Source organism: Anser anser (assembly GCF_964211835.1).
Source record: "Anser anser genome assembly, chromosome: Z".
In the NCBI taxonomy this organism is placed as follows: domain Eukaryota; kingdom Metazoa; phylum Chordata; class Aves; order Anseriformes; family Anatidae; genus Anser; species Anser anser.
Window position 1 is genome coordinate 64,306,294 of NC_139723.1, and position 72,089 is coordinate 64,378,382.

Consider the following 72,089-nt stretch of genomic DNA (forward strand, 5'->3'; position numbering starts at 1 on the left):
TGTCCTACTGAGAGCTGCTTGCTGGGAAAGAGAGGTGGGAATTAGCCAATTCTGTTACGAATGTCAAGGTTCTCAGAGGGCTCAAGTAACAAGAGGTGCTGAAAAGTATGGCAACCAAATCCCCATCTCCTGACACTAAGCTTGTCACTTCTGTGGCATTCTTGGCCTCCTCTAACCCAGTGTCTGGGAATTTGAGACTTAATCTTTGGTCTACCACATGTTGGTGCAAAATATAGCTACTGCAAAATGAGACCAACCTACAAATGGGGAAAAGATCTATTTTAAAATTAAAAATCCCAGCCCCCTCATTCTTCACTAGCCCAGGCTTTTTTATAACCAAATTTCAGTCTCATACTGACCACTTAATACTGCGTGGGCTGTGTTTCTCACTCCAGACAGGCAGGAATGCTTTGCTGTTTGCCTTGAAAGTCAACATGCATGCATCTGCTGGAAGCATCTATTCACATGCACCAGAATGCAGTTCATATTCTCATCCATAACATCAGAAAAACTCTATCTGAGTTGGTTTAAATAATAGGCTACATGGGAGTGGAAAAGTTGTCATGGTAATTAACATTTCAACAGAGTAACCAAGCTAGTTTAGTTTAGCTAGCTAGTTTAGCTAGCTAGTTTAGCTAGCTAGCTTAGTTTACAGCTTAGTTTTCAAGGTCATTGCTCAGTCCATCACCTGACTTTGTGATGAACTGTTAGCTGCCATAGTGCATACTGACTTCACAGTCAGTCTGCACAGCTGAGAGCCTAGACAGGGTGGAGAACCCAAATACTGGTATCTTCTTCATTCACAGTCTGTGCAGTTTATGTTGAGACAGTGGCCAGGTCAACAGAGATGCATTACTTCCATTGTCCCATGAGATCCCTTAGCTTGTGGGGGCCTGTAGTGCTCCAGTTTACTCACTTCTCAGTACTGCTGCTGTAAGACATGAGCAGGCATATGTAAAAGTATAAAGGTACCTTTACTTGACATAACATATGACACATTTGTGGTGTTGCTGGGTAACGGTAGCAGACTTTATATATTTTCTATTATTAATGAAGCTTATCATACCCTCAGCACAAGATTTCCTCCTTGCCTACTAGAGACTTTAGAGCGCACACCTCTTTGAGTTGAAGTCCAGGAACGTGCCTTTTCCAGCTTGCTCAGAAATAAAGTTCATAGACTTTAACATCAAAACTGTGACTGCTGTCTGGGAGGTTGAGGTACTGGCATAGAAATATCATAAATAAAAAAGGTTCACCTCAGACCTAGTCTTCAACCTCAGACCTAGTCTTCAACCCTTGCTTGCTTCTGATGGTTCTGCTCTAAGATGGCTCAGTGTAAAAAATCTTTCTTTAATAGCAGAACCTTTGTACTTCGCTTAAAGAAAGAACAAGTTTTACAATTCCACAGAGAATAAAAATTGGTGAAACACTGCAAGAACACTCAGCCTTCACTCTACTGCTGCCCCACATACACTGCTGAGAAAACTGAACATCATGAGCAGATTTCCTGACAGTGTACAGTGGTGAGTTCACGATGCAATAAGTCTCAGCTAGCTGCACCTGGACACAGCTTTATAGCAGTCAGAGGCAGAAGCATTTTCTGTGATGGTTTAGGACATGCCATGGGACTCCCTTGCACTTTTCTGTTTGTCCTACCCACATCATTGGATATAATAGCAAATCTGTCCGGGGACAGGCCCCTTTGGCTTCATTCTTCCCCATTTCCCAGTCTTGAATATATATATATATATACATATATATATATTATTTTTTTTTTCACCTCACAGAATGTATGAATGTATCTTTGTCTCCTCTTCCCAAATTGTCCCTCTTTCTTGCTTGTAAAGAATAGCTTTTACTTAGCTGTTAGAGGCCTTCATGAGCACAGGTAGGGGCCAAATATTTGTACCTGAGCACATGAGGTACTCATGCTTAAAATTCAAATTCAGAGCAAGTTTCAGGCTCTGTGAAATGCATTGCTAGCGTGTTGGATTTCATCCGCACGCATATCGTATAAGAAAAATGAAAGCAAGAGAAGAGGTAGCAAGCTTGTTCCCTCTCATTTGGCAGAGTGCTTTTGGAGTGGCTGGGCCCGCTCTCCATTAGGGTGACCTAATTCTGCATACAACCATATTGATCTGATATGCGTCACCATCAGCTCAACATTCATTAATGCAATTGGGTGCAGAAAGCTTTCAGGGGAAATAGATGAAGGGAAAGAACAATGTATGCTACCCTCTTAAGAGTAGGAGCGGAATTAGATTATTTTTGTGCACTTCAGCTGAAGCCTACTCGGTGATATTTTAAGCAGGCGGCTCTCAAAAGCCCTGCCTGCCACCCTCACCCACCACAGCACCTTCAGCCGTGGTGACGGGCGTGTGGTGGGTGTCACCACCGTGCTACATGCCCCCCCTGCCCTGGGTGGCCGAGGAGGCCTGCCTGGTGGTGGGGCAGGCCTGCAGGCAGTGCTGCCTTTGCTGTCCCTTCCCGGCAGCAAGGGGAGGCACGCGGTGTTTCTGCTGATACACAACCAGAAGGGGTAGCATGGATATGGCCTCCTGCTAAGGGTGCGAAAGCTTTCAGCTGACCCCCTTTGCATTTTCTTTCAGTGCTATGATGGGGCACAACAGCTGTAAGTCAGAAACGGCGATTAAAAGTTTGCCACCGTATCCCCCGCCGGCTTTTCTCACTGGGGACTGGGATCAGCACGAAGGCCAAGGGCATTGTTCATTGCTTAATGGCACCACTGTAACCATGTTTCCCCAGCAATGTAATTCCCAGCTTTCGCCTGTGTAAGTGAAAGAGAATACCAGCACCGAATTAGTTTCGCAGCTCTAGCTCTGTGGGTTGCACCCTGAGAAGCATGAGGTGGGTCCATGGAAGAGCAGCAACCTTCCTGCATATACCCACAGACACTTGAGAGTCTGTATTTTCTTGCCTTCTGCTTCGGGAGGAGAAAAGCTTGTCCCTTCTTGTTACGTTTCTGATTAAAATCATAACTGCTAGATGTGTTCACGTTAAAGAAAATATGCAGCTGTAGATGAGCATGAAAAGTTAATGAGACTGCTTTGTGCTAGAGGCACTAACAGCCACGTACTCCCAACTGGTGTGGACACTGCATGCTTCTCAGTTGAAGAGAGCACATAAGAAATGCATGGTAAGGTGATGTGAAAGCTTTATGAGTGCTGTGTTGAAAACACACATTGTATATACCAAGTAAGAATTATGCATTTTTAAAACTGGTAGGAGAAAGCAGAATGAATCATTCTCCTACATTCAGTTCAGAGCTTTGCTGGATGCTGATCTCATTTAATTTTATTTTATCTCATTTAATTTTATTCAGACTCCCTGTTTTTTCTCCACAGCACTATCTCCACTTTTTCTCCACGGCACTATCTATGGCCGTTGTTGCTTCCATCACACTACTGCTGAACTAGAGCTGAATGCAGTCATAAGATATGCAAAGAAATTAGGGAGATACAAACTATTTACAAATATTTACATGGTTTGACCACAGTACAACAGTTGATTTGCTGTATAATATTAATATTGCTATAGAGACAGCCTTGATTTTACCACCCTGCTCCTAATTATAAGAGGAGAATGCAGCAGACATGACATGGGAATTTAGTTTATCAAAAAGGAGACTTTTATAAGGCAGAACTGGAGAAAAGCCTGAGGGGAACTGTTACTCCATTCCGACACACAGTCTGTGCAATGTTTGCCGTATTCAAAGAGCAGCAGAAATGAAACAAGGATTTTTGAGTGGTGCCCAATGGTAGCTGCCATTCGGTGTACATACCAAAAAAATAGGCACTCTGTTGCACACTCCTGTCCCTCTGCTGCGAGTTTGCTCTGTGCAGTTACTGGTTCCGTTCTGCAGTTGCCATGAGAGATACTCGACCCCTCAGACATACTGATTCCCCCTCCTGTGGGCATACAATTATTCATAGGAAAACCTATTCTAGGACAGAAGAAAGGAAGGAAGGAAAGTTTTATCGCGTTGGCTTTTTAGGAAATGCATTGCACTGTCTTACGTGGTTCTGTATGAACACACCGCAATAGTCTTGAACACTTCTATGAAACATAGAAATGTCCTGAGATAAATTATCTTGCTTAAGCTTCTATTTTTGGCATGAAGGCTTTTCAGTGTAACTAAACAATGGTGAAAGGTGTGGTGGGGGCAGAGAGGAAAGTGCTCTGTGGGTACTGTGATCAGTTCATCAGTGCAGCTAGCCTGTGGATGTGCCCTAAGTCCTGCCTGATCTTCTTAATGCAATGTAATCCTTAATTATCTATTTTGACACCTAACGAGCGCACACACATGTGCACTCCCAAGGCGTGTATCTGTCTGTCTTGCCTTACTAATCCCTACGTACAGGCTGTGTCTCTGCAAACTCTACTACTGTGAATGACTCACAGATGTACTGTCTCCCTGTCTTGCTGTCTCTCTGCCATGTAATCATCATAATTACTCTCCACCATGAGGAAGGTCTGGAAACAGTAAAACCTTCCACCTGTTGACATACCGTGAAGTCTGTGCATGTTTCTAATTGGGAACACAGTTTGTCAGGTGGGTGTTGAGCTTGAAAGGCCACTGCAGATCTTTTAATGATACCGATGCTCTTGCTGTGAAAAAGTATCCTACTTGACACAGCACAGACCTGTGGCGTTAGGGTGTGTGAAAGAACAGATGGTAATTACTCTTCAGGAATCAGGCAAGGACTTTTCCTTGAAGAGAAGAAATCCTTTCCTGAGCATCTGATGTTGCCAGGCTGTCCCACCTGAACAGCTGTACTACTGCCAAGTGTCCTACAGCTACAAACTGATGGAGCACTCCCTACACTGCCTCAAACACCAACAATGAAGCAGATTCAGGGATCTGTCCTCTGAGATGACTTTTTCTGTCAGGACTGGGCCTTGGTTTTCTCTAGCAAATTTTAGGAACTGGTGGTAAAAAGTAAAGTCTGTACAGAAAACTGGGAACAAACCACCTTTTTTTTTTTTTTTTAACACTTTTTATGAAATGTCTTATCTCAGTTTATCTCAGGAAGTTAAAAAGTGGTGATTGCAATGAAAATCCCTGCATTGTTCATGCCTAGATGGCTGGCAATATTCCCATGTAACCTGCTACATTCTCTCTAGAGTGAATACTGGGACAAATTTATTAATGTTGGCATTGGTGGGATAAAGAGCAGCTTTCAGGACTCCACTAAACTTATTATGCTAGGGGGATAATTAACGACTCTGCAGCATAGCAGAGCTCTTAAATAATTATGTGATTGACCCTTTCTCCTGCTCCCCTGGAATCACAAGGCGAGCCAACCTTGGTAAGAGCAGTAGATGTCCTGCTTCCGACTCCAGCAGAGACCTCCGTTTCAGCAGTGGCAGGTGCAAATTAGTAGCTCATGAATTTTGGGCTAGTGCTCAGCACAAATCTAATTCTGAATCCGTTGAAGTGGATGCAAGTTTTGTCTTCCAGCAGAACTAGCGTTAAGCCAAGGTGCTATGTCACTGGGGGAGTGCTACTGGCATAGCAGGGGACAGGGTTGTGAGAGTGGTGGCTGCTGCAGCACAGCAACAGTATCAGGGAATTTGACTTGGTCTGATGTCATTGTTGCTGATTCACTTGCTACAAGAGTGTACTGCTGAGTGCAGGGGACACAATAATCTTCACCAAAATGTCCACACTTAAAGCAGGTACTACTGACGTGTTCAGGACTTGCCTACCTAGTGCGGTGGAAGCTGCACAAACAGCACTGTGAGCCCTGGCTGAGCTGCTACAGACACACAGCATTTCAGTGCCAGAAAAAGGCACCAGTTCAGTTTCTGAAAACAAACCTGGAAATAGGTACATTTCATGTGCTTGCTAACCTGCTGAAGTGATTGTGCTACTGTCCCTTTGATGTCAGTTTGAGAACCTGCACCATATTCCACCATGCAATGTAGACAGGCCCCAAGGTACCGGTGTCCCTCTTGACTGAAATACAGATAAAAGTGGTGACACTTTCATGGCACTGCTATGTTTGCATGTAGCTAAGTGTTGAGCTGCTATTGTATGTTCCTACTTTACTACCAGGTAGCTATCACAAACCCTCTGGAAGATTTACCTTGCTGTTTTATAAATACTGCAATGAGACTCTTCTATGGGTGTTATGATAGAGCCTTCTGTGTTTTGCAGAGCCTTCACAAAGAAAGAGTAAAAATGCTCAGTATGCATAAGTAATAATATTTCCTAACAACTTTATTTACCATGTTAGTTAAGCACAGCTTGCATCCAACTTGGATTTCCAACTCATCAGCCATGCATGGCTTTGACGCTCCTCTGACACTCACCCTTTCTTATCGCTGAGACTTTCTTGGAGCCAAGGGCTAGGAGAGAGACCACCCTGCCGGGCAAGCACGAGTACCTGGGTGCCGTCTAGACAGCAGATGGAGTCTATGCAAATCTCATGGAGTCTCAGGCTAAGATGTGCCACAGAACAGCTAAGAGGCAGAAGGGGAGAGACCATCTTCTTACAGTGCTTAGTCTCTACAGCTAAGCTTGTGAGCGAGCCTAATCCCTCCTGGGTGCAAGGCAGCCAGGTTAATTCACACCACCTCCCAGTTGTGGGTAAACTAATCTCTTCGACTTTGGACTGGAAAGGGAAGGGAGTGCTTATGCTAACTGCTTCAGCTGAGCGGTGATAATGACCAGCTGAGAGTTCAAGGGGTAGCCAATCCTGGCTGAGCTGTAACTGCAGTTCCCAGCCTGGAGTAGGGGAAGTAAACTCTGGAGGAAAAATCTCAGTGACTATAGCTTCACAGGAGTGGTTTATTTGGCAAAACTCCGTGCCCATGCAGTTGCCACAAAAATTATTTCGTACATACTTTTTTAATGGTCTAGAAATAATGGAGTGAATAAGACAGTAAAACGCAGGGTTAAATTTTGGTAAAAATCTTACAGCAAGCTTTAACACGCTGACAGGTTCCCTAAGGATGAGGTAAAAGCTTCTATTCTAGTGACATTTATTTCTGGTTATTTTTAGGATTCACAATGTGTTCTGAAGTGGACAAGACAATAGTAGGTGTGAAAGATTCATTTGCAGGAAGATGGGCTGTGTGACCTTTAGTTATTAGTAATCATAGGGAACATAAGAGCCTTCTAGATATCTCTTGAGATAAAAATATGTGATGCATATCCTGCAAATCTGCACACTTTGAACTGGCCATGGAAAGGAGAAACAAGATAGTTGTGAGTTGTGGACAGCAAAAAATTAAAAATTTTTTTTTAAAAAAGTGGTGCTTGCAAAATAAGAATTTTTCACATTATGGTAAAACCAGGGGTATTCTCCCTGCGTGTTAAAATGCAACATACACCTTGAGATACAGTTGGTGTGTTTTATTATGGAACCAAGTAAATGAATCTCTGACACAGGTAAATAATAAGCATAGAAAAAAAAGAAAAAAAAAAGAAGAAAAAAAAGAAAGGCTGGAAGAGGAGTCTGAGTTAAGAACGGATCAAGTATGGCATTGTATGCCAAACCAGGAGGAGTATGCCAGGCACAAAGCTTTGAGAAAATTTCCATTCCTGGACTTCCTGGGACTTTTAGATTGAGTGCATTATGAATTTGAATTCCTCGATATTTCAGGTGTGAGGGTCCTTATTTCACATTCAAATAACTATTCCTTTTCTGAAGCTTACAAAACTGGCCTCACATGCAATCCCATGGCTAAGATTTCCTCCTGCTATCTCTACGCTGTGAGATGAGTTGTTAAGCTGGGATGGTTTTCAATAGCATTAAAATAGAGCGTACCAATTTTGCATAGCAAAAACATATAGCATTTTGTGCAGTGTGTTTGCTTTTGAGAGTTTTATTTGGATGCATTTCAAAGAGAATATAAATTGCAAGCACGTTTTTGTCGATCAGAGCCAGGTGCTGTTTTGTTGGGGGTTCTGCTGGTCAGGTTTGGGGGTGTTCCTAGCTCTGATTGTTTTAATCTGTGCAAGTGTTGCTCTGGTGCAGGAAGGTGCTGATGCTGGGAGGCACAACACCTGTCTGAGGAAATGTTAAGTGTTGAGATGGAGAGGCAGGGACAGGGATGATTATCTGTGGTACAGAGATGGAAGATAGAAAAGATCCATGTACATGAGGAGCTACAGCTTGTTACTTCCATATGCTGCTGTACAGTGGCAGAAATACAATTTTGCTGTCGCAAAGAAGCAGAGGAGAGTTTACAAATCTCCTGCATGCAGAGGAATGATTCCTGGCCCAGGCCAAACGCAACCATCCTGACTGTGCAACTGCAGCTGCCGTGCCAATGGCCTGGTGCAGCACCGCCGTTTCTGTGGGTAGCCCTTTTTCTGATCCCAAATGCCCCCAAGTGAATAGGACTCTGTTCAGAGAAAGCATTGCACTGCAGAGTTAGAGCCTGACTGAGATTTATATCTGAACAACATTACACCATTTTGGCAGTGCCAGCAGGTCAATCAAGTGGGTATAAATGAGAACCAGCATCTGAGGCAGCTATAAAAGAACAAGGAAAGCTCTGGCAGCTGAGCAGTGAGTATTTGGTCTGCAGTATCTTCTTTTCTTTACTTTTGGTTGGCACGTTGTGTAATTTATATGGCAGCTTGAGTGTATACAGTGCTTTGTAACAGATAAAACATTCTACTAACCATGAAGGGAAATAGGACGTGAAGAGACAGAGAACTTTGCAGGTGGAGAGGATGCTTCAAACATATAGAAAATAAGAAAAAAAATAGAAAGAAAGAAAGAAAAAGAAAAAAAGAAAAGAAAGCCACTGCAGAAATTAGAGAAGGTATTCAGTTGCGTGGGAAATGGAAAGGCAGCAACACTGAGACAGGCTGAAGGAGGAGAGAGCAAGAGAGGGATGGGTGGAAACAAAGGACTATTATCTTGCCAGCGGATATAGAAAAGGAGACGGAAATGGAGGGTAGTAAGTAATTTAGGGAGGAATCAGGAGCAGTAGTTGGTAACACTAAGGACAGGCTCGCAGTGATGGTCAAGTATGTGCTACTTAAGTCTAATTCAAATCCAGCATTTCCACAGGAAATCATTTTCTGGACTTAAATACAGTCTAGACTGCAGAGCTCGATGAGCCTGAGCATCCTTGTAGGAGTGGGTGGTCAGGGGGCATTATGAGACAGAGATTTGTGTTCACTCAGGACAATGCAGACAAAGTTAAAGGATGCAAAATGTCTTTCTACTGCTTGATGAAACAAAGAATAGATGTATGATATGTGTCTGGAAATAATAGGTCCTTCTTAATCTTTCCTTCCTTCCTACCTTCCTTCCTACCTTCCTTTATTTTTCTGGTCAATCCGAGTGTTTTCTCATATACCTGCAACAAAATTTTGAGTTATAAAAAGCTTGCAAAGTTCCAGCTGCCATGACGTGCTAACCCTGTGCTACCGCTGGGAATGATGTAGAAAGCAGCCTTTTCTAAGAAAACAGAAGGCTGGTAGTGATCATTATGTATCTGGCCTTGTTGCTATGGAGCCAAAGTGCCAACGTCATCATGTTAGGTGGGAATAACCATTACCACGAAATAACAGTCTAAGATTTCCTTGTCTTGAATGCATTTGTGTAACTTCTGATACCTGGCCTCCAGCCAGTGTGGTAAGAATGAATATTCTTACGAACACTTACAATGGAAAATGTTGTTGGGTAATTGTAGTGTGATGTTTACATAACTCTCCACAGATCAGTTTTATTTGTATTAAGTCACTGCTTTAATACAATTTAGAATTCACAAGGCATAAAGCATTGTTTATTTGGAACAAAATCTGGATTTTTGTTGTATGCTTCATACTTTAAGAGCCATTCTGAGTGCATTACCATTGTTCCTTGCTTAGTTTTAAGGGAAATAAGTCTGGGTTTGATCAGCTTTCTCCCTGTTCTGCTGGGGATTTCTGACAGATAGCTACATATTTTTTTTTGTTCATGAGAATGAATGAAAGATCATCTTAAAGCATTAAAGATAGATACAGATTGCATATAGCTCCACCCACATTCATAACACAGAGATGTTCGAGCAACTCTGTTTCAGCAGTGTTGAAAATACTCTGTTTCTATCAGGATGACTCAGTTTGCTTTTTCAAAATAGACTGAAGAGGCTCAGAGTATTTCATTTGATGTCTCTTACTTTGCTGGGTCTATGCTGATCAAAATTAAGTCCTTCTGGCTTGTACAACTAGGCCAGCTTAACATTTTCTCAACTTTAAGTCTTCTTTGAAGAAACCACACTGAATCAATTCAAAACAGATAAGATATTCACATGAGCTATTCATCTCACATTTTTTTTTCATTTTTTTTTCCCCGAGAGACGTCCATTCGCTTATCGGAGGAAAATCAAAGCTACTTGTAATCTGGACGTAACTATGAAAACATTTATTTCACAAAGAACAGAAACTGCTTATGTGTGATCCGTTTCACTTTTCTGAAATCTGTTTGATTAGATTTTCTACTATTTCAATAAACCAAATAAAACGAGTCTGGAACTTTCCTGATGCAATCTACACTGGTATTTTAGCTTTGCATTCTTATAGAATGCTGGCACTGGAGGCTTGGGAACTGTTCATACATTTTGGTAATGGTTATTTTTATACTAGAAGCAGTGTTACACTACATGTATTTTTGAAGTTATAAAGTATGGAATACTCATAAACCACTTCCCTGCATTCATCATCCTGTTAGTTTAATGTTTTAGAGATGAAAAATTGTAACTATTGCCAAATGATCACCAGCTGAGTTCATTCCACTCTGCATCTCTTTCCTCTTCTGATGGGTGAGGTAATTAATTAATTAGCTAATTGAGGGTGATGGGCTTAATATAGTCAGAATCATGACTTGGGTCATGGAAGATGCAACTTGATCTTCATTGTAAAAAAAAAATGAGTATAGACGCTCATGACTGGGTTAGACCTGAGACCTGACTATCTTCCACCTGCAATACTGGGCTTTGCTCTTTTATTGCTAGTTGTGGCAGTACAACACAAGTGAAATGCAGTTGCAGAAAGGAACAAGTACAAGGGAAGAAGCACTGCCTTGATAGTCTCCTGCACCATGAAGAACCCTGAGTCATCTAGAAGTAGAGTATTAATAAATTCTAAGTGCATGTGAGGCAATCTACCCAGCTCTAATTTTACATATCAGCATTTCACTCGAGCTGGTGTTTCCCGATATACCTCAAAGATGAGTAAAACCATAAACAAAGTACATTGCTGGACTTCTGCAAAGCGTTTGATGCCATTTCCCACAGCCTTCTCCTACACAAACTAGCAAGACGTAGACTGGATGAGTGGTCTGCAAAATGGGTAGGAAATTGGCTAACAAGACACCCTGAGAGGGTGGTAATCAGTGGTTTTACTAAGTCTGGCAGACTGCTACAAGTGGAGTCCCAGTGGAATCAATAATGGGCCCCATGCTCTTCAACACAGAACATCCTAAGTTCAAAGGGTCACACAAGGATCATGGCATCCAACTCCTGGCTCCATGCAGGACCACCCAAAAATCCAACTATATTTCTGACATCGTTGTCCAAATGGACATGGATTGGTTCTTGAACTCTGGCAGGGATGATGGGACTGAAAACACCCTCATCAAGCTTGCTGATGACACTAAACTGGGTCGTGACTCATATTCAGCTTGCTATCAACCACAACCCCCAGATCCCTCTCTGCGGGGCTGCTCTCCAGCATCTCATCCCCCAGTCTGTACATATAGCCAGGGCTGCCCCTTCCCAGGTGCAGGACCCTTCACTCAGGTGCCCTGAGGGAGTCAAGGGGGTGCCGTTTGCAACCGTTCCCCACATAGGAGCTCCCGCAGCCGTGCCCAAGCCCCAGGCCCACTCCCACCATCTCCTGTGGGCCAGGGGCAGCGCTGCCCAATAGAGATGTGATCATCCCACTCTACTCAGCATTTGTCAGGTCACACCTAGAGTGCTGTGTCCAGTTCTGGTTCCAAAAGCTCAGAAAACATGTGGACAGACTGCAGATGGTCCGAAGGAGGGTCATGAAGATAAGTGCTGAAAAAAACTATGAGGAAACTATGAGGAAAGACTGAATGAGTTAGATCTTTTCACCCTCAAGAGGGGAAAGCTCAGGAGGTACCTCATCATAGTATTCCAGTACTTAATGGTGTGGTGGCTTTTTCCTGCTGGGCAGATGATCTCCACCACAACTGCTCTCAAACTCCCCCTCTTCTAAGGAAAAGGGGAAGATAATATAATGGGAACGTTCAAGGGTTGAGATAAGGATAGGGAGATCGCTCACCAATTATTGTCATGCGTAAAACAGACTCAGCATAGGGAGATTAATGTAATTTATTGCCTATCACTAGCAGACTAGAGCAGTGAGAAACTAAAAGCAAACTAAAAACACCTTCCCCACCCCCCATCCACCTGGAACAGGTTGCCCAGAGAAGCTGTGGATGCCTCATCCCTGGAGGTGTTCAAGACCAGGTTGGACGAGGCCCTGCGCAACCTGATCTATTGGGTGGTGTCCCTGCCCATGGCAGAGGGGTTAGAACTGGGTGATCTTTAAGGTCCCTTCCAACCCAAGCCATTCTTAGATTCTATGATCTTTTAAGGTCCCTTTCAAACTGTGTTTATTCTATAAGGCAATTCGAAAGGATATCATTTGGGAGATACAAGACTGAAGTCCAAGGCTAAGAGAAAATTGTGGAGGGCAACCTTGATGACCTGGTCGTTGAATGTCTCTAAGGATATCAAAATGAGAGCACACAATCACACATCTTTTTTCTGCCATGTAGGTAGGGCTTTGCCACAGGATATAGCTTCCAGGATCATCTCAGGTACACCTGTTGAATAGTGCTTCTGGCCCTTCACCTCTTCTTTGATTTTCTGATTTTCTTCTAGAATACCTGTCCTTCTACATGCTATCTCAGTGTATTTAACCTTTTTTTTTTTTTTTTTTTTTTTTTTTTTTTTTTTTTTAAGAAACAGTTCTTCATTAAGAACGCACATGTTAAGGTCTTATTCAGGATTTCAGAACTTTAGCCCTTCTGCTTTCTTGGGACAGCTCTGAAGATTTTCTGGATGAAGTTTGTAATGCTCTGTTATCTGAGTCATTCAAAATGTCTTTGCAAATTGCATTTTCATTTTGAATGCTCTTTTATTTCTGCATTTAAAGCAGGAAAATGTTGCAAATAAAGGAAACATAGATCTAATATAATTAAATACTTAAGCTTCTAAGTCCTCTTTAGGTTTCTGACTTCTTGCTAAAAGACATAGGTCTTTAGTTGATCTGGACATTTGTTGTCATAGGGCCTACATTTTTTCAGATGGTAGAATTAATAGATTCCTGACTCCCACACCTTGTTTCACAGTAAGCATTTTTTCCTTTTAACTTCAATTTTTCAGCTTTGAGGGAACACTTCATTGACATGTCCAGTGCTGAATAAAATAAAATGAAGAAAGAAGTCTTTCTGTATTTGCTGAGGAGGCTAAATCTGTCCCCAGATTGGATTATCACTTCAGTAAACTGTATCTAGGTCCATTCTATTGGCTTTTTTTTTTTTTGCTTTGTGTTTATAACCCTCTTCAAAATATTGTTAGTAATTATGCACTGTCTGAATCTTCTCATTTTTTCTTTGTGCAAAGTAGGTTTTTAAGGCACAATATATTTAAGCTTTTATATAGCTTGCCAAAATTTCACACTTAATTTCTGTTGCATGTAGTTTTAAGAGAAAACAATGTAATTCAATTATAAATCACACAACTATAAAATAGTATTTCCTTTAAAAAGAAGTCATCTACTTTTTTTCTGTCTTAATATTTATTCAAAACTCAGGGTTATTATTCTACTTTAAGTTGCAGGGGAAAAAATATAAAAAAGGCACATCAGTATCAGCACATATTGCTCTTAGATACAAGAATCTGTTGATGGCTAACTTTGTTAAAGTCAACTTTCCCAGTAACAGTCAATTTTAGTGTGCAGCTGGTAAATGCAAAATTGATTTTGTTTCATTTCACTGGATGATCACTTCTAAATTAGATCTGTGCCCATTGTGAAATTTCACATCGACAGATTAAGCTCTTAGAATGTTGCATTTTCCAGCTATCGCAGCTTAATACAGAGCAGCCCCTTCCTTCTCTCTGCTATTCTTAATGAAGTGAAAAACATTTACTGTGGAGATCCTGTTTCTGATCATGCTGCAAGTACCCTTCACACTGGCCAAAAAGTTATACCCTTTGCACTTGTTGACAACCTGGCCCAAAGTGCTTCAGAAGTTCTCCCTGAAATACTGGCACAGGTTCCTCCAAGCCTACAAAATGGAAGAAGTCTGTAACTCTATTCAGAGTGCTTACTGACCAGGTATGGCTGCCTTTTCAAGGAGAACTGTGCTTCCAATGATTGCTGCTCAAAGTTACTTTTTTATTTATTTATTTTTTTTGCTGTGACCTTAGAGCATACGTGTTAGATTGAGGAGCTGAAGACAGGGTTGAGCATCATTTATGAAATGTCAGCTTTTTCATCCTTTTAACAACTAAACTCTCATCAGTACTTTAACAATTCTCTCTTTTAATCTGAAATTTTTCATTTTAGAGGTATGTATTTCATAGGCTCCTTTGCACATTACCTGGAACTCATGCCATTTTTTCCTCTTACCCCTACAGTAAAAGCAGCTCCTGCTTTAGCTTTACAGTCCAAGAATTGTATGTTATTACAGCATGATAATTTGAAGAGGAACTTGTGCTTGCTTTTTATCTGCTTTTCATCTTCACATTTTCAGCAGAAACAGAAACAAAGGAGCTAGTGGATGTGAGGTGGGGGTAAAGATATCCTTTCACTGGGATTTCCTTTTTGCTGAAGCATCCTCCAGCACTGGCCACTTTCATTGCTGTGGGGGTGATGAATCTGATGTGTTTGAGCAAACACCCTTGTCCTTGGGCAGGCACCTCTCATCATTGACCAAAATGGCTGTGAAAGTTTAGGCAAGTTTTGAGGGCTTGCTGCACTCTCTAACTCTTTATCTATTTCTCCCTCCCCACCCCACTCCCCACCCTCCAAAGTAACAAAACTAAATGAAACAAAAATAGAAACAAGAAAACAAAAGCCAGCGGATCCAAGACAAATGAACCACTTCATCCCTACTGTACATGCTACAAACAGCAAGGAGAACTGGTATGGAAAAGTGAGGGAAAAGAGTGTGCCAGGACCACACAAAAAGCAACTGAACCTACTTCTTCACCATGAAACATGGAGATGTGTCCTGGGTAGTCCCTTATGCAGTGTGCACATGGGGTTTCTTCATGGGGTCTGCTCTATCATGTGATTGTCAGGATCTGCATATCACCCCATTGCCTCAGTATGTGCCAGTTCCTTGTCACCTTCCCAACTTTTTGAAAAACAGTTTGATTAGATGGCAGAAGGTCTGTGAGTATGTTTCTAACTGCGAATTTTGTGGTGTCTCTTTGCGTGAGGGACTAGTTATGCTGTTTAACTTTGAGCATATGAAAAGCCAAGCCGAACATGAGTTTTGTGTTTTATTCTGAAAATAGTTAGTTCCACGTTCATTGTCCTGCTTGCAAAAGCCAATTCCATAAGATCCAACAACTGTGCCAACTCTGCCCCCAGGGCTGTCCCTCACCCTGGCACTTGGGGAAGCTCTTGCACGTCCCTAGCTTGCAGTTCTTCACCAGTGTCTAAAGAGCCTTCAGTATTGTATGAGCCTATAGGTCACAAAAATAAACAGATTATTGAAACAAGAAACAGACTGTTGACATAACCATGAAAGACAAAGCAGCAAATCTCTTGAAGGGACAGAACAAAAGGGAGCTACAAAGAAGTCTGTTTCTTCTTTCATAGCGCCTAGAATTTGTACCACCAGCCTTCGTTCACACTAAGCACTCTTTTTGCTATTTCATATTTAGTTCTTTTTTTTTATTTTATTTTTTTCCCCAAAATTAATTGCCAAAATATCCATGCACACAGTAACCTTAATATGCACATTTTCCATTTAAATATTGCTTGCAAATTTTGAGTGATCCCTTGTGGTGGATGCTCACTGTTCTATATGTACCAAAATTTCCCTGCAAGTTACCAACAAAGCTCAAGAAAAAGGTACATAAAACTGTGGAAATCTGATATTAGTAAGAAAATGTTCTCCTGCTAGAAGATAGGGAGATGTAGCCAGTGGTATGCTCAGGTACTACTGTTAGACTGGACAGTGCCTGTGTTTAAAGAGCTAGTCCTAGCTGAGATGAGACAGCATGAACCGGAGCCTGGAAGATGTTGCCAGTGTTGGAGCTGCTCCTTTTTACCTCTGTCAAGTGGGAGGGTATGATCAGTGAGAATCTCCATAGATATCATCTTCCTTTCATTTGCCTTGTATTTCAATTTTACATACAAAGACGGTGAATGGTCTAGAAGGCAAGACATATGAGGAGCATCTGAGGTCCCTTGGTTTGCTCAGCCCAGAGCAGAGCAGGCTGAGGGGAGGCCTCATGGCGGCCTGCAGCTCCCTCACGAGGGGAGCGGAGGGGCAGGCGCTGAGCTCTGCTCTCTGGGGACAGCGACAGGACCCGAGGGAACGGCATGGAGCTGGGACAGGGGAGGGTCAGGCTGGGTGCTAGGGAAAGGTTCTGCACCCAGAGGTGGTCGGGCACTGGGACAGGCTCCCCAGGGCAGTGGTCATGACAGCGAGCCAGATGGAGTTCAAGAGGTGCTTGGACAATGCTCTCAGACAGGGGTTCTGATTTTTTGGGTGGTTCTTTGGGGACTCAGGAGTTGGACTCAATGATCCTTGTGGGTCCCTCCCAACTGGGATATTCTATGATTCTATGCTCCTATTGCTCCTAATTTTGCTCCTATTGTTTCTGACCCAAAGAACAGGATACATCCCTTGCAAGCTTAGTCTACTTTTTCCACCTATACTAACTGGCCTGTTAAAAGAAGTTTTTTCCTTTCCCACAGACCTTTCTTCTACTACGTCCTTAGACCATAACAGCTGCTGCGGCACTGTCGTTACTGCTGTGACAAGAATTTGAAAGGGTTTTCAACTGATGACTGACAAGGCAGGTTTTTACAGGGTGACTTGGTGACTGTCACCTTTTAATGACCTGGAAATGATAAGAAGTGACAACTACTGTAATATGCTCAAAGCAAGTCTACTATTGTCCTATTGCACTGTACAAATGGAATAGCAAAAGGGTTTGTGATACATTTAGACAGTAAATGAACCACAAAATGCACATGAGAACTGTGACACAACAATGACCAAAAATACATTTTTTAAACCTGTTATGCCAGTCTTAGTATAAACATAGGTCAAAAGTTACATACACAACTGATTCAGTGAGTTGTAAATTGGTCTCTGGATTCTTCACTTTTTTGTCATTTGCTTGTGAAAATTTTTAACTTTTTCCTTGTCACAGATTCGTCTCAGACAGATATTTGTTCTGATTTTGCAGTTCATGTACAATATACCAAGAGAGGCAAAATGCCTGTGCTTCTATGAGATAAAGAGAAGGTTTTGGAGGTTTTTTTAGAACTGATGTGGACAGCCTCTCTAGTACTGTACGTTTTTTGTTCCCATCAAAGCTTGTCCTTTAAGTGACCTTTGAAATTTCTCCCCCAGATTGGTTACGCACCTAATTAACATTTTAAAAAATCTGGGCAAAATGTGCAGAGTATCAAGTATTTCTGAAGGTGGATTAGAAAATGCAACATTCACGAAATCCAAGAAGGTGTTAGCTGTCTTTCTGTTACAATTGTACTCCTATTGGCATCCCAGTACTTTCTATATGTGTACTGGAATAGCACAAACCCCCAGAATATGAGGGGGAGTTGCCTAGTTACTTGTGATTTTAGCCCTATTTCAGTTGAAATCTATCCAGATGCAAATTACAGCATGCAACGACATTGATTAAACTCCCTGGAACATGGAGTCCATAAAAATGAATGGTTCACATTCATCTGTGGTTCTTTTTATCTTATGACAGAAGAAGTACAAGTGATATTCTTAATTCATGTAACTCTATACAAATTATGGATGCAAGACACTGCAAATATTCTTTGTTTTATCTGATTGTTCAAATAGTTTCTTGAGAAAAAAATGTATAAAGGAAGTTGCTCCCATAAGATCGGAAAGGAGCCTCAGTTTTATTATGACGTGCTGTATTTCTCAGTAAAGGGAAAAGTATTTCAAGCTTCGTTGTTTTGACCAAGGCATGACAACTAATCTGTGGTATGTAGCAGCCAGACAACCAGCTTGTTATATGCCTATCACTTCACTATGGAGCATGCCTCACAACACAGATATCCTGACTGCAAAATATCACAAGGGTTGTTTCTCAGAAATGCAATACTTCTGACCGATCTTTAACTTAAGACTGCAACAGCTGGAAGTACCACGTAAGAACTGCAAATACACACCAGAAATACTCTGTTAAGGTAACTGAGCTTATAAACTAAGGTCTATTATTAACATCAAATTATTAGACTATTGTAGCTGTTAGAGATATAGAAATAGCCCTGTTTCCTTTCTCACTAACCTCAAAAGCTACATTACGTTGAAAGTTCTTAAATGATTCCATAATCCAGGTCCCATATTTGTGGCTCCTTTTTCAAGCTGCAGGTCAGGGAAAAGAAAACAAGAGAGGTCAGTATACAGTGAGGGATAAATAACTGGCAAAGCAGCAATACAGGTCTTTCACTCCACATGGCTCAAGTACATCTCTTTCCTCTGATAGTATGGTTGCTGTGTTGGCTCATAAATGACTTAACTTCTGCTTTTTTTTTTTTATATCCAGAATTTCTAATGGAAGAAGACTTATCTAGTATCATTGACCATATGCCTGCCCATTTGGTTTTGTTCGCTTTTATCTCCCTTCTCCTTCCCAGTCACCGTTTACAGATTTCAAGTGAGTGCAATGCCGTACAGAAGGAGAGATGTGAGAAGTCAGCAAGGGCAGTCCTACAACCTTTTTTTGAAACTCAGTGCCTGTATGGAAGACAGGGAATCAAATGAGTAGCCCAGAGAGGGAATGGTGGGCAGAACTTAGCTGTTATACATTACTTTTGGCAGTGGCTGTCTGGCCAGTCAGCTCGGGGTTACAACACCTGCTGTCCCTCATGGAATGGAGGACAAGAGGGAAGAGGTGAAGGGGGTTGCAGGGACATGGGGTTATTTCAAGCAATCTGCTTGAGGGGAAGGTTATGTGGCAATGCATACAAATACTAAGAAAATGAAGCTTGCTTCGCTGTCATTCTCATAGCACTGCTCATTTCATTTCCTCAAATAATTTTTGATGATGTATATACTTTCTGGTTTAATCTTTCTCGTATTTTCTTATCTTTTGTAACAACCGCTTTTTAAGTCTGCTTTGAATGCAAGTTTGATTACATCAAAGTAAGCCCTTACAAGTAAAGCTTAGGTTATACAGGAACATATTTGTAAAAACTGCATTTGCGTTTTAGGAGAGCAAAATACAGCTGCGTTCAGATAGGCCCACTCCTGATTTCAGCATAGCTTCCAGGATTTCACTCACAGTTACATGTGTAGCTAATTAATGGCAATGTTCTTTAATTCCGGCTAAGGGGAAGTTTGACTCAGAGCTTATTGACTAAGATGAGCCTTTATTATAATTACATGGACAATAACAAGAGATCTCTGTGTCTCCTCTCTATAAGGCTAGTAGCTCTCCCACTGGCAGCTATGGCTTCAGCTGTATAATCTTGTCTCTTAAAGGATTGTTACTCACACACTAATCATCAGTATAACAGGAACCTTGAAGCTATCATTGAAAATCTCCTATAGTAGACAATACTGATAGGAAATCATAGAATCATAGAATTGTCAAAGTTGGAAAAGACCTCCAAAATCATCTGGTCCAACCATCCCCCTACCACCACTATCACCCACTAAACCACGTCCCTAAGCACCACGTCCAACCTTTCCTTGAACACCCCCAGGGACGGTGACTCCACCACCTCCCTGGGCAACCCCTTTCCAATGCCTGACTGCTCTTTCTGAGGAGAAATGTCTCCTGATTCCCAAACTGAACCTCCCCTGGCACCATTGAGGCCATTCCCTCTAGTCCTCTCACTAGTTACCTGTAAGAGGAGGCCAACCCCCAGCTCCCCACAGCTTCCTTTCAGGTAGCTGTAGAGAGCAATGAGGTCTCCCCTGAGCCTCCTCTTCTCCAGACTAAACAACCCCAGTGCCCTCAGCCGCTCCCCATAGGACTTGTGTTCCAGGCCCTTCACCAGCTTCGTAGCCCTTCTCTGGACATGCTCCAGGGCCTCGATGTACTTCCTGTACTGAGGGGCCCAAAGCTAAACACAGTACTCAAGGGGCGGCCTCACCAGAGCAGAGTACAGGGGGATGAAATGGAACATTTCATGAGCTTTCCTTCACAATAAAAAAGAAACCCATTCTTGGCTTTGTGCAGACATCATGCAAACAGCTTACATGACATGCTTAAACTTCTGTTCAGGTTACTTGCAGGATTTGGTTTGGATATAAACAGCAGCAGGCCAACAGTCTCACAAAATATTGGCTAAAGCTGGTGTTTTAGCTTACTGGAGATTTAATTTTGTTACCCTCTAGAGGTTCCTGGAAGAAGACCAAGCACACATAAGCTATGATTACTATATGTACTCAAGCTGCAGAAGAGCGGCAAGCAGGCTGGACACATATTGCACTGACTACCATTCAGTAAAAACAATATCACTGTCTGCTTCCTGGTGCTTTGTCACATGCATGAAGTGGTTCGTAAGGAAGAACAAATGACCTTGTCGCTACCAATTTACCTAGCTCAGCAGTTTTTTCTTGACAGTAACTGAAAGGGACCAGCCGGGAGACTGCCTGGCCTTTCAGAAATATTAGTAAGATCTAAACCACTTTGCCATCTGAGTTCGGCAAGCAACCTCCCTTCTTTCTTACCAGTCTGCCATGCTGTAAGAGTGCTGTTGATTGGAATTGTACGTGGCACAGCTACAACAGTGGGTTTCAAAGATGGAACTACAGTTTTGAAACAGCGCATATCACACATACGGTTACTTCTTTGTCACTACCGATGTGTGATAATACTATGCTTTTTTATTCAAGTAGCAGTAAACAGTCCAAAACAATGTCAAAGTAGGGTAGTGCTGGGCACAGTTAAAACACAGGCTCTGAGAGAGTCCCTAATGTCTTCCCAGTGGGAAAGAAATTGTGAATAAGAAGTGTCTGTACTTAGAAAGGGTGATGTGAGGAACAGAGAGGTCAAAATGCAGATCCAAGGAAGCACATAGTGTCTCCATCTTATTTGCCACTCTGTGTTCCTTGAGAAGGACTCAAATTCCAGCTTTGGGCATTTAGCCAAAGAATGCTGTGTCCCCTAGCTGTGGCACACGCCAGTTTCCTTTGGTGGCGTGGCCTGCAACCAGGTTTCACCCCAATACAGCAGAGATACATGAGTGGACATACTGATGTCCAAGAATTGGTAATTGTCCCTAGAATAGTTGTAACCATTTGTATTCAGGCCAGTCAAGAGGGTTCTAGCCACTTAGGCTTTGGACTGTAGTGTGGGAGAAAAGTCTTCCAATGTAAAATGATTAGAATGTATCCAAAGGAGGACAAGATGCATGAAGACAGGCTGAGGTCCCTTGGTTTGCTCAGCCCAGAGCAGAGCAGGCTGAGGGGAGGCCTCATGGCGGCCTGCAGCTCCCTCACGAGGGGAGCGGAGGGGCGGGCGCTGAGCTCTGCTCTCTGGGGACAGCGACAGGACCCGAGGGAACGGCATAGAGCTGGGACAGGGGAGGGTCAGGCTGGGTGTTAGGGAAAGGTTCTGCACCCAGGGGGTGGTCGGGCACTGGGACAGGCTCCCCAGGGCAGTGGTCTCAACACTGAGCATGTAGGAGTTCAAGAGATGTTTGGACAGTGCTCTCAGACATACCGTCTGAGTGTTACGTTGTACTGTGTGGAGCCAGGCGTAGGATGAAATGATCCTTGTGGGTCCCTTCCAACTCAGGATATTCTTGATTTGACGATCTTTTCGAAAATGTAACTTGTTTTTCAGATCTAGCCCTAAGCCCAAGAGCCAGTCCCAGTTTCAAGTATCTCACTTCACTGCATGAGCAGAAGATAATCTGCCTTCCTGTCTTCACACATATTCTTGTTATACCTTGAGGATACAACTGCTGTGGCCCACATGCTGAGGTGTCAGAATTGTTCAGTGAGGAGATCTAAAATAAATGCAAAATGGTAGTGCCATCTGTGCAGCAGCCATGCCTTCAGCACGGCCTCCTTGCAGAATAAAGCTTAGGGTATCTTGCTAACTGTCTTTCTGACCATTTTTCTGCCACTTAGCCTCTAGAAAGTTTTAAGCCAGTCAGTTGAGAACATATGTAAAATGGAAGCAGAAGACTTAAATAAGTTCTTCTGAGTTTTATGAAAGTGAATAGCTAGATAGGAGATCAAAATTAATGATTCAGTTTAGAGTTAAAACATAAGAAGCCACCCTGAAACATTTGGCAATGTCCTGCTAATGGACCATCCATCTGATTGGCATACATTGACACAGGGCAAGGACTAGATTGGACCAAGCACTGAACATGCTCTCATCTGGTGAGGATTCATAGGAGTATGAGGGGAGCTGGTTTACTTTGTCAGAAGGTAAAGATTCAGGAGAAAAAAGACACAGATGTGCAGCAAAATAAGTAGAAGTAGATCCTTGAGCAATGTACCTTAATAAAATAGCTTTACAAAATAAGGCAAAGTGACAACCTAAGCTCTTATTTTATTGCTGGTACCTGTAACAGACACTAGCAGGATTTCACTGCATTGTTTCTAATGGTAAATCTATTTCTCTAAGCCTGTGTGCCACTTGCTTTTATATTCTCCCTTCATTGTTATTTCCTTTTGTTGTACTCTTAGGGATTTACCTCACTTTATCCACTGAAAAACAACAGGCACTCTTAGCCCTTACTGAAGGAAACCACCTGCATACAATAATCACCATTATAAATCTGACTGTTGCCAAAATTTACCCAAATTTGAGAAGCTGCCATTTTTTATTTCCTCTTTGCAAAGCTGGAGTATATAAAAGAAGGAAATAGTAAAAGGAAGTAAATGATAATGTCTCATATAGCACCACGGAGTAGCTCTTGCAAATACCAACTTCGTAAGTGACTTCTGTCTTGTCCACGTTTGTAACATCTCCCCTTCCATCAGCTGTTGCCATGGCATATGATGGCATACCTGCCTGCCAAACACTTCTTGAGACAATGAAATGCAACATGATCTCATCTCATTCTCTGGAGCACCTGCTTCAGCTTGCTTTCTGAAAAGCTCCACAGAGCCCAATAATAACACGCGATTCACCACCTGAAGATCGGTGGAGGGAGGAAAGCAACAAGCCACCAGTGCTGAGGGGGGCGTCAGGGCCATGGTGACATGGGGGCATGGGGCTGTGGTGATGTGGGGGCATGAGGCTGCAGTGCAGGCCACAGGCTGGTGCTGTGCTGGTGGAAGGGACATGATGAGGTCCCTGTGTGCAAGTGGAGAGAGCCCTCCAGGGACTGAGGTGCATGGGTCAGGGCTTTGGTTCTGATCTGAAATGGAAAGGGGGAGGCTCATCAGAGGGATGGCTGTACGTGATCAATGACTGCTGCTGCAGGGCAAAAAGGAGAGGAGGAAGGCTGGGAAGGAGGTTTACGAAATTAGAAAATATAGCCAAGCCTGAAAACTATCCAAACCAAGCAGCCAGACAACTTGCAGAGCTTCCATAAACGACAGATAGCTGTGGCAGGAAATGCAGACAACGTGAACTGGAAGCTGTTTTTATGACTTGCAGGAGAAATGACTATCAAATTATATATAGCATAGGCTAAATGAGCCTTGAGGTAACAAGGAAGTGTTTTCTTACTCACACAAGGAATGGTCTCAGTGTTAGTTGGGTATTGCCCTCAGCTGAGCAGGGGAAGAAGGGGGCTATGATGCAGAACTTGCAGACTGTCTTATAAGCCTGACACCTGCTTCCTTGACCAGCTGCCTGGAAAAACACATTTCAGTGTTGTTGTTTTTTCTCAGATGAGGAAGGAAGTCTATACTACTTCACTTTCCCAGGGGAAATCACTACTGGCAGGGTATCTGTCAACAGCATACTTTAGCAATGTATTAAACAAGAAAATGTCCTTATGTCAGAAATCTTCTGGATTAAAACAGAAGGTCTAGCCACAGGTCTTTTTTTTCAAAATAGTGAGGAATTTCTCCTCTCACAAAATGCACTGGCAGTAGAGATTTTGGAAGAGAAAAAAAAATACTTTTAAAGAGTCTCCTGGGTATCTGATTCTAAAAAGATTAACATTTCTTGGAAAAAAAAAAAAAAGAAAAAGAAAAGGCGGCAACAACAACAACAACAACAACAAAAAACCACCAGCCTCTTTAAGCACTTACTTAAATCAGATTATACTCCTTCCTGAAAAAATGCCAGCAGATTATTCAGAAATATACTTTATCAGCTACAGACTTCTGTAAATTAGATACCATCTTTTCAAAAGTGGAAGTCTTTTGAAGCTCGTTTGGAACTTTGAAACACTGGAGGAAAAAGTAGGCTAGGACAAATCCTGCAGTCCCTAGTGATGGAGCTGGGGCTGTACCAAGGCTGCAGGATTTACTCCCCTGTTTGCCGCGTCTGCAGCAGCAGCTGCTGGTGCCGCTCACTTGAGAGCAGCCGTGCCAGGGCTCCCATTATCAATGCCTGGCTTCAGATATATAGAAACAGACTGTGAAAAATCAGTCTGGTGTGAAGGCAAACAGACTTTCTTTAAACATTATTTTCTTCTTTTAAAGCTGACTTTCTCTGACCTCAGTAAAAAGCACTGCAATATTCTTATGCACAGAAGTTAGCAAGCAGCCATCACAGGCAAAGAAGAGCTACGCTTCCCTCTCTCACTTGCTTCTTTTTTTGCAGCTTCAAACCACTTTCCCCACCTCATGAATTGTTGTGTCAGAGTGGAGGAAAAATGAGGGGCTTTCTGAAGAAAACTCTCCCTCTGTGAGTATGGGGCCATGGGAATAGCTCAGCCACTGCTTATGGCAAACCGATCCGGTTTGCTCTTGGGCTTTTACCCATGGTGCTTTCCTCCTATGTCACCTGCATTAGTACAGCCTCACTGCTTTTTTAGCTTGGAGTGGGAGCAGGCAGAGCTTGTGTTTGCCCACACCATAGTGCATAAACAAACAGTTTTGCAAAAAGGGTAATTTCCACGCAACATGGACTGAGCTCATAAGGAATACATTTGGAGCACAGTGCTGGATAGTTTGCTTTGTGGAGAAAACAAGATATTTACAGTTTATACTGATAACTATTTAATGGTGTTTTCCTTTGCTTAAGCACAGCAGAATTTCTTATCTGCTTATATAGTCTCCGTTACTGTAATAACTGTATGTTACAGTAATTAACAAGCTCAGACTAAGAGTACCCTTGAGACATAAGGCATATTTAATTCTCTTTTAGAGCCGAGAATCTGTGGCAAAAGGAACAAAGTGACCCAAGGTTCACTGAAGAGGCTGCGATGCCCTGAATACTGTGCTATAGCTTCATGACTTCATCTGGCAGCTTTGTGAGGTTGAATGGTCCTGTCTTGGATCACACAGATCATTGAGAATACAAAAGTGCAACGCCAGGCACAAACCTCCAGGCTTGTGGAGTACCCCTGAGCATTACCACTGGGAACAGCAAAATCAGGTGTGTACCGCCTCACACAGATGCAAACCTGCCTGCTCTCTTGATTTTGTGCTGCATACTGGTTCCTTTTGGCATGTCAGCACTCCTGAAGCCAACGTGCTGCAGCACACGCACACGGTGCAGGAAGCACACAAGCTGGAGAACATGACCGCATGGATGGCCACCAGCTCTGCAGGCAGCACCCATCCTCTGCCTGCACCCTTCTCATCCTCAGGCAGCCATGCCGGGCCCTTGGGTCATGACTACAGGGTTGAACCTAAAACACCTTGTCCCAAGACGCTTGATGTTTGTTCTCATTTGGTTCTTCACCCTTCTGGAGGAGGAAGCAGGTGTGTCCCTTTTTTTCCTGGAATCAGGTCAGTTCATAGGGTATGGGGGTTAGACCCAGAGCTGTATTCAGAAGTCCTTGCCAGCTTTCCCTGGATGATTTCCAGATCCATCTGTCCTGTTGGTCTGATCATACAGAGTCCAGAAGCCCCAGGCAGGTGATGATGGCAGCCACAGAAAGGCTGGACAGCCACAGGGAACTTACAATGCCATTACATTGTTCTTGTTTTCCCAGAAATTCCCTGTAGCAGCTACACTGCCCTTTTCTTTCAAGGTCATATGCCTGGATTGCCCAGGCAGAGAGCTGTCAGTTTTGATCTGGAGTCTGATCTGAAGGGACAGGATGGAATATGTCTTTCTGAGGGTTTTGTGTTTTCTCGGGCAAAATGCTGCTAGTGCAACACACATTAATTTGGAGGTTTCCAATACCATGCAAGCAGCTTTTCTAATGCTGCTTGTCTTCCATTGCTGTCTCCGTCCCAGGGTTTTTAGACCTGGCTTACTATCAGGTCCCAGCTCTAGAGCATCTGGTAGTGGGTGACTCGAGGCACAAGCTCACCAGTCCTGTGCTCTTGATGGCTCCCTGGGGAGAGGAGGCTGCAGAGCAGCTGGCTCTGGGGACTCCTCTCTGCTGATGGCCTGTGCAAGTGAGGAAAATAAGTAGAGAGCTATGAATTCTCTTCTCCCCTGTTGGGGATGAAGCATGGTTTACCTGACAATGAGTGGCTTGTTTCCTGGCTCAGCACCCCAAGGAGAAACCTTCTGTCTAAAATTAGCCTTCTGCATATGCATGTATACATATGCACATGTGCACATATGCACACACTGGGCTGGGTGCCAGCCTACCAAACCTGTGTGGGACGACAGGCATGGGCACAAACTGGTACAGCCACTGCCCGAGAGGGGCCAATGGAAAGAGTGTCTGTCAGCTCGGAGAACGTGTCTCGGCCACACATTCCCTCTCCCTCTTTGCCCCTCTTTGTCACTTTTTGTGCTAAGAGAGGCTAGAAACAAGCCACAGCGGCTTGTGGGACAGCAGTAGAAAAGCTGCGTGCAGCATGGTCATGCCTCAGATGCTGTGGATGTACAGGGAAGGGAGCAAGGGTATTCTAGACCCAGGGCAGACCTTGAGGACAACCTCGAGAAGTGGTGTAGATGCACCCAACAGGTCCACAGCAGTGTCTCTGCTGTAAGCCTCACACTTTCTTATTTTGTCCCAAAATAGTGTGGTTTGCCTCTGCAGGTCACTGATGACTAATATTTTTTAAAGATCTGGTGAAAGAGATATTTGTTTGCCCCAGCTTTGAAAAAGTTTAAGCTGGAAGTTGGGCTAGGGTAGCAGTCTGGTGAGCCTGTGAAGACTTTCCTTGGTTGAGGCAGAAACATATTCTGGCACAGAAAATTTAGGCCATCTGTAAAAGCATATTTCAGACAGAAATCCATACTGACCATTGAAGATGCAGTTTAGCCTAGAGGCTTAATTCACAGAAGGCTTCATTTAGCGCCATTGGTTTTTATTTCAGTTGTGTGCTATTTTATTAAGAATTTACTGTTGGAATCTTAAAAAAATATTTCAGTTTCTGTGGAATGTTACTACCAGAAAAAATATTCTTAATGCTTCTTTTCCCTCCTCCTTCTCCTCTTAGACTGGAACCAGCACTCCAGCTTCAACATGCAAAACTGTGGTGTGAGGGTTTGCCTCAGAGTGATTGCTAAGGCCACATGGGTGACAGCACATACCCAGATTCCCCTGCTTGGCTCTTTGCTGCCTCTGACTGTTCTTGGAAGTAGAGCCCCATTTTCACATTTTCTTGGAATAATCGCATATTAAGAACATCTCTTCTGAGAGTCTTCTGCAGCTGCTTCATATCACTTCTTCGGGAGTTTTTCTGTATGATCTGAAAAAGGCGTCCTCCAGATCGAACTTACCTGCCTATGTTGAAGTCATAACCTTGTTTCCCAGCATGAGGGGGTACTCAGGCCTCCTAGCAATCCTTGGTAAAGCCAGTATCTCCCAGGCAGTTTGCATCAAGTAAGCTTGAAAGAAATATGAGAAGGAGGGAAAAAATGAGAAAAAAAGCTGGTTGGTGTTAAGAAAAAAAAAACTCATTGTTTTTCTTCCTTTTCTTTTTTTTTTTTTTTCCCTGCCAATTTCATTTTTCTAAATAACGTTGCTAAGCTCAAACATTAACCCATCAGGCATCTCTCTGCTGGTTTTCAACATAGGTGCTCACAGGCACTGTTTCATCCCAGTTAGAATCTCTATGTGTAACAATCTCCTTTTCTACTTCTACCAATCATCTAGCCTTTTCATTTGTCATCGGGTGATGGTGTGTTGACAATCCAAGTTAATAACTTATCTTCCTAAACTTATCTTATCTTCTACCTAAGTACTACTGAATGCCAGAGGGACTATCTGTCACAAGATTAGAAAGGGCAGGATAATAGGAGTCATAATTACAGATCTAATTTTGCATATATATAATAAAAGAAAGTCAGATGTGGTAAAAGCAGATCTCCAAGGAAGTCATACTGGCAAAGTGGCCTCTATTCTTTTTGGAAACTCACATACTGTCAGGACATATTTTAGCACATGTCCTACACTGGAATTTTCTCTTATAGAAAGAATGAAGAAGAGTTGTGATTAAGGGCATACATACAGAAATGTTTCCAGCAAATATTTATCTGACATGAGGTGCAAACGGTTGTGCAACACACCACATAATTGTGACTCCATACACAGAATACAGATAAAATAAGAATTAGGGTCTGAGAACAGGGTTAAGTCCAGCGTTAGTTAATGAATATGCGGAGGTTGAGAACATCAAGATTTTTCAGAGACACGAAGGAAGTGTGAACAGAATTGCACTGAGAAATCAGAAATGAATACAGAGATAGAGAAATGCTACCTGCTTGTAATATTAATTATAAAATAATAAATTGAGATTAATTTCACAAAAATGCTACCTACAATTTATGAGAAAAAATAGTCCCAGATACAACTATTAATTCTGCAAGGTAGTATGGCAGATCTAGATGTAGACATGAAATTAAGCAGGTAATACTGCTTAAAAATTATCTGGTGCAGTAATAAGTACACACTAGTGGCTTGTAAATCAAGGAAAGAAAGATCTTATTGAAAATTCTTTGAGTGATGGGATAAATCTTATTTAATTAAAATCAATTTTTAAAAGTTCTGCTGAATGCAAATGGGCCAAAAATTTATTCTTACTGTCTGCATTAGGACAGGAGCAGCAACAGAAGAAGAAAGCAGTGCAATCATTTTGGGGTTTAGGTTTGAGTTAAGAGGGAAGATTAAACTTCAAATATGAATGGTTACTTCAGAGACAACAAAAGGGAACACTTCATATATCTAAAAGTCAAAGTCCTCAAGTATGAATAAAATGAAAACCACCAAGTGAAAGCTTACCATGAAATAACAGGATGAAATTACAGTTGCAGGGGCTTTGCATGAACACTAGTAAAATCTTCGTACCGTGCATCGAGCAGAGCCGCACCGTAAGCTTGTTCTTAGGAATTGCCTTGGGATGTCGCCTGGCACACGGCCGCACCAGGGTGATGCTGCAGGGCAGACGTACAGCCGCTGCACCACACGTGCAGGAGCCTGGGGGGGAGGTGGAAGGGGCTCTGTTGGTTGTCTCATTTGGCCTCTTGCTTAAAGTAGGGCTGCCTCTAAATCCAGCACAGTTTTCTCAGGACTTTGCTTGGTCACATCATGACAATCTCCAGGCATGGAGATTTCACGACATCTCTGGGCAACTTGTCCTTTCCTTAAATCACTAGCATAGTGAGATTTTATTCCCTTATATCCAACTGGAATTTCCCTTGCTGCAACTTGTGACTGCTGCCTCTGGTCCCTTGGCTGTGAGCTTGGTCTGATGCATCTCTTTCATGTCTAACTATCCACAAGATCCACTCTCCAAGATTTATGCACCCTTAGAAAGAAAATTTTTCTTATGGGATACTGAATGTTTCACATGTAAATATTAATGTAAAATGACTTGCTAGAAAGCTGAATGCCAAGGAGGCAGAGCAGCTGAAGGCAGTATGGTCATGAGGTGCTTTCTACCAGTTCTCAAAATACACTCATGCACATGCCCTTGCTTGGGATGTAGGTTTGCAGGTCACAAGTAGCAACTCTTTAAAAAATCACATCAGCAATATTTTGTGACTCTGAAATAGGCACCAGGGAGCTTGTGGTAATTACCACAGACATGCATGCCAGTTTCTGTTTCTCGTGCTTGGCACCAGCAAAATATTACAGTGCCACTGCACATCAGGTTCGGAGCATCAGCAGGCTGAATGAACACTGACCCAAGCGGAGCGGTTGAACTTCCCAGACTGCTGGGGTCATGAAAGGCAGCTTACTCAATGAAAATATGGCCATCAGATATCCAACATCTTCAAGAAGGCAGCTTGATGTTGTTTCTCCCAGGGATCCTTTTAGCTGGAATTACACTTATATGTGTGCAAGGGAGGCCTGTTTTTAGAATCCCCAATCCCTCTCCTTTTCCAGATGCCAGCCCACAAATGGTAGCTCTGAAGGAGGGAGGTAAAATCATTGCACCAAGTGGGAGACCTTTTCTAGAAACGTCCTAAGATCTTCACCTACTTCAATGTTGCTGCAGATTTAGGTACTTAATGAGGATACGATTTGGCTGAAACTCCCTTATTCTGATACCCTGCCTTGGATGAACAGATTTTTTTGTCAGAATGCTTGTTTAATTTTTTCATGTCATGTATTCATTTTTAAGGGTAGGATCTGCTATGAGCATGTGTTGAAGTACGCAGATAACACCTTATATATACAATCTGAGAGCTAAACCCTCCCATCAGATACAAATCCAGAAGACTTCCACTGCTTTCCGCTATTGACTGTCTCTATGATCTTCTTCCCCACTTGACTCTGAAAGGTGCAGGCACATTTGCAAAATCTATTGTAACACATGAAACTGGAAATTCTGAGTGTTGCTTTCTGTGTGTACATTCGGGATTGAAACAGTTTGACAAGTAGAAGTGTGTAATTTCTCCATTGCATCTTCTATTTCTCGTTTTCAGCTCATGTTAGGAATTTAGTTAAGACTTCTGTTTCAAGCAATATCACTGCATGACAAAAAAAAAAAAAAAACGACTGAAATTGAACTTTTAGAACAATGGGATATTTATCAGTTATTTAGAAATTCCTTTAAAATAGTTAAAATGTGTGATCTTCAAAACTGAATGCTAATATTTTTGTAGGTGTAGTGAATAGCATGAGGTCATTTCTGCAGCTTTCAGAGTTTCGTTTAAGTTTTTAAAATATCCTTAAACACTGGCAATGTAAAGTTTAAGAGCATTGTGAAGTTTCAGAACATGAAAGCCATTCATGAGTTACCACTAGGCTTGAAGACTTGCTGTTTAGATGTCAATAGAATGGAAATACTTTTCTTCTGTCTTAACTTGCTATTGTTTACTTAATAAAACATGTTGCTGCTAAAACTTTTCCATCACATACACATGCACGGATGGAGAGGGATTCCAGGGTCTTAAAACAGAACTTTCAAATCAAATCTAATCTTTTCTTTGCCCTGTTCTTTGTACGGTAATTTCTGTGCAGCATTGAGTGGTAACGGCTTTCCAAGTTTACAAAGGAGTGTTATCTTTTGAATTTCGTTGAGGCATAGATGAGGCTTAGCTATCTCTCTTTTTGATGTCAAAAGACTGCCAAAACATTATGCCAGGCAGGAAAAAAAGTCACAGTTTTGGCAGATACTAAATAAACATCCATAAGCCACAGATAATACCACGTTATTGGCATTGTGCATGTTGTACTGCCTACACCTCTCTAATTAGGAAATAAAGTCTGATAAGTATTTGAGAGCAGTCATGGCTATAAAACAGGAAAAGAGTCTGACTGTGGAGCTAGAATAAAAACCATAACACTGGAGTGAAAACTCTAGGAAACAGGGCAGTGCAGCAGCCTCCGGAGAGGGATAACAGAGGAGAGCCTAAAGAAAGAGGTCACACAACCACATCACAGCCACTGTGAAAGACACTGATTGCAGCAATGCAACGCTGCTTGTGGGGGACAAGTGGGGTGGTTTGTGCTATGACTGTGGTTCTATTTAACTCCGTATTATCTTGCTTAATAAGAGAAGCCAATTGCTTTGGGTGGTCCTTCAGTGGTGCTTCCCCTTCCCTCCACATTCTGTTGTTTCCTTCATGAATAAACAAAGCACTCTATTTTCATCGCAGCTGTAAGGGACAAGTACATTCTCTATACCTAAGCAAGCTCTGGAAATCACTTAGCTGCCAGGCATTTGCTTCATGTACTATAATGCTCCAAGGAACTAGTGCTTTCATGCAATCCCACAGCGAAGAAGTGATACTAAAATGTACCATGTGACTGCTTCTTGTTTTCTTTTAAACCAGATAACATGACTTTTAAACCAGACAATATGACTGATAATAAGTGGGTCACGGCCTACTGTTTGCTGCTACTTAATGTCTCTTGAGTTGAGCACGGTCTTCATCAGTCTGGAAATTTCTAAATTATCTTCTAAGAAAACACATGACCTAGGGCTTTGGAGTAGATTGTTTCTCAGCCTCTTCTAGGATAAGGTATTAGCCAAATGACTTTTCAAATATTAGCCAAATGACTTTTCAAATGTTAGATGGAACACTTCTTAACACCTAGGACAGTCTGCATTTTTAAATGAAAATCAGATAGTGAAGGGAAAAGGTCTATTCTGCCATCCTGACCTGAGTAAGTCTGGATACATCCACAAGTACATCCATAAGTACATTCAAGCTGCAGCAATGAATAATCTTTTGGATTCACCTTTTCCATACAGTCCTATCATCAGCAATCAGAGTATTTGCATCCCCTCCAGCCTGACTCCCCTTCTCTTCCTCCCCTCTCCCTTCCCAGCTCCTCCTCACCAGCTCCGGGGACCTAGAAATACAAAAGAAAGTCTAAGCTTTAATCTTAGAAACTAACAAATAAACAGAACAGCAAGGACAAAGAAGATGTTTCTTGTCCTTCTCCTTGGGAAGACAGCCTTGAGTTTGTGAGCCATGACAAATCAATGTAAGCAGTTGCAGGAATCAAAAGCTAATTTCTGACTGTTGCTAAAGATCACAGGATGTTTGTGTCCACCCTAAAAACCGGATTTCTGCAGCCTGGCAATAAATAAATTAAAAACAAACAAAAAAAAATCAAAAAAACAAGCAAACAAATAAATAAATAAAAGCTGTACATCCTTGATCTTGGGGGAGAGCCCAGATTAGATAAATGGTGCTGGGGCTTCCAGGCTGCTCTGTGTCATGACAGGAGCTCTTGTGGAGGACCAAAATGACACAAAACGATGAAGAGATGTGGAATTAAGGGCTAATCCCAGATTCAAATCAGAATACAAATTGAATCCATTTGAATCTGCACAAGCTACAAAAGTGCCTGCCCAAGGTTATCTGTCTGACACACAGCTTTTAATGTAATTAAAATGATAACTGTATTAGCTGTCCTTCTAAAATGGATATAAGGGTGATTCCCAATTACATTATGTATGCTGTTTTGGTTTGCAGGCAAAACGGCCAGAATGCAGACCACAAAAGGCCCAGCAGCTGCTTGCACGGGGCAATTTGGGCTACTTCTGGGCTTGCTGCTCTCAGCAGTCCCCATCTCAGATCTCACAGACCCTGACTTGTGTATGTGTGTATGCGGAAAGCGTGGGTACCTCATCGCTGGGGAATCTCCCGAAGGAGAAGGCTGGCAATGGCTTAGCTAACACCAGTCTGCAAGGTGGAGTCAGGCCACCCTGTGCATCACTAGCTCAGCTGGGTCTGGGGAGCCTGTCTCCAGGCAGGTATTGAAACAGGAACAGTCAAATCACTGTCTTCTGTCCATCTGACAAGGACAGGCCCCGAAGACACAGGCAGTATTCACAGCATGTGACCCACATCATTTTTTTCTGCAGAGCAGCAGCTCTGTGCTCAGGCAGGGAGTTTCTCCTGGACTAGAATCACAGCGTGCAACACAGGGGGAAGGAGCAGCGGGGGTCAGGCCTGGTGTATTTTGGGACAGCTTCATAAATAGCTCAGATGGCAAAAGAGAAGAAAGAGCTTAGTGAAAATCTCTGAAGTTGTTGTCATGAAGATTAGCATAAGCCAGTCGCTGCTGTCCTTCCAGAAGTGTCTTCTTCCTTTCTCAGCTTTACAGATACAGCAGCAGAGCTCTGCATAGACTTCCCTAGTACCATGCCCTGAAAGGCACCGTTTCCATGGCAGGCATGAAAACCATTAGGGTCCCCATACTTTGACCACCTATGAAATGCTGGCAGCATTGGTAACAGGACAGAGATAACCTGCTCTGGACAGATTTCATACAGGCTGGTAGGATTCAGAGGTGTTTTGCCACAGGCAGTCTTCCTGGATCAATGTGGGGCTGGTGGAATTTTTTCTTCCTCAATGAACTCACTTGTTCCCTTTTCTGGTGTCCTTGAAAGCCCCTGAAGAGAAGGCAGGATGTACTGGCAATGCATTTCTCTTTGTCTGTGCTTGCCACAGGATCTTCACTTGCTCTATTCAACTCTGCATGTTTTAACACCTTTTTTTTACCCTTGCTTTTGGAAAACTATCAGGACTTTCTTGTGCCATATTGAGTTCTCTTTTTAGCCAGGCAGCATGTGTAGTCTTGACTTTGCTTTCTTACAAAGATTTTCTCATTTATCACTTTGGGTTTTTCCTTCTCTTTTTTTCTGTCTCTGCACTCCACCCCCCATCTCCCCACCACCCTCCCTTGCCCCCCCTCCCCCCTTTTTTTTTTCTTTTTCTTTTTCTTTTCTGCCTTAATTTTCAAATATCATTCAGAGGTGAAACTGCTGCTAGCATTGGGAAAAAGCAAGCAAAGCCTTCACATCTAGTTGTGCTTTCTGCAACAGTGTTCAGGTGATGACACTTTTTCTGGAAACAGTGCCTGGCTGGACTGTGTTCATAACATCAGATTGGTTGGTATCAACCCATTTTGCTACCCAGTCCTGCTCTCCACACTTCTTCCAGAATGTGTGTTTTTTGCCTTGCCTGCTCTGCAACTGGATTTTCCCTTGCAAAAACAAAATTCAGTTGAGCACAAGTTGGTTTTCAAGTATGGTGGGCTTGTGTGATGGTGCACCATCTGTGCATTTTTTTTTTCAATGTGTCTCCTGTACTTTGCGGTCCCATTCTCAGGCCAATCTGCTGGCTCACAGGAAGGTGCTCTTCAGCTCATCTTGAACAAACCTCATTCACGTTATTTATAGTCCATGCGTCAAAGGGCTGCAGAATAAGTAACCAGTATCTCCTCCAGCACTCACTGTACCTGCCCAGACTCAGGTGCTGTACATATTGCTTTCTGGTTTTGTACAGCTGTAATTCCTTCAGTGGTATCTCTATGTCAGCTTGGAGTTACCCTAAGTGGATCAGCTTTACCTCCCACTCTTTTGTAGCACAACTGCTGCTTCTCCATTTTAGCTGCTTACTTCAATGGAAAGACCTTTGTAACTAACTTCCTCGATTTCTAATGAGATTCTTGGCCTGCTAATTTTTCACGTGTGCTGAGATGCCACAACTCCCTATGAAAATCGCATTACCTTGAAGATAAGCAACTTTTCTAAAAAAATCAGCAAAATTGTCTTTCAACAGAACTTTCAACTAGCGCTCAAGCGTGTACTCTCTTGTCTAATTTTAGTCAAAGATGTTGGCATGTGTGTAGATCCAACAGATTTCTGAGACTAGTTATGTATATTTTTCATAGTGGATTGTCTGCTTAATTCTGAAGAATATCAGAAACTGGAAGCTCAAGCTGTTATGTTACTGTTTCCTCTTTCTGTAGCTCTACTATTATTTTCCCTTTTTTATATCATTTTCTTTCAAAACTGTGCTTTCTTACCCATTGCACAGTATATGCTTTTTCTGTAAATGAGGTGAGATGGTCTGTAGTTGCCCTGACACTCCAGCCCTGTTTTACCTGACTACTTCACAATGCAGTATGTGTTTATGTCCACAAAAGAACTGTCCCTGTGGGACACAACACTGCCTTTGTCCCTAAATGGAGAACTAAAGCTCAGATAACAAAATGATGACCGTAACTGAGAGCTGGAATTTCCATGCCAGAGAAAACCCCAACACATGAAGAAAATTCCTTTTCAGAAGAAATCCAGATTATTTTTTTTTCGGAAGTGATACTTGAAAAATAATAGTTTTTAAACTGGTAACTTTTTTTTTTTTTTTTTTTTTTTCCAGGAATACAAAGTTCCTGACTGTCAGGGCTCCCACATCCCCTGTCAATGATCCAGGCGCCCAGCCTTGGTGTTGAGCCGACAGAGCCAGAGCTTCAACAGCCTCTGGGTTTCCAGATTTTTCATTCAGAGCTGAAGCCCTGGACATTACACAGGAGATGTTGAACCAGATGATCTTGGAGGTCTTTTCCATCCTTTATGTTTCTATGATTCTATTTTTTTTTTTCCAAATATTCATTATTCTTACAGGTCAATGGAAAACTAAGGTCAAAAGAGTCTAAGGTAGATTTCCAGATTTCCCAAAGAATAAATTTGGTAGTACAAAATTAGATGTGTACATAGGTCTAATTACGTATTTGGAAAAGTAATTGTCAGGTGCATTACTAAAATTAACAGAAGGTTAATGACTATAATGCAGCACAAAATATATTTTCCTATATTCAGTGTCACATTTCTGTCACCAAAACAAAGTTTGTTGCATTGTTAAACTCTCTTCTTGAACAGCAAACATGGAAAAAAAAATGTTTTTTGTTTTTTGTTTTTTTACTGTAAAAAGATTCTAAACAATCAGTCAGATGAACTATTGAGGCAATATGCAAACTCTCTGTCTCCTTTCCTTAAACAAAATTTTTAAATACAGTAGGAAGAACAGGACTTATTTAAATACCATCTCCACTCTACTTTCATTACCTGACTAAAGATGACAGTTTATCCTTACATTTCCTGACAGAGACAATTACCTGCTGAGGTGTAAAGTTCTTTCTCCCCAGCTCATCCGGTGAGTTGTATTTTCAGGGATACATATGGGACTAAATTTTCTCTGACTTTTCACAATCCATCTAAAAGTGGAGATATATTTAAAATAAATAAACAAACAAACAAACCTGTATTCAAGCCATGTGAATAACTGTTCTTCTGGTTTATGGTAGTTCTTCCAGCAGCTGGGAAAAAAATCAGCCTAGGTCAACAACAAATATATTTTTTCAGTATCTTCAACAAACTGAAAGATTGCAGAAAATATTTCTGTTGTATTTTAAACTCAGGAGGGCTAATGTGTTGCTAATATTTCACACAATATTGCATTTCAGTTGCAAATATTTTTCAGAATTAAACAAAACATTGGATGGAATTTCCCACTGAAGTATCAGTGAGCAGAAAAATAAAGCCCTTCTGCAGGCAAAACAAATGTAATTATCCTTTTTTTTTTTTTTTCCATACTCAATTCCTTCTTCCTTGGATTCTGATATAAACAAGTTAGCTTCTTTGAACTGAATTTTAAATGTTGCAGACACTGTGAATTTTCTACCAGAAAAGTTTTGGCCATGATATTTCACCCAGTTCTCTTTGGCTATTGACAGAGTGCTTTGGCTATTGCCAAGTGCTTTTAAAAATCTGTCCAGGCATGTCAGACTGGAAGCTGTGAGGAGCAGAGCACATCTGAATAGGCACTTATTTGTGTGCCTCATTGGAAGCAGAGATTTGAAAATTTGGCCACAGAGATACTCATTACTTGGAAACCAGGAGGCAACCGGCAAGTACACAAAACTATTGATATGAGCTGTCATGCCATTCGAGCCAGATGGCCTTCATGTGAAGATTTATAGTTTTTCACACATCTCCAATGTTCTTAGCACTGTATAATAAATGGAAAAAGAAGACATGGTCCCTGCCCCTGTTTTTCCTGGAAGTCTGTATTTGAAACAGCATGTCATATTCAGGGATGTCCACCTGACTATGCTGCCTGTTACCTGAGAACACTAGTAAATTTTTTATTCTATTCTTGTTTCTAAATTTATTACAGGAACATAACTTCCAAGGGTACACTATATTTTTGAACTGAACTTCTATTTAAAGACCTTCTTTTCTAAATCTGATCTTCCCTTGCATCCTGGCTGAGAGTGCAGTGTACTCAAAAATGCCATAGCATGGTAGCTTTATGTTGTGTACTTCAGGCTAATGGATGCTGCTGTCACAATGCTATTTTTGAGAGTGATTTTCCTCCTGCTGCTTATCTTTTCACTGAGCCATCTGGCAGATTTAGGATGCTAACCAATGGAGCTGTATTGTGCCATGTATTAATATGGATCTCATGAATCACTCAACAGGTCAGATTTAGAAAAACAAGACTTTTGCAGCAGACTTCCACTAAAAATGCGAAGTCTGGCTAATTAACAGATCCCCTCTCTGCCAAAATGTGCAAAAGGAGCGCAGGATTTAAGTCATTACAATAAAGTAGAGGGATGGGAATGATAAGGATTTGTGGCTATTTAAGGAAGAGAGTGTTGCAATGCTGCTGGGTCAAAAGTGTTACTGCCTTTTACTTCAAAGGTCCTCAGAGCAGAAGAACCCACAATGCAAACCTGTGTGCCAAAGGTGCCAATAAACAGCCAAACTTCCTAGCTGGTAAAGCTACTGAGTACAGGCAAACACTCTCTTTGCCTTGCCTGTGCTATGGACTCTTTCTTCAAATCATCTGTCCCAGGACAGCTGCACAAGATGGTGCTGAGTCGCTGGGCCATGTTTAGCTGCTGGCCTGTGAACTAAAAGCAACCACAGAGGCTGGGAAAGAAAGGGGAAGTGTCCTGCGGGTAAATACTGATGAACAGACGCAACCAAGGGGAGCTGTTCATCCACGAGAGGTGCAATGAAGTCATGGCCGGAGTGTTTCTGAGAGATGAAATCACCCATGTGCTCTTTCAAGGAACAAAGACCACTGCAAAAGTACCCAAGTGACCACAGGGAAATATTTTGAAACATCTGTCTTGATTACTGTTCCCATTGAGAAGCCGGCCCAAAAGCCCCTGTATTTGATGTGGGGGAGAGGGGGGAAGGGAGGGGGCGGAGGGGAGGGATGACACAAATCCTGTTTTCTGCCTCTGCCCACCCCTTTTCCTCTGGAAAACATCAAATATCAAAAGCATCCAAATCTAGGAGGAGAAGGGCTCAAAGATGAATAGGATCATGTTACATCTCTCTCCCAACCCCTCTTCCACAAAATGCGGGATAGTCAGTAGGGTTGCTATTTCTTGTCCCTGCTGGGATTGTGCAATGGGGCCAGCATTTCCCCTGCCATGGCATGGGCATGGCAGCAAAGCAGCAGTGCCTGCAGCCCCTGGCCTAAGTGAGGGAAGGAAATTCCTTACCCACCCTGCACATGATCAGATCATACCCTGAGGCATGAGTCTGAGTGCTCATAATTCGTGTCACCCTAAGGACTATGGATCGTGAAATGACGCAGACAAAACTTTAGTATCAGCTGCCTCAGCAGACTTTGGTCGTTGACCATGAGAATGGGAATGACTCATTCTCTTAATCTGTTTCACATTTGCAACTGTTGTTGACTGAATAATATAACTCTTGCTTTCTTCTCCTCTCCCTCCAGCAGACTGCCAGAACGAGAGATTTTTATAGTGCTTGAATAGCTTAAGCCAGGCCTTTCTACCCCTTTTCAAAGTTTTCATTTCCCTGTTCTCCTTCATTGTAGTTTGTTCTTCTGCTTCTGCCTCTAAGTCTCCTCAGATGTAGCTCGTGTTTTGTAGTATAAGTCTGTATATATACATATACATATAGATATACATATACATATACATACAGACTTAAATGGTCTAGTGCTCTTTGCCTGTGGTCAGTGTTGCTGTCGGGCCACGTCCCAGCCTTCCAGGAGAATGGCAATTCTCCACTGAGTTCCTATGTGGCTCAAACATCAAAGTACCTTGTTGTCCACTTCTTCCTTTTCAGTGGGAGGTGACACTAAATGTGAGTTCCTCCTTGGCTCTCACATTGTCTCTAGGAAAGCATCCAAGCTACCATGCTAGGAGTATGGAAATGAATATGATTGTCAACGTATTAAGGAACTGAATGCAAAAAGAAATTGATGGGCTCTTTTCCCTCCAAGATCATATGGGTGCAGGATGACTCTTCCTCTCCTGTGCAAAAAAAAACATTTTCCTGTGTAGATGCATTAGTCAAAGTCTTTTTGGAGGTGCCCAGAATGCCAGACTCATTTCCAGAAACACAAGAGAGTGGGAACACCCTTGGAGGGCGAAGAAGCCATGCAGAAATCATATTGTCTGGCAGGAAGTGCACACTCTGTAAAGTCCTTCAGTATAATAAAACCAGGTAATGAAAGTGCCACACTGGACTGTCTCTTTTTGTTGTTGAGCAACTGCCGAATGAGCAGCGTAATAAACCAGCTTTCTACTGTGGGGTTTTGTGCCTTCTACACAGCTTAATTCTCATTAATTATCAACCTAAGCTCCTTGGTTACGGAGGAGCCAGTACCTGGCAGCAGAAGCTCAGGGAGGCTCGACAGCCATAAAAGTCCCAAGGTTGTGTCTGGCAGTGCTGAGGCCTCACCTTGGTGAGTCCCGGTGCCCAGGGCAGGCAGCGTATGGAGAAGTTCTTCCTGCTTCCTTGCAAATGGCCACACAGGCTGCCTGTCCTGCCTGGGTCTCTCCTGCCTGCCTTGGTCCCAGAGCCCCCTCAGACCCAGCATTGGGCTTACCTGACCGCTGCTATGGCTGGCCATTTCTGACCACTTCTGCGGCCCAGGGACACGGCAGGCTCCTTCCACACTGCCCTCAGGCCGCACCCTTCCCTGCCCAGAGGCCTCAACTCCCTCATTCCCTGCCTCTTGGTGGTCAGTGGTGGGTGTTATCAGGTGAGATCAGTACCTCCTCGTGGGTTATAAATGGTGGATCCTGCCTTACAAACCCATGTGCTGGTACCTGCTGAAACTAAGTAGGTGAAGACAGAAATCAAGTGAGAGCAAGGAGAAGGAGCTAACATACAAACCAAGGATGGTGTCGTTGTATTTGGGTAGCTGAGTGCACAGCTTACCATCTGCTTTTGTTGCCCACATCTATGTGCAATGGAGGACATATTAAACTGCTGTACTATTCACTCCTAATCCTGCTCTTTCATTAAGTGCCACATGGTTTGCTTCTTCAGCGTGCAAATGAGACTGAATCAAAAGGAAATAACTTTGTGGAGGCTGGTTTGCTTATCAGAAAAATTGGCTTGCTCTAACTCTAAACGAACTTGTGATTTATTGTGTTTATCTAGCAGATAGTAAGTTTAAGCCACTTAGAGCACTTGGCCAAGAAATTCCCCAGCATATTGTACTTTCCTGCAAGTGGAGAAAGTGTGCGCAAACATGAATGAACACAGTTTAGAGCCTTCTTCCTGATCCCGTGCATTCCTGCACAGGATCTTTTTGTTTTACGTGTAGTTGAACTGAATAAACGGGCTGTCTTGAATTATATTTTGGATGTGTGTAATGTATCCAACCAGCTTTGGTGTTCATGGCTGTCACTTGTGTAACTGAGCAGCATGTTTCTTAGGCATTGCCAGGTTCAGAGGCATCTCACAAGGACAATCTGTTCTTACAAACACAAATGAAATGTGGCGGGAAAAGGTAGCAGGGGGGAAGGGAAATCAGTGCTTGTTGGGCGTATTCTCTGTATTTTATTAGCATTTCAGTTCTGGGGGCAAAATAAGGGAAATCCATTCTGGTTTTAATTGTCTTACACCTCTCTTCAAAACATTCTATGATAGTAATGAAGGGCAGAAATTATTCTACTGTTTTGTCATTGTTGGATTATTCCCTGCCTTAAGACTCAGGGGAATGGAGTAGCTCACAGCCTGTACCACTCTTTTCCCAATAATGTCTCTGCCTCATAGTGGCAATGAGTAATATCCTCTTTCTTTGCACACACTATGCCAGAGTGTCCCTCTCCCACATCTGCAAAGCATTGTTTGGCTCCAGGAGTAAAGGTGGCAGCTTTTCAAGCATTAGAAACCACAGCCCAAGCACATCAAAATATGTGAGTGGTTTGAGTTTCAAACATCAAGATCTTAAGTAGTTTCCCCTGTTCAAGCCCGGGACCTACAGCTTGGCAGAAATGTGCAAAAAGGCTGTACTTCAAGCAAATCACAGATCTGCAGCATCAAAACTTGTACCACACAACAAGGAACCCTTTCCCCTCTGGGCCACGTCCCCAGTCCTGTCCTCTTTCCCCATGCTTCAACGACCTTCTCTCTGATTTTACAGGATTTCTGCTTCTGTTATTCCCAAACCACCCCAGATCTTAAGAGGTAACGCAACTGGTTCCTCCTTCTCTTCCCTGTCCCACCATTCAGAAAGCTATAGCTGCAGGTTGCAGCTGTCACCTTTCAGGGTGTTTTATCATATTAAACTGCATCTCTTCCTCCTGGTGCATCTGAAGGGTCAAATGCAGTGGTCTGGCTTTCCCCTCCCAAGAAAATGCCAAGAACACAAGTAGAGCTGAGCCCTGAGCAAGGGAGAGCAAGTCTTTCCATTTGTCATCGTTTCCTCCCCACCCCTCAGCCCCCCAAACAGGCCATGGTGTCAGAGTCAGAGCTGGCACAATAGAGCATCATCTGCCTTCTATGAACTCAAACTTATTTCTGGCAATACTTACGGATTATTTTCCACGGAAAGTGTGAGGAACTTGAAGAGATGGATAGACAAGAAAAGAGAAATTGTGTATATCTATTTCTTTAGGGCTAAGATCCATACAACACTTTAAAAATGTTTATAATCTCTCACTAGTCTTGGTTCTTTAATGCATCTGCTCATCTCCTTAGGCAGGATTCCAATACCCAAATACAGAGCAGATATACTTGCATATCTTGGGAAGAAAAGCTTTAAGAAGACAAAGGTGTTGATTCTGATTTGCTTGTTTTCACCTCCTCAGTGTGCGTGCCTGTCACTTTGTTCCCTAATGTGATCTTTTTGGAGGGGCTTAGACCTAACTTGCAGATGACTGTATTTGTATTACTCAACAGCTTAATATTTTCATCTATGTAGCTGGTTCTTAAAAATGAGATGAACACAAGTGCAGAAGCCGTGAAAGAACCACAGGAAATTTGTACCACATTTGCTTGAAGCATTTGCAAAACCACTATGAAGAGGGTCTAAACCAAACACTGTAAGTCTCATTGTGTTCCACAGCAATCAACAGAACCCACAGTGAGGATTAAGTCGTTTTTTTCATACCACTGAAGAGCCAGAACTCTGATTTCACAGGTAATAACCATAATAGAGTGTCTTCTTCACTAATGCAGCTTATTAGAAAAGTGATGGGCAGTTGGCATGGCAAGGAGTGATATGGTTGGTGCTCTATGTGACAACAGGGTAAGGACATTCCTGAACTTGTCTCATTTTGGTGAGTGCTCTGAGTGATTTTATAGGAAAATGAACCTAACTGCCAAGCAGAGTTGTTTTGCTGCAAAAAGTTTCTGCAACACATGGGATAAGAAGCTACAGTACACTTTCCAAAGCTTTGTAACGCTACAAAAGTGGAAGATTAAAAGTCAGAAATTGAAATGGCATAAATGCATACTCCAATGGAATAAGGAGGTGGTATTGTTTAGCTTATTACTCACTTCTGGTTTTGTGCTTTTGCTAAACAATAGTGTAATTGCTTCCTTAAAGGCCTTTGCAAATTGCCTGTACCATTGAAGAGCAGGGGATGGAAAGCATTAAGAAAAGAACCCTGAGAGGAACTTCAAGGTGTTATTCCAAGCTCTCTGGCTGTCTCAGTGTAATCTATTGCAAACAAAGCACTGCTGCAAGACATGATGACTCTTCAAACTGTCCTGTGAAAGGAGCCAATGTAAATGAACACAGTGGGCCAAACTCAAAGGTATGTTTGAAATAACCAAGTTTACCCTGTCTCTTTCACATGTGGCTGTATAAACTGAGTATCAAACTCCTTTGATTACTAGCAAGTAACTTGAAGCTCCTACATATCACCTGAATTCAGCCAAATCCATCTAACTGCATATAAGGTTCTTTCATAACACTCCTGCTACCTGTGTTAACATGTCAAGTATTGTTCTTTGAATGGCAGGCACCAGCCACAGTGTTTTTCTTTTTCTTTCTTTCCTTCCTTCCTTCCTTCCTTCCTTCCTTCCTTCCTTCTTTCCTTCCTTCCTTCCTTCCTTCCTTCCTTCCTTCCTTCCTTCCTTCCTTCCTTCCTTCTTTCTTCTTTCTTTCTTTTTCTTTTTCTTTCTTTCTTTCTTTCTTTCTTTCTTTCTTTCTTTCTTTCTTTCTTTCTTTCTTTCTTTCTTTCTTTCTTTCTTTCTTTCTTTCTTTCTTTCTTTCTTTCTTTCTTTCTTCCTTCCTTCCTTCCTTCCTTCCTTCCTTCCTTCCTTCCTTCCTTCCTTCCTTCCTTCCTTCCTTCCTTCCTTCCTTCCTTCCTTCCTTCCTTCCTTCCTTCCTTCCTTCCTTCCTTCCTTCCTCTCTTTCTCTCTCTCTCTCTCTCTCTCTCTCTTTCTCTCTTTCTCTCTCTCTTTCTCTCTTTCTCTCTTTCTTTTCCTGCCAGGGCTGCTCAAAGCTAACCTCAGCAGGTGAAAGCATTCTTCTCTCTTTGAGATCATAGTAACACACTTCTGCTGACAGTGAGGCAAACACAGTTTGCTTGCAGGGTGTTTTCTTTTCTACCATGATGAGAAAATGCCAACACTACCAACATGTTGAAGTACACTCAGATGGGGCACAAAATTGCTTGCGTTTGCTTTGCTTTTGTATGTGCATTATTGTTTTGCCAGCAGTGCTACAAGTAACAAGGTACTTGTGGCAGTTCCTGTTTACCCCATTTTCAAGTAAGCCCTGATGTTCCTGTAAGACAGTTTTTTTAATGAGGTGGTTCTGGTCTGCCTTTGAGAAGTGTGGGAAAAGCATGCGGTAGGAGGCATTTGTGACCTTCAGCTCCATGAGGAGCAGATCTCAGAGACCACTGACGGCATGAGGCTTCTTGGCACCACAGCCAGGCTCAGCTCTGCCATGAGCCATGCCTACTTGTGGGCCATGCTGCCAATATATATTGTTATTGTGTAGGTAACCCAATGATTCTGCAGGCAGAGGACAGAACAGGAAGAATCCTTTCTGCTTTGATCCCAGATTTCTTGTGGCCCAAAGAAAAAGTGTTTCCCTTAGTTTTTTAATAGCCTTCTGAATCATAGAATCATAGAATTATTAAGGTTGGAAAAGACCTCCAAGATCATCTGGTCCAACCATCCACCTAGCACTAATGTCAGCCACTAAACCATGCCCTAAACGCCAGGCCCAACCTTTCCTTAAGCACCCCCAGGGACGGTGACTCCACCATTTACTCCCTGCAAGAACTGCAAGGACTAAACAAACCTGGTTTTCATTGACGTTCAACTGCTTATGTCTACCATGCAGAGATGTTTTTTGAGATGGGTAGAGCCAGCTATGTGAGCTGATGGCATCTTCAATGGGGATAAGCAAGTACATCTGCTATTCCTACATGTTGCATGCCAGCATAGGCCCATTCTATAATACCTTGTTGTTCCAGAAACCCCTAAAACTATCAAGGCAAATATTCCAACTAAAGCAGCCCTCTCACTGCAGGTACATCCTCAGCAAGCCCAGAATTCCCTTCAGGTTAGGGTACTTGCCTAAGCATTTCCAGGGTATCAGTATCAGGTTTCCTTCAGCAAGATGATTAATTATATGAGATGAAAGCAGGGGAAACACTGAAGCGGGAAAGCAAGTGAAGGCATGCAAAGGTGCAGATCACAGCAAATTCACAGTAGGTGCATATGCAGAGCCTAATGGGCAAATGCATATGCAGAGCCTAATGGGCAAAGCAAGACTATGTATAATGTAGAGCTATAACTAGGAAAAAAATAAAAACAGCAACAACATCAACAACAAAATGCCACAAGAGCATGCACATTATGACCAATCAGATTCCCACACAAGACTAATTTCTCTGTCCTTAAATCTTTTACAAACTGGTACCAATAAGCAATGGTGTATATGTGCTGAACATTAATATTTTTATTTAATCCAAGTCCAAAGTCAACAGTTAGCCAAACAATGAGCAAGTCAAACAGTCTGCATAGGAGGCCTCTGAGATTTAGACTGCAAGAACCGCTACCCAGTGTGAACTCCATGGTCCAGAGCCCCCCTTGTCAAGGTGCCAGACACTACTGACAGCTGTCCTCAGGGGAAACGTAGGGAAGAATTGCTCATCATGTCTCTATCTTACCCAGTCGTCTGAAGGTAAAGGCAGCCTTTTCCCCAAGCGGGGTGCCTGGCCAGTGCTAGCACCGGCTACCAATAAACCCACTGCGGGTGCACAAAATTTAAAACATGAGACCTTTGCTGTTCAGTATAGGAGAGCACAGCAAAAACATCCCAGAGATGTCATGACAAAATGCAGATTAATATGTAGAGTTTTAGTCAACTCCTGGTCCACGCTGGATTGTAATACAACATTGGATTACATATTACATTGGAGTACATATTACAAATACAACAGCTGGATTGTAATTTACAACACAGGCAGATGTGGGAACAAATGCAGAGATGTGCATCTGCACAAACACATAGTGAATGATATTACCTGCATGGCAAATGCTGCTAATTTAAGACAAGACCTAGTAAATGAGTGAACAAAGGAATCAGAGAAAACAGGCGAAAGATTAAAGTAGTAGTGATAGAGAAATTATTCTTGCAAAAGTTAGCACGTGTGTGTATGGGTATTTGGCAACACTTTGTGTTTTAATTGTATTCAAATTTGTCAAATAAGTTAATAAAAAAAAGGTAGTAATGCCTCTTATCTTCTAAGTAGACATTTGCAGTTGACAATCTTCTGTAAGCTTTGCAGCAAGAGCAGTCTTTAAAGAAAGGTCTGAGATCATAGAGAAAAGCCTTAAATGACACCTTTGGAAAGCTGTGGATTCAAAAAACAAAGAAAGTGAAGAAAACTTGAAGATTTCTTTTGGGCAACAGGACAAATGGATGCTGGAAGCTGATGTCGCTACAGAAGTGGGAAGACACACATACTAATAGAGGAACTGCCTGAGCTCTTGCACTATGAGTGGTATTAAAGGTAACCTCAGAAAATTTGATCTTGGGAAGCCATGTGAGAGTCACAAAGAGGTTTATTTGCTCAGAAAGACAAATCTGTAATCGTAGAATGGTTTGGATTGGAAGAGATCTTAAAGATCACCCAGTTCCAACCCCCTCTGGGACACTCCCACCAGACCAGGTTGCCCAAAGCCCCATCCAGCCTGGCCTTGAGCACTTCCAGGGATGGGGCATCCACAGCTTCTCTGGGCAGGCTGTTCCAGTGACTCACCACCCTCTGAGTAAAGAATTTCCTCCTAACATCTAATCTAAACCTACCCTGTTTTAGCCACTCCCCCTTGCCCTATCCCCACACTCCCTGACCAAGAGTCCCCGCCCAGCTTTCCTGTAGGCCCCCTTTAGGTGCTGGAAGGCCTCATTGGAGCCTTCTCCAGGCTGAACAGCCCCAGCTCTCTCAGCCTGTCCTCATAGGAGAGGTGCTCGAAGATGATCTCAGAAACACTTCTTCAAGTGTCTGATGTGGTTTTTAGATCCCCAGCATAATGCTGTAGTGGGCAAGTGTGAAGATGAAGATCTGAAAGTTTTAGAAATATGAACATAAGAAGAGAGCTGAATGTTGATGATGGTATGTAGGAGTGAACGTCAGCACTTTCACACTGCTTAGAAGTTAAAGTGAGTGGAAGGAACATCGTGAATCTATCAACAGTTAAAGAGGAGGAACAGAAAAATTAAGAGGCAAGTAAAAGGACTGAGCTTTGACAGTACTAGGTCATATCTTCAAAGCATGTTTACTGGTGAAATTTCACTGATGTCAGCACAGCTCATGTCATTTTACAGAAGCTGAGGATCTTAAACTACCTAATTTAGGTTAGAAAGTGGAGACTGTGAGGACAGAGAAAAGCTGTAACTGCTTGCCAGTGCAAGCTGTGGCCTCCCCAACATGTGAGGTCTTAGTGCAAGCTAGACAAACTAGGGCCAGGAGTGACAGATATAGATGTAGCTCAGCCTGCCATGGGGCAGAAGGCTGGACAGAAATTCCTTTTCATGTAGTTTGAAGAAACTGGGTACGAATGGGCTGAGGAGATGGCTGCTCAGTTAAGCACCAGATGCCTCGAGCCCTGCTCTTTCCAAGCACAGCGTGGATACTTTAGGCCAAAGCTATTGCAAGGCTAAAGCCAGTGACCTGAACAAGTTCTCCTGTCCTTTTGATATTGCCCTGTGGAACTCTATTCTCCTGCCTGCATTTTGCCCCACAGTGAATAAAAGCTGATAGCAAAATCCTTTCCTCTCACTGGAGACTAAAATCTTTCAGCAAACAAAGAGACAATCTAGATGAATTAGACTGCCAACAACTCAAAACAATTTCTTGTGGCTGGGAAGTTACATTTGAGACTGACTGGAAAAGCAAATGTGACAGAGAGTAGAACAATAGCCACATTCAAATGCAAGTCCACCAGTTGCATCCCCTGATGCAAGTAGGTTTGTGAAGGGCTTCTTTCAAAGGTACTTTGCACACACACACATCATTTGGAGGTGGCATTAGCATTCACGTGGAACGGATTTTGTTTAATACAAGGAATTTGTATTGCTTCAGATAAATCCAATTCTTTTTACAAAGCAATAGAAAGCAAGCTGCTTTTCTGAGAGAACATCTGTTTAGCCTGAATGCTACTGCTGGTTCCAAGTAAATTGTGAGGACTAGAGGGGGAATAAAAAAGCTTAATATTTTATATACATGCACAAGTTCAGACACATGCAGTTCAGAATAGGTATTTGGATTGCTAACATAACTTCGTCCCAATTCTAACAATAAAATATTTGTACCAAGTTGTCAAAGTATAAAATACACACCCTGCAGAAAAATTCTGTTACCAAGGGCAGTGAAGGCGGATGTTGAGGAAGTAACTTGGAGAAAAAAGGAAGACAGCCAGTTTTCTGCATTGATTTATTCTGTTTGACTGCCTTTATTTTGAGGGATCCTGACCATACAGGCCTGGTTTTACTGCGTATTTCCTTCATCATAAAAACACATACAAAGAGCCACAAAGGTTTGAGCCTTGAAGGTCATAACAGGGTCGAACACTCCACAGAGATGCGGGGGTTTTCCGATCCAGGATTTTGCTCTCTTCAATTTCACACAGAACAGATAGGCTTGGGTTCCAGGCCTGACTTTATTCACTTTCAGGGGAGTCTTTGGTTGAGTGGTTTTCTTGTAGTGCCTTCTTCCAGGATATCCCCAAAAGAAATTTGTGCAAGGTAGGGTGCATCAGAAATAAAAGAAAACAGAAAACCTTATCAAATATTTGTATACAAAAGATTTAGTTCAAACTGAAATTTATCAGTGTGTACAGTTCAGATCTTCATTACCAAAATTGTTTTTGTCTGACAAGTTTCCCAGCTTTATTCTGACCAGTCCAAGTCTGGGCAAAAGAAGAGAACACAACTACATGTATGAGTAGATGGGGCTCCTACACGACAGCCACATGTAATTTCCCAGTTGAGTGACTAAGTGAACAGTTAAACTCTATATACATGGTGGAAAATAGGAAATTAAGTAACAGGCTGGGAGGGTTTGGTGGAGGAACAGGGTAGCCCTGTGCTCCGTATGGCTCTGGGGTATTGGCAATTTCCCAGAGAGCTCGGGCGGGCAGAGACATTCCCCTTGTGTAACGAGTCCAATAGCTGGACCAGAGAGGCCAGTGCATGCTGCCCCTTTCTCCCTGTTTTTACTTGGTGTATACTTTGGGCCCCGGTTCTCTTGCCTGTGACTGTGCCAACAGCCCACACCCCTGCTGGGCATATAGTGTGTAAACCTGGTGGTGGGCATGTCATAGCCAGGGATCGTGCCTGCTGCTTGGAGAGCTGCTCTCACTCACTTGCGCCAGCAAAGAGTCCTTCACACACCCTCAGCCCCATTCATCCTGGCAATTCCCTCCTCAGCCAGGGACACATACATGATTTCCTCAAGTTGCAGGAGGACAAAAATGCTTTCAAAAATTCTGGCTGAGGTGTCAAGTAGGTAAGAGGACCATTCCTTATGGCTGATAGTCCTGATCTCTCCAAACAGCAATGGGAAGAGAGAACAGCACAACCTAGCCTACAAGGGTGGTGCCTGAGGGTATTTTCCATCTCAGACACTCTTCCACATCTGCTCAGCATTCATTGCTGTACCAGAGTGAGCTTACAAGGGCAGTGAAGAAGAAGGTTTGTTTGGGTTTGCTCACTTTGCTTGGGCAGTGCAACACAGTAGTAACATCTCCCTTCCCTGCAAGTCTCCACCAATGCTGACCTCAAGTCCCCACCACATGCTTCTCACAACAAGCACAAATTAACCAGTGTGGAAGGAATGCTAAATATCAGGAGGTCTTGTAGGATAGCAGTTCATGCACAAAGTAAGAAAAAACATGAAAAAAATGAAAAAAAAAAGAGATTCCCTGCCTTCAGTAGAGCGTTACTCAGCCATAAGTTATGCACTTCTGAGCTTCTTCCTGCACCTCTGCCAAGACTCTGAGAGAGGAAAAATCAGGACAGATACGTGAAAAAAGTAAATAATAATATTACAAAAAGGAAAAAGACTAGCATGTCTTAGATCAACCTGAACCCCCCACTCTGATGTATATCTGTCTGACGTTTCACCAGTGACTGCAACAGAAACTGTGTGCTTAAACTGTATTTCAAAAATTGCTAGTCCCAGAGCATCTCCATGTTCTCCCCTCCTCTTGTCCTGTTGTGTAACTGTATGTCAGGCCAGGAACCAGAGCTGACATCACATCGCAGAGGGCTGCCCTGTGTCTTGCATAACCTTAACAGGACAGCCACTTAGAAAGTGTTTATGTGCCATTAGAGAGGATGCTCTTCTAGCCACTCCACTGCACTAGGGGAGCTGAGTTGCTGTAGACCAGGCATGAGTATTAATTGCATTTGCATTGCTTACATCCACCACAGGTTATTGCAGTGGGCCCTGACACTTCAGGTCCTGGTCCCATCTGTCCAGGAGCAAAGCTCTAGCTGTGGTAAGCAATTGCAAATGATTGCAGCACGGTTGTGTTTCCCCACTGGAGATGTTGTGTTACCTCCAAATGGTTTGTGATTTTTGATCTTTTTGTGAAAAGATGCACAGTGGGCTGCAGGTAGTTTCAGGGTACTTGTCCAACGTCGTAAGGCTTAGGTCTCTGAATAACAACCTCCGTGGTGTGCTGATTGGGTCCAAAACCTCAAACATGCTTGTTCTTGCTGGCTGTTATCTATGTTGCAACAGGTGGTAGCAGACTACAGAAATGCAAGTGTGAGAGAACTAGACAGGAAGTAAAATGTATGTAAATCTGCTTGAAAAACATGTATTTTTTTCTCCCCATACCCAGTGTCATGCTCAGATCCACTTTCCTACCCTGTAATAGGCAGAGGCCACAAAAACCCTGAGCCTAGCACATGCTGCTTTCCCCAGCTTGCTGCTGGGTTTAGTCCTGAAGCCAAATTAAGAGCTGCCAGCCTGTATCTTCCCCTATCACTTTCCCCTTGAAAGGAAAAAAGGGAAAGGATTCAGGATGTGGACATAGAAATAAAATACAGCAGAGGACTATGGTACTTTTACAATGCAGAAGGTGACACACAGCTTCCTCTAGCTCTGCTTTCAGGCTGACTCCTCCCTTCCTCTGTATTCTTCAAGGAAGATAGGACATTAATCAGGACCAAAAAAAAAAAAAAAAAGGGTAATAGAAGTAGCAGGGAGAATCCCTTGTTGCCCCACTGGCTGAAATAAGATTCATGTCTCTGCATCCTGCACTACAGCGTAGTATCCTTACACAGACAGAGATGAACTCATGCTAAACAATATCAAGATAAAAATGACTGTTTTTTTTCTTCTAAGTGTTGCATTATGTCCCTTTTTGTTTAGCAGAGTGGTGGTGTTATTTTTAAGGTATTAAACAAGATGTAACACTTCTTCGTCTCATTCCCTTCCTGTATTATATTTAAACAATTTCAAAGATGACAGCTACTAACATCCATTAAATGAAGATTTATTTTGGTAAATTTGTTCCTGCCATAATTATGCTGACAAGCCCTCAAAGGAAAGCTTGTTCCTAAAAATTTTGAGATACTTTGTACTATTAGGCTGGTTGAGAGAAATACTGCTTTGCTGCAGAAACCTTTCATACACTGCAAACTATGGTCATTCTGCTTCCATGTGGCCCCAGAAATTCTCTCTTAACAGAGCAAGTTGGGGCAAAGAAAAATATTGAACCATATATTCTCCAGGATGTCCCTGCATTTACTCTTTTTTGGCCAGAATGCTTCTTTGGCAGCAGCAACAAAAATGCTTTTAAAATAGGTGAATTACCACACCACAAGAATCAGTTCACAGAAGAGCGATTTGCCCCACGGATCTTGATGATTTTGTAACCATCTGGGTCACTATAAAAGGTCATGCTACCAAAAAAGCCAAGGAAACCCAGAATAGCTTTGCCGTAAAGAGTTCCACCTTTAGCTGGTTACCCACAATGGTGTAAAGGATTTATGAGGGCATTAAATACCTAAACAAAGTACTCCAGGCTCCGTAATTTTCAAATAACAGCTGATTTTAATTTTTTCTTTGGCATCTATACACACATCCTATTGCAAGCTTGATTCATTTCTTTTCGCACTGGAAAAAATGTTAAAGCTGGAATGGGAAGTCAAGAATGTGGGAATTCATACATTGCGTGCATATGTGGTTTAGTGGTGTGTGCCATTTGTACACATCACTTACTGGGGAAGTTAAATCACTTTTGGATACAAATTTCAGCAACTGCTTCCAAAACTCCATAGCCTTCAAAACTTTGAAGTAACGTTCCCCACAACCTGTTATTGAAACAGCTCTTGCCAGCTCAAAGCAAGCACCATTTTCTGAAGCAGAGATTTTTCTTCTGCTGCTGTGCAGGCTGCAAAGTGACGCTCTTTACTTGCACTTACAGACCAGCTCCCTCAAACTGGAACTGACTGTCTTCTTTCTGCTAGGAACACAGTGGCTCTTGTATATGGAAAATTTTTTGCCTATTTTTTTTTTTTTTTTAGTTCCCAGACTTCCTTCATCATCAGTAATGAAAATGAATGCAGTGCTCTTCCATGTGCAAACAGGACTTCATTCATTTATTTATGCAGTTATTAAGGAAGCCTCAGAGCTGTGGACATGCACACCAGGCTCTGACGATCTCAGTGAACTACTGTTCCTTTGTGGTGGGTGCCTAACGCAGTAGTGACACTGAATTTACATGACAAAGGAATTAAAAAATATCTTTACCACTGGCTTCCAGATGACTGGAGAGCAGGTTTCAATAAAAGGCAACATGACTCATGCACTAGTTTGCAAAATTGCCTTCCTTCGCTGGGAGGAACAGCTTTCTGTTGGCTCCTTATAGTCCTTTTCCTGCACTAGAGGACAGAACCTGGGCACCGCTATGTGCTGGGGGGCTGCGCCACCCTTCTGAATCTGCTCTGTCAGACGTGGGTCCACCACGCTTGTCCTGCATTTATGCTGCATAAATACACATGCAGTGCCCCAGGGATGCAGCACACAGCGCATCATCAGTATCGGCACAGCCTTGGTGTGGTGGGACCCCCTCGCTGGGGCAAGCTTGGGGGTGCTGAGTGCTCGGAGCAGGTTCTCCGGAGCTTGCTGAGCTTGCTGGCCCCCACAAAACACTTCTCCAGAGATGTTCCCACCAGCAACTCAGTGTGGCTCAATTAGTTTAAAATGTTATCTGCTTTCCCTCTGTTGCTATCAGTCTGGCTGTGTCCAGCCTCTCTGCCCAGGACTCCACAGCTCTTGCCAAACATGCAGGCTCTTTAGTGCGTTTCCCCTCGTTGCCATTATAAAAAATCCAGCTGATGCAAAGATTGCCTCTCCAGGGGAACTCATCTTTGCTCAGCAATCTTTGTCACTGTAACCTTCCCAATGGAGTTTAATTATGTGCTTGTGATTAAGCAATTATGCATTATCAGGAGCAGAGTAAATCAAGCCTTTTATCTTCACTAACAGGATATTTCCTGTGAGCCTTTCTGCCAAAAGAACCTGGGGAAGAGGGGAGGGGGGGGGGGAGATGGGATGATTTTACATGTTATGTAAGCATGTTTATTTAGGAAGCCAGCAATGCTGCGCGCTGCATGCAGCCACGTCTGCTCCAGCTCCCGCCCAGCGTGGGACAGGGGACGGACCCCACGCTCCGTCCTGCCGTGCTTTTTCCTGCTCACCAGCAGCCACGCTGGTTTCAGAGGTGCCACAGGCTCGAGGAGAAGGCTCCTGGAGCCGCCTGGGAGTGCTGCCCGCTCTGAGGGCGCTGGGTGTGCAGAGGGGGGACCTCGGCGCTGCCGCACGCTTTGCGCTGCAGATGAAAGAGGAAGGAGGCCACCCGTACTCTGCCTCGCTCTGTACTCAATTAGCTCGCTCACTGATGGGCTAGTGCTGCCGAGTGGATTTTCCCGCTGATTGATCTCTTAATGTAAATGAGCTCTGGTTTTAAACTCAAACCATACACGCTTCTTTCCCCCCGTGGAGCTGCTCTTCTCTCATACACCGTGCTTGCCCTCTTGCTAGGATGTGCCACACTGTCACACTCGAGGGCCTGCATTATCATTACTGTATAAACAAACCTGAGATGGCCATTTGCCTCAAAATGTCCGTGTTTATTTATTCTTTTCCTCGTTTCTCCTCCTACAGTTGAGAAGATTCTGGAAGCTTGTCCCATACAGTTCTTTCCTCTTTTTCCTCCAGGCTTTTTGTGTAGGAATAATTAACTTTATTTCATTCCGTAATAATATGTGTGAATGTTTTCCAAATATGTCCACATAAGCATGATCAGTCAATAGTAGTGATGTTTCAAAGAAATTGAGATTCCTTCAAGTATTATAAAATTTAAATAAATAAAATTTAATTTTTATTTAAATAAAAAATAAAATAAAAAATAAAATTTAAAATTTAAATAAATAAATAAAATGTAAATTTTAAAAAGAGGCTGTCATTTTCTGAATACAATTTATACCTTTATTCTGGAACATACATCTTCTCTGTGACTGTATCTCTTCTTTGTCATTGACATGTCCCCTGTTGTCTTTCCAGACCTTGACCAGAACCTCTCCTTCTGTATTTGCACGAATAATTACTTAGTGCTTAATGACTCACTTCTCCAGAGCCAAAATGTCATCTGAACAGAGCCTTTGGGGTCTGGTCTGTTCTGTAAAAAAAAGCAGTAAGTGTATTATAAGCCATTACTGGTGGCTAAGAGCTACTTGGAAACAATGCTTAGATACTTCTATACAATTCATTAGTGGCAGCTATATCTAAGAAAATGAATCTGATGATAGGAATTCAGGCAGAATAAGCTTTGATGGAATTACACCCACCTCCCAAAGCAGACTGTACTTCACAACCCAAAATCTCTCCCCCAGAGTTTAATTTCTCTGTGCTTAGAGAAACAGAAGTGACTAGATAATGTGGTAGGAAGACACTGGTTCTGAATAGTCTTATACTTGACTTCAAAAAAAAAAAAAAAAACCAAAAAAAAAACAGTAAAAGACAAATGCAGCTTTTAGCAGCTTTTTAAACTTATAATTATAATAAAACTGAAAGTTTCATTAGCCAAGTATGGTATTCCAGAACGCTATTTAACATCTAATCATATTCAAATAGGAACTTCATAATAAATATTTATGAAGACAGTAGCTCGTGACTTTTGAGATTATTTCTATTAAAAGTAACATAATAACTGTGTCTCTTTCAGTTTCTGCATGAAATCTGGCAAGAAAACCCCTCAGGTATGGTTGAAGATATTGCACTATCTTTCTGTCAAGTGTAAGTCCAATCACATTTGGATACACAGTTTTTAAAGTAATAGTCAGGATCATTTAGATTAAAATTGTCCTTTGGTGAACTGCAAACTATTTATGTTAATTTGTACCTTGTTTTCTTTCACATAGCCAATGAGGATGATGGGAAATTGTGAAATAGTCCCAAATCAGGGAAAGGTAGGACAGTTTCTGGAATGATTTTTTGTAAACCTAAGTTGTAGCTAGCAACAGACTGGAACTGATTTGCAGTGACTTCTGTAGTTTATTACAGACATTGGTGGTCACAGGCAGCATTGTGTCTTGTGCTCAGAGCTGCCTGCATCTCCCATGAAGCCTTTTCTATCATGCCTGGGGTACTGGTTCTTCAAGACATGACTTAGGAGCTTCTGCAAGTTTTGGGGGCAATGGGTCAGTCATCTGATTTTTATTTAGGACATCAATGTTGTGCCTGAATTTTTTCTTAAAGAACACTCAGAATTAAAGAAAGAAAAAATCCATTCTTTAGTATGATCCTAAGATACCTTGTGATAGAAATTATTGGGTTTCATTTAGAAATATCCTGCTGGTACTTTTGAGGCATCTGTAGAGATTTGGGATAGATGTGTGTCAACCAAAACTGGAAGGGGCACGGAGGACTGCTTGGTGCCAGTCAGCCTGGTGGGGCAGGACAATGGACATATTGATGCAGAGGACATCAGAGATACCAGCTCCTGTCCAGAGCCCTCCTCCACCCATTGCCTGTTCCCTGGAGATGAATATGAGCTTAACGGAAATGCATTTATCATGAGGAGATGGGGAGAGAAAGCCAGCTGGGAGCTAGGAAAAGGGAAATGTCCCCTGACCATGTAGTGGGGCAGTACCAGGGTCAGGCACTCTTTTGTCCCAGAGCTGACCCAACCCTCACTCATGATGTCCACCTCAGCCCTGCCACTGCTGCACTTCAGTATCCCCTCCTACTTTCCCTGGCCCTTAAGAACTGAGCCCATGGCTCCTCTGCAGCAGCTGGAAGGTGTCCCAGGACCTCGCGGACATCCCTGCTCCTCCTCAGTGACACCCACCGCAGGGAGAAAAGTCATCAGAGTTGAAGAGTCAGCATCCACTGCGCTGAGCTGTTTGATTTCTTTTACAGCAGTGCTCATTCCCATGGCTTCAGTTTGCTCCCGCGGCCCGAAATAGCTGTGAGGCCACGCACTTAGTGTACATGGCAAAATGGCACCTTATCCTCAAGTACCCAGACTGAGATGCGTTTCTGAAGAATAAGGATGCTTGAGAACATGGCCGCAAGCTGTGACAGGCTGCCTGTGCTCTGCAGCCAGAGGTTAAGCCAGTTTTGTGCTTCCAATTGAGGATTTTTACCGAATTTTGAGGTAGAACAAGAAGCTTTTGTGCAGGAAACCCATGATGACATTCGTTAATGTCCAATGTGTGACCAAGAAGTCCTCTGGAAGCTGTCATCTTCTCCCTACAAAGGCTTTTGCCAACTGGTTAATTTTCATTATTCCAGATTTCAGAGCCTGTGGTCTGTTATCTGTTTGCTTGTTGGACTGTGGATGAAAAATCTGGGCTGTTTACAAACTGCTGGACATGCATGCAATGCCTCATCTAAACACAGAAACCACAGTACATCAATTCGCTCAAGGCCATTCACTTGCCCTGTGGAGGCATTTATTGCATCTTCTCATTTTTCTCTGTTTCCTTCCTCTTATAATTTGGATTCAAATATTTGCTTTGATACAAATATTTAAAGACACTTAGTTCTGCTGAAGTCTGGGAGCAGCAAAATCAACAAATGAGGGAAAAGCCTGAAGTGAATGGAAGAACAAAAACTCACATAAAACAGCCAAGAGATAATCACAACTGACTTTTTTTCTGCAGAGAGCAATGTTTCACCTTACAAAAAACAAAAGACAGTTGCAAATTTCCTTGCTGCTTTCAAGATAAGAAGAAAATTACAAATACTTCACTGAATAATAATAATGGAATTAGACACTTATCAAGGGCATATCTTCAGAAATTATCAAGAAAACACATTTAGAGGGACAGGAGTTCAAGAAAGCTTTTTGCAAAATAAAACGGCAATGTTATTAATTATAAGTTGTGGTATCAGTAAGATGTTGACCAGAAATAGTTGGACAATTCAGTGTGTTTATTATCCACTCTACCATGACTCATATACCACATTATCTTCTAGCAACAAATGATGAACACACCAGATTTTCTCAGGATCAATTATGTGTGTATTCCAGTGGAGAGGTTAGGGCAACATCTAGGAGAAGAGTGGTTGAGGGGTCAGATAAAAGACATACAGGAGCTTGTTTTTCCTTTCTTTTCTTTCTTTCTTCTTTCTCTTTCTTTCTTTCTTTCTTTCTTTCTTTCTTTCTTTCTTTCTTTCTTTCTTTCTTTCTTTCTTTCTTTCTTCCTTTCTCTTTCTCTTTCTTTTTCTTGCTTTCTTTCTTTCTTTCTTTCTTTTTCTTTCTTTCTTTCTTTCTTTCTTTCTTTCTTTCTTTTTCTTTCTTTCTTTCTTTCTTTCTTTTTTTCTTTCTTTCTTTCTTTCTTTCTTTCTTTCTTTCTTTCTTTCTTTCTTTCTTTCTTTCTTTCTTTCTTTCTTTCTTTCTTTCTTTCTTTCTTTCTTTTTCTTTCTTTCTCTTTCTTTCTTTCTTTCTTTCTTTCTTTCTTTCTTTCTTTCTTTCTTTCTTTCTTTCTTTCTTTCTTTCTCTCTTTTTCTTTCTTTCTCTTTCTTTCTTTCCTTCCTTCCTTCCTTCCTTCCTTCCTTCCTTCCTTCCTTCCTTCCTTCCTTCCTTCCTTCCTTCCTTCCTTCCTTCCTTCCTTCCTTCCTTCCTTCCTTCCTTCCTTCCTTCCTTCCTTCCTTCTTCCCTTCTTTCTTTCCTTCTTTCTTTCCTTCTTTCTTTCCTTCTTTCCTTCTTTCCTTCTTTCCTTCTTTCCTTCTGTCTTTGTCTTTCTGTCTTTCTGTCTTTCTGTCTGTCTTTCTGTCTGTCTTTCTGTCTGTCTTTCTGTCTTTCTGTCTTTCTGTTTGTCTTTCTTTCCCTAGTCTTATTCTGACCAAATTTCTATTTCTTTCTGATTGTTTCTTTTAAAGACTTTAGGGACATGCCACATGTTCAGTAGTTGAGAGATCAGAGGAAAGGATATCTGATTTTTGTGACAAAACTGTTTGTTCTGTGTTCAGAGCACCTTCAGGGGAGGCCAACCACTGTGATGGGCAAGTTTTATGTGAGATTTAACTTACATTTTTCCTGGCTGGGAGTAAATATGCCAAAATGGGATCTCTTATGTTTGAGAGTGGATCAATAAAATAATTTTATGGCTTTCAAAGGGATGATGCATCTGCTCCCATCTGGGCAACAATGTCCTGGCAACTTTAATATTTCATCAGAAGGGAGTGTGTATCTTCTGATGCTCTTGTGGGGTATGTCCAGTTTCCTGAGGACCTGTCACTATCACAAGGAAATCCTGGTGGAGGACAAAGTCTCCAAAATCTGCATCTCTTCTGTCTTGCAGGTGATAGAACTGGTGTAAGGGGAAGCCTGGGATGTCTTTTCCCCCTTTTTGGGATCGACTGGGGAGCAAGGTAATGGCAAGGGCCAAAGTGCATCTTGCATTGACTTTTTGCTGTAGCCAGGATTGGGCTAAGACGGTCTTTGGGAAAAACAGTGCATGATGGTGCAGATAAGTCAGTGCTCTCTCATTTGAGAACACAAATTACAAGAAATTTAAAAAGAAGTAAGAGATGCTTTGGCTCAGATATACCAAATCATTTCATGTAGCTTGAAGAGATCAAACAAAATATTTTGCTATTTTGGCACCAATTATTTTGGCACTTCTAATTCCATTAAGAAGTTTGATTATCTGACTTCTTGTCCAGATACATGAAGAAAAATGAATGCTTTAGTATTGAAATTGTCATGTGTAGGTGTTGTGGTTTAACCCGGCCGGCAGCTAAACACCACACAGCCGTTCGCTCACCCTCCCCACTCCCTCTCTGGGATGGGGGAGAGAAATGAGAAACTGAAGCCTGTGGATTGTGATAGAGACAGTTTATTAGGACAGAAAATATAATAATAATAATAATAGGTATAAAACAAGTGATGCACAATGCAATTGCTCACCACCCGCTGACCGATGCCCAGCCTATCCCCGAGCAGCCGGCCCCCCACCCCAGCCAGCCACCCCTATATATTGTTTAGCATGATGTCAGATGGTATGGAATACCCCTTTGGCCAGTTTGGGTCAGCTGTCCTGGGTCTGTCCCCTCCCAGCTCCTGCTGCACCCCTAGCCTGCCCGCTGGCAGGACAGAGCGAGAAGCTGAAAAGTCCTTGGCTTGGTGTAAGCACTGCTCTGCAACAGTTAAAATGTCAGTGTGTTATCAACATTGTTCTCATCCTAAATCCAAAACATAGCACCCTACCAGCTACTAGGAGGAAAATTAACTCTATCCTAGCTAAAACCAGGACAGTAGGAAGATATGATTTTGATCATCCCTACTGAATACAGTACTTGATGGAAAAAAATAAGGTGACATTTTTGTGCTGCCCCAAGAGATTGCAATTGCTTTGCTGTAACAGTTCTCCAAAGCAATGAGCTCTGGACTTTGTGCTTGTTGAGCAGTCCAGAGTTTTTATGCACAAACTTTTTCCCATCTTTCCCATGCCAAAAATACATGCTGGGATCCTCCTGTCTGCGTCACACTCCTGTCTGCAGCTGGGGTCATGCTAGCTGGGGTCCCATCAGCCTTGTACATGGCAGAGAAATGTGGGCACAGCCAGATCCTTGGTGCTCACCTGAGAAAATTCAAAGCAAAGTTTAATAGCTGGATGGCAATAAGCTGTATTTAAGCCAGTGACCTACAAAGTGAAAGGCCCCATAAACCATTACTAATTTCCTGAATCATCTAGCCCTCTCATTATGAAGATTCCCACGTGGCTTTAACAGCTTTTTGATTTTTGAGCAACACTGCAAAAAAAAAATAATAATAAAAAAAATTATTGCAGCTTTGTAGCACCAGCAGAAGCTGTCAGGGTCAAAAGCCCTTAACCAAACAGCCAAAGAACAAATGAACTGGATAATTCATACAGGATTTCTCTTTCAGTGTTTTTCTGACTCACAAAAGCTCCACTTAAGTTTGTTTTCTGTGTTGTACCTTGATTATCCAAACTTCCTGGGTACTAGATGTATGTTCCTTCTTGTTTGGAAGTGATAGCTTTTACTGAGCTCTCTCTACCACATTTATAGATCATTACCTAGCCAGATAAATGTGAATCCCTTTGCTCCAGTCACTGGCATGCAAAGCCTCTCCTTCAGAAAGAATAACTCAATTGTTAAGAAAAATGACAAGGATGCACAGCTTCATCACACACTTGCGATTTACTGTTATCTTGTCACAGAACTGTGTGGGAAAAGCAATCTCATGCCCTAGAGTTCAAATCTACAGCAGCACATTCAGGATGTCTGAGCTCTTGAGAGCATTTGCTGGTATAGTGAATTAAATTTAGAGCTGTGTAAATCCAGCTTTGGATTTAGATTTGTGAGATTCACCTTTGACCTGGCTCTGGATGGAGATTTGGATGCCTGTCTGGTGCAAATATGTGGTCAGTCTGCATTTTATGCTACCTTTCAGCACACCAAAGAATAGCATTTCTACAAGCCTGAAGAACACGTTACCTACTCACTACTCTTTTTTTGGTGTGACATCTGCTTACAGTTATAGTCCCTCTTTTCTGTAAAATTGGGTATCTGGGGTATCACAGAATCACAGAATTGTCTAGGTTGGAAGAGACCTCCAAGATCACCCAGTCCAACCTCTGACCTAACTAACAAGTCCTTCACTAAACCATATTGCTAAGCTCAACATATAAACATCTCTTAAAGACCTCCAGGGATGGTGACTCAACCACTTCCCTGGGCAGCCCATTCCAATGCCTAACAACCCTTTCAGTAAAGAAGTTCTTCCTAATATCCAACCTAAACCTCCCCTGGTGCAGCTTTAGCCCATTCCCCCTCGTCCTGTCACCAGGCACGTGGGAGAATAGACCAACCCCCACCTCGCTACAGCCTCCTTTAAGGTACCTGTAGAGCGCGATAAGGTCGCCCCTGAGCCTCCTCTTCTCCAGGCTGAACAAGCCCAGCTCCCTCAGCCGCTCCTCGTAAGACTTGTTCTCCAGACCCCTCACCAGCTTCATTGCCCTTCTCTGGACTCTCTTGAGCACCTCCATGTCCTTCTTGTAGTGAGGGGCCAAGGTAAGAATAAGGTAAGGTAAGAATAAGGTAAGGTAAGAATAAGGCAAGGTCAGAGGGGTAAGAATAATTTTAATTGAATGTCCTTGATGCAAGCAGCAAACTAGGATAATAACATCAAATATCAATATGTTCTACATAAAGATCTGAGTAAGCTGGTTAATGTACAGACTTAATGTAAACCTACTGACAGTCCGCAGTTCAGACAGCAAGAAAGATGTGAGTCATCAGGGAAGTTTGGGTTTGCACTGTCATATCTGTTGGGTTTTCCATTTGTTTCTTGAAAACAGGCAGGTTCATTGAAGAGAGAGATTCTGGCTATCCAGAAAGGCAGTGGAGAACAGTGTCTCAGCAAAGACCCTCCCAGGACATTTTAACAATTAAGAACCAGATGCCGCCTTGAGACAAGGGATGCCCTCATAGGCCAGACGAAACCAGCAGAACCGCTCTGTGGCCTCCATGTGGTCGGCACCCTCCAGCTCATCCTTCCGCCTGGTAATTAGCACCCAGACATGGGCACCTATGTCAAAAGCTGCATCTCTTTCCTAATCTCGTTTCAAAACACGCCACCACCTCAGCTGTCCAGACTTCCTGTGCTAATGGTTGCCGTGACGTGCATTCTCTCTTTGATCCCTTTTTGGGGACACCCTTCCATCTGCAGCAGTGATTATCCCGATCAGAACTTCCTGCTGAGGAAGTCCGTCTGCTAAAAGGAAGAGGCAGACAAATGGAAAGCCAGCCAAAGTCCTCACTGTGTTCAATGCAAACAGAGTAACACTACGCATGTTCAAAAAATCAAATTAAATAAAAAAGATTAAATGAAAGAAGACAAAGTGAAATAAAAGAAATAAGATATCCCAGAAGCTATATCTGGCCTTCTAAGAAAGACAAGAAAGTAATAATGTAATTCCTCAGATTATATCTGCATCACAGACTGTGAGCAATAAATTCATCTGTTGAATCTCAGAGGAATGAAGATGAACTAGCAGTCTCTGATCTTGAAATGAGGATAAGCCCCTCAGAGCAAAACCTGAAAAGGGCACCCACTGCATGCAAATTTCTCAGACTCTGGGAAGCAAGAAGCACCTCCTGGAGGAGACCGGTGCCCGTCCCCCAGCTTTGTGCCCACCCTCCAGCTGCAGGATGTGTGTTCAGTGTGGCATCGGTGCTCCACGAGCCCAGGCATGTTGCTGCTGCCACCACTGTGGCCATCTTTTTTGGATTCATCTGTCATCGGCTTGTTCTTTGTCCCAGTTCTGAGCATGGCAGGTCCTGGTGGTGGCTTTGTGGTTGCATGGAGCATGAGCAGGCACTCGCAGCAGTGAAGGGGGCAGACCATTTTCCGTGCCTTCATCTGCTCAGACCCCACAGCCCCGACACGTGGACCTCTCACCCCTCAACACAAGGTCTTTTATTGACTGCTGCTTAGCCTGCACAATGCTACAATCTTGTTATTGCAATATTCTCTGCCTCATTATTTTAATACACTGTAATTATTAGGTTCTGGGTCAGGTTACAGTTAAACAAAAAGCACTGCAGCAATTGCCGGCAGATGCCCTATGCAGATCTTGCATGGAGGATCCACAGTGCTGCTTTCCCATGCACCATGACCCTGCAGGGTGCAATCTGCATATCTTGGAGGAACACAGCACAGGAAGGTGGTCATTAAGGGCCTGGTGATACACATAGATGTTTTGGCAGCTTTGCCACAGACAGAGAGTTCTGTGGATTCACTGTAGCTGAAGATCTGGACCTGGTTCAGCCAGAAGGCAAGACAACGAAAAGGGAAAAACAAAAAGTGTGTGAGAAGAGCAGTTCAGTGAAATAATATTCTTCTCCACCTATGGCACACAAGGGACAACACCAAATTTGGGATCATGTTCCCTTCTCCCATTTCTCCCTTTCCCAAAATTGATGTGAGAGTGTGTCCCTCCGACCTGGGCAGGGAGGCAGAGTTGGAAAGGATATGGAAAACATTCTCTGGGCTGCACCAAATGAAAAACTGGAAGAAACATAAACATGTATCTTATTTCCCAGGCATTAGATGCTCACAGGGGCACCCCTACAGCTGTTGGTGGAAAGATAGCTTCTGGTGTGCTGAAAGCTACAGATGTTTGCATGAGCTCCCTATCTCTACCAAAAGCCCTTCTCCAGGGCTCTTGAGCCTGATTCTTCCATGTAACTGCTCCCTTCCCTAGGGATTTTCTGCCCTTCTTGTTCATGTAAACACTCTGGTGAGAGAGGAGAGAAAGGCTTCCAGAAGGTGGTAACCGCAACTCCTTCCTCTGTGGACTTACGGCTTCCCTCTGTCTTTCTCTTCCACCAGCCACACATTTCCATAAGGATTTGTATGGCCAGGGCTCTCTTCATGTCCAAGCCTAGTGTTGTAAAAGAAAGCAGACTAGGAAATCTCCTACTCAGAGCTCACTGGGAAGAGAAATCCATGCTGGGCAAGTTCAGAGCAGAGAATGATGTAGTTCACATAAAAATTGTGGAACTGAGTAAGAGTCAGGAATGGGCTTTGAATATCTCAATCACCAGCTAAAATGCCAAGAGCAATATGAAATAAAGCAACAACTGTGAAAATGAGAGGAAGCAAAGTACATTTTCCTTTCTTCCTGATAGACTCAGTTTTGGACTCTTCAGTGACAGTCTATTAATTTTCTGTGTGTTTTGGCATCAGAAGCCATATGAACACACACAGACATATATTCTGCTGAATCTTAAAACTTAGTTTTAATGTTAAAAAGTCAAGGGCTTTCACATCAACAGATCTTTGTACACACTGTAAAAATATAAATATTTTAAAACACCCTTTAAGCTGAGGCTATTACCATCCCCATCTGGATTCCCCACAGTGAGGCAGAAACACGAACACTCGTCGTCACACATCTGGCTGCACCGAATCATCTTGCCAGAGGGGGCTTCTGGGGAGCAGGACGTATTCAGGCAGGACAGGACCAACACAGCAGCTCTGCTGGGTGTTGGATTGTCACCCAGTGACCCACCCTTTACCAAGGTCCACGTGTTTTGTTTTTCTGGCATGGTACAACTGACCCTTAAACAAGCTCCCCAAAAGCTCTCTTTTTACGCACCGTGGTCTGAATCAAGGACATGACCGTACTTGAGATGGGCTGGTAGCTTCTTCAAAGATCCTTTTATTCAGCTTTGCTTCAGCTCAGGAATCCCACGGGCTTTCCCTCTGCCTTCCTCTCCGTGTTTGTCTCTTGGTTCGCTGAGAGGGCATAAGTCCTTACGTCTGTGCTCTTTTGTTCCTTCGTTTGCTCTGCTGATCTGCACACCATCCTTCTTTGTTTGCTGAGGCAATTTCTTGCGCTTCCCTCAAAGCCTGCCTGCTGAGCTGATGCCACCGCCCGTGGAGCTCAGCCACCTCACCCCTGCGTTTGCGCCACGTGGCACAAAGAACAGCCAGCCCGACGCCTCAGACAGACACTTTCTGTCACTGTGGCTCTTGGGAGGCTGTGAGAGCTGCTCTTCCCACTGCCCAAGGCATCCACCCCGGGCACAGCTCGCCCAGCCTCAGCTAGCAGCCTCACATAACGTCCCCGGAGTGTCATCAGGGCTGGGCTGTACCTGAGCTGAGCGGAGGAGACAGCGAGCCTGGCTGTGCCGTCAGGAGCAGGAGGTGAGAGCTCGCCTTGCAACGAGCTGCCCTTGCTCTGGACACGGTGTGCGGAAGGTAATGCAACCAAGAGTCATGCTGCAGATACACCCAAAGTCCTCGCTCAGTTATGGGCTAACCCCTGTCACGGCTCCCTAGCGGCCTGCAGACAGCAGTGAAGAGGCCTGCAGTCTGACACTTCTTCCCGGCCGCACTGCCACTTGTCTGCAAGGGCTGACTGCATTTAGATCCTATCATCAGGCCTTGATATGAAATAAGATTACTTCCCAAACTCACAGGGCAACCTGGGGAGGATCCTTTGTGCATAAGGGTCAATATGAAGAAGCAGCAGAGATCGGAGCTTTTTTGGGGAAACAAAAGGTTTCTTGTATTATACTCCTCAAGTCTGAACAGACATGCATGCATTCCAAAGCGACACAAAAAGAGAAATTCACAGAGTGCATAACTAGATGTCCCACCTTTTATTTTATTTCATTTTAATTTGTTTCATTTGGTGCAGGCAGAGTAGCTATCCACAAGGCAGTCCCTGTGTCTGACAGGCAGCGCGGGACTGGATGTCACAGAGGGCAGAGGTGGGCACCCCCAAGAAGCGCATCCCTCCTCCCGGGGCTGGTGGGACCCTCTGCCCACACTGCCCGGCTGCCTTCTTGGGGGCTGGCATCACTGGAGGAGTGGCACCATCACAGAGGGCATTCAGAGGGAGGCCCAGCCTCCCCCTTGTGCAATTACTGCGGGTGGTTTGCACAGAAGTATGCTTTTCTTTCTACAAGCAAAGACATGAAAACAAACATCAAAGTAGAAATATAGTCCAGAGTAAATACAAGTAATTTCCAGTTGGAGCAGTGCTGTGTTTATCTATCTTTCATACATGTGGAACAGGTGAGTTTACGGCTTTGCTTTATCAGCTAAAAAACTCTGTTCAAAAAGTTGCTTCCAACCTCCTGAGTCTCATAAAGATATGTTTCATGCCTATTTTCCATCCTTTTTTTACTACCTGCTTTATACAAGGCCATTGTACAGCCATAATCAGTCATATTTCTTATTGCCTATTTCCCTATATAAATTCCCACATACAAAAAGCCTTAATATGAACCACAATATATGCTTATTTACTACAAAATTAATCTTTGAAATATGTAGCTGTGACTTCCAGCTACTGCAAAATGTGTCACCAGCTCTGCCAGTTCTTACGTCTGCCTGTTCAACCCATGAAGGTGGGGATGTTTCAGGAACTGTCAGACCTGCTCAATAAACTATGCTGATCTTTTCATCTTCTCGATTTCCTGAGTCATCTCAGCTCTGGACCTCAGCTGCCATATGGAGTCCTGCTTTGTGAAACAATCTAAAACACACTTTCAGCTCGTAAATGTGTTTGTGTTTATAACTACAAAGGATACTTCCTGGCTGTTCAGTAGGGCTTTTTTTTTTTTTTTTTTTTTAATGTATATGTATATGAATTAAAATGTCAAGTTACTTGGTATGTTATTGTGCTTATACCAGCTTGATTGTCATGCAATTTCTTATGAATAATAAAGAAACTTCTGCTTTAAACAGAATGCAGATCCTGATTCTCAACTAGAAATTGCTTTTACTCTCTTGTTTTCTAGACAGCATTTTGCTGAATATATTTTCCTGATGCTTTGAAGAGAAATTCTAAAATCTTAACAATGTGTGCTACGGTATCACACTGAGTTAAAAAAAAAAAAAAAAAAGCACCTGAAAAGTGATGTGTCTCAATCTCAGCATCATTTTCATACAGGAATTTTATTTTTTCTTAGACTCCACCTTTTTTTGCATCTTTCAGCAACACTGAAATGCTGTTTTTCATTAGTTAACTATATCTGCTTGCACACTGGTGCTTCAGAGTGGGGCGGGAAACCACATATGCGGTGCTTGCAAATCTCAGTGACTTTGTGGCTTGGACTTCAGTGAATAATTGAAAATTGCACATACTCAAGGCTGACATATTGTATCTCTTCCAAAAATATTTCAGGACTTTTTATGTTGCAGCTCTGAGAGACTCAGTTAATTTTCTCTATTCTGATATACATGTCAGAGTTTATGAAAAACGGAGAAAGGCAAAGTCAGTGGGTCTGAGCTAGTCTGTACTATACACAGGACAATACAGGCCCTTAAAATCTTGACCTGTGATGATGGAAGGAGGCTGTGGGCTCTTCCTGCTGCCCCCAGCCCAGCTTTCACCATAGCTTGCTCTGGCTGAGGCCACAGAGCAGCACAGTGCAGGACCAGGTGCTGATGCCACCCAGTCAGGAGCTTCCAACAAGCCTTGGATTCTGTCTGCATGGTGGTAGAGATGTGCCAAGGACTTCCAGCCCAAAAACAGACCTGGAATGGAAAATACCAACCCACAGCCAGGCAGCATGGAGTGCTGTGGGACTGGGAAGCCACATGAAGACACCCCTGGGCACCAGAAGTGCCTTCCATGCCCGGTCTTGCTGCCCCAGGCTAGGGATGATGCTTGTGCTGGAGCCAGGGTGTCAGAGACATGCCACGTCACTTCAGCAGCAGTTTTTACAGCTCCTGAGGCGCGCCCGTTTCTTTCCAAGGTGGCTGCACCAAGTAGCTCCAATACCTTGCTTTTCATCCTCCAAGATGATGCCAGAACTTTGCTTTTCTCTGTCCCCGGCAAGCAACAGGATGGGTTGCTGCTGCTGCTGGCTAGGAGGGTCTCCAGAAGGCCCAAGGGGCCATGCTGTGGGCAGGGGCTGTTGTGGGGAGGTAGCAGGGGGTCCCCCACTGCCCAGGACCAGGCCTGGGCTCCTGGTTGGGATCCAGGCGGGCGCTGCCGGGGGGGCCCTCTCTGAGCCCATCCTGCTGTAGCTCCTGCAGCCCTCGGCAGCTGCGAGCACCACGGCACATCACAGCAGCGCCACGCTTCTGCCACGCAGATGTGGCCATGCGCCACCTTGGACCTACAGGGAGCGGAGGGACATCAAACGAGCATATGCCTCAGCAGCCGCCCCTCCAGCAGCCAGCTGTCCCGCGCGCTCAGAGCCATATGCACATCCAGCCCCCCGGGCCCTTCTGCAGGGAGCTGCCTTGCAGCAGGGACAGGCTGGGCACCAAAATGCAGCCCGCTTGGCCAGTGAGTTATTAGGATGGCGACAGGGGATGCTGCGGGACAAATCCCAGGGGGTCTCACTGGCACCTCAGAGTCAGCGTGGAGGGAGGGAGCTGGCGTTCAAAGCTGAGGGGAGGTTTGCAGCTAGAGGTTAAATCAACATGGGCTCTTCAGCCCGGAAAGGAAGCGGCGCAGAGTCAGTGTGGCAGAGGCCATTGAAATCACAGAGAAGCAGAAAAGGCCTCACTTAATTCATTGTTACGCAGCACAAGTAATAGGTGGCACAAGGGAAAACCAAACCTCCTGGACTGAATTCCCTTTCACCCAGCACAGAATCAAACTGTGAAACTGATTGTCAGAAGATAAACTGCCAGAAAGTGTAAACAGACTCGGAAAGTGTTAGACAAAGGAGGGATCTAGCAAACACCGTGCAATCGTCATCCTGGGAGGCCTTTAAACTCTCACTATTAGGAGGTTATGCTGGTAAATTTACTCCATTTTGCTACATTTGTAAGCATCCAGTACTGTCAGAGCACCAGGACTCAATAGATCTGTGAGCTGATTCAGGACAGCTGTTATGCTGGCATGTTCACAGAACAGTTGCAAGATTATTTAATATTTGTTATGTATTATTTTGCATTTCAAAATCAAAATCATGTTTTTCACAAATGTATATAAAGGAACTAATTTGCTACCATAAAAAATAAGTCATGATCATGTGTTTGAAATCACTGTGAAACTAATGAAGAAAAAGTTTCTCCTCATTATATCAGGATGAGGAGAGAAAATAACTAACATAAAAATGCAAAGGAGTCTAATTCCCAAGAAGAGAGCAAATCACAGCACATTTTTCTTTCCTGATGAAAATGCAATGTTATTGAAATGCAGTTAGGATAACAGTCCCAAATGTGTTGTGGAGTAAGAAAAAAACAGTTTGACACCAGATTATTTCTTGCTCCTAAACTGCAGTTCCCTAAGGCCTGAAACCCATGGAGATAGGAAGCAGATACAAGGACGGACTGGTCAGTGGGTGACAGGCGATGTCCTTTCCAGGGTTTGTCACACGGAAGGAATGCAAATCATCCTTGACGGTTTTGTGAGGCACAGAGATTTGAACAGAGGGAAAAGATCTGCAATTGTGGTAAAATTGTGGTGAAAGCCCCACACATTCAGACGACACTTCAGCTAATTCCTGTGAGCTGGGACTGGTAGTTACTGGAGCTTAGCTGGTGGTGTTTTTAGCCTCAGTTTGTACTTCTGTTAGTTTTCTTCTTTTTTGCTCTTCAGTAGAGCAATGCACCACTGTGGAGCACAATAAGCGCCACAAATCTGTGCTTGTATGGCTCCAATCAGGCAGGCATTTGGCAGAAAAATGTTCCTGTGAAAACGCACTCAGTTACACGGTACTGTATGAAGCTTTCTGTTTCTGGGAAAATACGGATGGTCTGAGGTGACATGAAGAGAAGCATGGTGTCTTGTGAGACTTAAGGGTCTGAGGACTGAAGTCTCTGTATCTCCTCTCTGTGCTGCTGATTGCAGCATCCCCACCAGCCCACAGCGTGACATGGCTGCAGCCTTCTCAGCCCACCTCTGGCTGAGCCACCTGACCAAAAATAGGGTTGGGGGCAAGTTTAACACCATCTTCAATTTTTGCCCTGTACTTGGTTGGAAGTCCCACGGCAGCTGTTGGTGCCACGGAGAGCTGTGGGCTCATATCCTACAAAGGAAAGGAGCAGGATTTTGAAGAGGGGAAATGGGCACTGTGCCCCAGCCAGGCCCTCTCCTGCCACCACCCAGCCTGTAAGGACTCATCACCATCAGAAGCATCCTTTGAACTACACCCGTCAGGGCAACCTCCACGGCCAGGTTTGCTGATGTAAGGAAAGACAGGCCCCCTGTGATCTGCAGCAGCAATGGAGCAGTGTCCCAGGCAGGGGCAGCTTCTCCAAGAGGCATCCCAGCCTTACAGCAACTGAAGGAAGTGTCTATGAATGTAACTTCTGGCTTTCTTAAAACCATTGGGCAGCCCCCATTAACCCATACTCTAAGGAGCAAAACATATTGGGTTGGTTTTTTTTTTTGTTTGTTTTGTTGTTTTCTTTTCTTTTCTTTTTTTTTTTTTTTTTTGACTTGTGCCTGGCCTTGACCTTGCTGTGAAGCACTTCCATACGTCACCCATACTGACTTCTCTGTATCAGAGGCAGGGCTGGAGCACACAGCTCATCTATACTGAAACTGCTCAGAAACTATTTTGCCTGGAAAAAAGATCCAGCACAAGCAATTTTTCTTTGTCAGATTTCTGAGCAGAATATCTGACACTTGAATGTTTTCTCTGAGAACCAAAACCTTCTTGGCTTTGTGATGTCCATTTAAAAAGAAATTAAGCAGATGCCTTGGGGAAATCAGACACTTCCTGTGAACAACAGCTTTCATGAAATGTGCCTTTGTATTGAAACACGTTTAGCTCTACCATTAATTGACCAAGAGTCCTACAGTCCTGTATTTTTGAGTGAACTCGGAGGTGGCTTACAGGTCGAAACAGTATGAGCAGCATGTGACATGAAGGAGCAGCGGTGAACTGATCTCAAACGTCGCTACAAGACAGCGAGCCCAAACTAAGCTGCAGCCATAATGCTTGGGAGCTATGCCTGTTTCTCAGTCTTAGGTCATCTCCTACAAAGCAAAGGGTGGCACTTTTTATGTAAAAAGTGGTAAATCCCCGGTCCTAGTTCATTAGCTAAGGAAAAAGCCTGTTCTTCAGGACAATGCAATCTACCTACAAGTCCCTTACCCTCCTTGACCATAACGAGTGAAGTGACCGCTTTGGCTGGAACAGTACCTTCCTGTAATTCACCTCTCTGACAAACGACATTTGCAAAGGAATTTGGAAGGAAGAATAGAAGGGGCAGTCTTCTGTGTGTTACTCACAAAATAAATCCATCTGTACAGACAGCTCGCCAAAATAGGTCGCCACTCTTTTCAGACTTGTAAAGAATCACAGTTTGAGCATATTGTATCATCTCCATAGAGATCCTGGAGCTTGGCTTGCCCACAGTGGGAAAGTGTTGAGTTTTTGAGTTCAGCTCTCCACCTTCCCTTCCCTACTGAGGCTGAGA

At 43.0% G+C, this 72,089-nt stretch overlaps 1 long non-coding RNA gene across 1 annotated transcript; it reads left to right on the forward strand.

Moving 5' to 3' along the window:
- The first annotated feature begins 23,433 nt into the window (after positions 1-23,433).
- LOC310889901 lies at positions 23,434-31,627 on the forward strand. The gene is made up of 3 exons (XR_014576880.1): positions 23,434-25,011; positions 25,474-26,033; positions 27,678-31,627. It is a non-coding gene; the product is annotated as an uncharacterized lncRNA (long non-coding RNA).
- Positions 31,628-72,089: the final 40,462 nt, after the last annotated feature.